Genomic DNA, 72089 nt, shown 5'->3' with positions numbered 1-72089 from the left:
CTTTCAAGATTTAGCAAGTAAGGTATTATAAAAGACATCCCAATCCAGCACCAGTACGCACTCAGACCCCACTCATACCGTTACACACTCAGCCCCCCCACACCTATACGCACTCAGTCTCCCCTCACACCTGTACGCACTCAACCCCCACTCATACCTGTATGCACTCAGCCCACTCACACCTGTATGCACTCAGCCCCCCACACCTGTATGCACTCAGCCCCACTAACACCTGTATGCACTCAGCCCACTCACACCTGTACGCACTCAGCCCCCCACACCTGTATGCACTCAGCCCCACTCACACCTGTATGCACTCAGCCCCACTCACACCTGTATGCACTCAGCCCCACTAACACCTGTATGCACTCAGCCCACTCACACCTGTAAGCACTCAGCCCCCCACACCTGTATGCACTCAGCCCCACTCACACCTGTATGCACTCAGCCCCACTCACACCTGTATGCACTCAGCCCCACTCACACCTGTACGCACTCAGTCCCCCCTCACACCTGTATGCACTCAGTCTCCCCTCACACCTGTATGCACTCAGCCCCCACTCATACCTGTATGCACTCAGCCCCCCCTCACACCTGTACGCACTCAGCCCCCCCTCACACCTGTATGCACTTAGCCCCCCTCACACCTGTACGCACTAAGCCCCCACTCACACCTGTACACATTCAGCCCCACTCACACCTGTACGCACTCAGCCCCACTCACACCTGTATGCACTCAGCCCCACTCACACCTGTATGCACTCAGCCCCACTCACACCTGTACGCACTCAGCCCCACTCACACCTGTACGCACTCAGCCCCCACTCATACCTGTACACATTCAGCCCCACTCACACCTGTACGCACTCAGCCCCACTCACACCTGTATGCACTCAGCCCCACTCACACCTGTACGCACTCAGCCCCCCTCACACCTGTACGCACTCAGCCCCCACCCATACCTATATGCGCTCAGCCCTCCCTCACACCTGTACGCACTCAGCCCCCCCTCACACCTGTATGCACTCAGCCCCCACTCACACCTGTACGCACTCAGCCCCACTCACACCAGTACGCACTCAGCCCCACTCACACTTCTATGCACTCAGCCCCCCCCTCACACCTGTACGCACTCAGCTCCCCCCTCACACCTGTACGCACTCAGCCCCCCCTCAAACCTGTACGCACTCAGCCCCTTTACACCGGTATGCACTCAGTGCCCCCTCACACCTGTATGCACTCAGCCCCCACTCATACCTGTAAGCTCCCACTCACACCTATATGAACTCACCCCCCCCCACACCTGTATACACTTAGTCCCCCCTCACACCTGTACACACTCAGCCCCTTTACACCGGTATGCACTCAGTGCCCCCTCACACCTGTATGCACTCAGCCCCCACTCATACCTGTATGCACTCAGCCCCCCTCACACCTGTACGCACTCAGCCCCACTCACACCTGTACGCACTCAGCCCCCACTCATACCTGTACACATTCAGCCCCACTCACACCTGTACGCACTCAGCCCCACTCACACCTGTATGCACTCAGCCCCACTCACACCTGTACGCACTCAGCCCCCCTCACACCTGTACGCACTCAGCCCCCACTCATACCTATATGCGCTCAGCCCTCCCTCACACCTGTACGCACTCAGCCCCCCCTCACACCTGTATGCACTCAGCCCCCACTCACACCTGTACGCACTAAGCCCCCCACTCACACCTTTACGCACTCAGCCCCACTCACACCAGTACGCACTCAGCCCCACTCACACTTGTATGCACTCAGCCCCCCCCTCACACCTGTACGCACTCAGCTCCCCCCTCACACCTGTACGCACTCAGCCCCCCCTCAAACCTGTACGCACTAAGCTCCCACTCACACCTATATGAACTCAGCCCCCCCCACACCTGTATACACTTAGTCCCCCCTCACACCTGTACACACTCAGCCCCTTTACACCGGTATGCACTCAGTGCCCCCTCACACCTGTATGCACTCAGCCCCCACTCATACCTGTATGCACTCAGCCCCCCTCACACCTGTACGCACTCAGCCCCCACTCACACCTGTACGCACTCAGCCCCCCCCTCACACCTGTATGCACTCAGCCCCCCACTCGCACCTGTATGAACTCAGTCCCCTTTCACACCTGTATGCACTCAGACCCCCCTATTCTAAGTCTTCAGTTCTTTCAAGATTTAGCAAGTAAGGTATTATAAAAGACATCCCAATCCAGCACCAGTACGCACTCAGACCCCACTCATACCTGTACGCACTCAGCCCCCCCACACCTATACGCTCTCAGTCTCCCCTCACACCTGTATGCACTCAACCCCCACTCATACCTGTATGCACTCAGCCCACTCACACCTGTATGCACTCAGCCCCCCACACCTGTATGCACTCAGCCCCCCACACCTGTATGCACTCAGCCCCACTAACACCTGTATGAACTCAGCCCACTCACACCTGTACGCACTCAGCCCCCCACACCTGTATGCACTCAGCCCCACTCACACCTGTATGCACTCAGCCCCACTCACACCTGTATGCACTCAGCCCCCCCTCACACCTGTATGCACTCAGCCCCCCCTCACACCTGTATGCACTCAGTCTCCCCTCACACCTGTATGCACTCAGCCCCCACTCATACCTGTATGCACTCAGCCCCCCCTCACACCTGTACGCACTCAGCCCCCCCTCACACCTGTACGCACTCAGCCCCCCCTCACACCTGTACGCACTCAGCCCCCCCTCACACCTGTATGCACTTAGCCCCCCTCACACCTGTACGCACTAAGCCCCCACTCACACCTGTACACATTCAGCCCCACTCACACCTGTACGCACTCAGCCCCACTCACACCTGTACGCACTCAGCCCCCCTCACACCTGTACGCACTCAGCCCCCCCCTCACACCTGTACGCACTCAGCCCCCACTCATACCTGTACACATTCAGCCCCACTCACACCTGTACGCACTCAGCCCCCCCTCACACCTGTACGCACTCAGCCCCCACTCATACCTGTATGCGCTCAGCCCTCCCTCACACCTGTACGCACTCAGCCTCCCCCCCTCACACCTGTATGCACTCAGCCCCACTCACACCTGTACGCACTCAGTCCCCCCTCACACCTGTATGCACTCAGTCTCCCCTCACACCTGTATGCACTCAGCCCCCACTCATACCTGTATGCACTCAGCCCCCCTCACACCTGTACGCACACAGACCCCCCTCACACCTGTACGCACTCAGCCCCCCCTCACACCTGTATGCACTTAGCCCCCCTCACACCTGTACGCACTAAGCCCCCACTCACACCTGTACACATTCAGCCCCACTCACACCTGTACGCACTCAGCCCCACTCACACCTGTACGCACTCAGCCCCACTCACACCTGTACGCACTAAGCCCCCACTCACACCTGTATGCACTCAGCCCCACTCACACCTGTACGCACTCAGCCCCACTCACACCAGTACGCACTCAGCCCCACTCACACTTGTATGCACTCAGCCCCCCCCCTCACACCTGTACGCACTCAGCTCCCCCCTCACACCTGTACGCACTCAGCCCCCCCTCAAACCTATACGCACTAAGCTCCCACTCACACCTATATGAACTCAGCCCCCCCCACACCTGTATACACTTAGTCCCCCCTCACACCTGTACACACTCAGCCCCTTTACACCGGTATGCGCTCAGTGCCCCCTCACACCTGTATGCACTCAGCCCCCACTCATACCTGTATGCACTCAGCCCCCCTCACACCTGTACGCACTCAGCCCCCACTCACACCTGTACGCACTCAGCCCCCTCACACCTGTATGCACTCAGCCCCCCATTCGCACCTGTATGAACTCAGCCCCCTTTCACACCTGTATGCACTCAGACCCCCCTCACACCTGTATGCACTCAGCCCCCCATTCGCACCTGTATGAACTCAGCCCCCTTTCACACCTGTATGCACTCAGACCCCCCTCACACCTGTATGCACTCAGCCCCCACTCACACCTGTATGCACTCAGCCCCCACTGACACCTGTACGCACTCAGCCCCCACTCACACCTGTATGTACTAAGCCCCCACTCACACCTGTACGCACTCAGCCCCACTCACACCTGTACGCACTCAGCCCCCCCTCACACCTGTACGCACTCAGCCCCCCCTCACACCTGTACGCACTCAGCCCCCACTCCCACCTGTAAGCACTCAGCCCCCTCACACCTGTATGCACTCAGCCCCCACTCACACCTGTATGCACTCAGCCCCCACTCACACCTGTACGCACTAAGCCCCCACTCACACCTGTACACACTCAGCCCCAATCACACCTGTACACACTCAGCCCCACTCACACCTGTACGCACTAAGCCCCCACTCACACCTGTACACACTCAGCCCCAATCACACCTGTATGCACTCAGCCCCACTCACACCTGTACGCACTCAGCCCCAATCACACCTGTACACACTCAGCCCCACTCACACCAGTACGCACTCAGCCCCCACTCACACCTGTATGCACTCAGCCCCCCCCCTCACACCTGTATGCACTCAGCCCCCCACTCGCACCTGTATGAACTCAGCCCCCTTTCACACCTGTATGCACTCAGCCCCCCCCTCACACCTGTACACACTCAGCACCCCCTCACACCTGTATGCACTCAGCCCCCACTCACACCTGTATGCACTCAGCCCCCACTCACACCTGTACGCACTCAGCCCCCACTCACACCTGTACGCACTCAGCCACCACTCACACCTGTATGTACTAAGCCCCCACTCACACCTGTACGCACTTAGCCCCACTCACACCTGTATGCACTCAGCCCCCCCTCACACCTGTACGCACTAAGCCCCCACTCACACCTGTACACACTCAGCCCCAATCACACCTGTACACACTCAGCCCCACTCACACCTGTACGCACTCAGCCCCACTCTCACCTGTACGTACTAAGCCCCCACTCACACCTGTACACACTCAGCCCCAATCACACCTGTATGCACTCAGCCCCACTCACACCTATACGCACTCAGCCCCAATCACACCTGTACACACTCAGCCCCACTCACACCAGTACGCACTCAGCCCCACTCACACCTGTACGCACTCAGCCCCAATCACACCTGTACGCACTCAGCCCCACTCACACCTGTACGCATTTAGCCCCACTCACACCTGTACGCACTCAGCCCCCCCACACCTGTACACACTCAGCCCCCCCACACCTGTACGCACTCAGCCCCCCCTCACACCTGTACGCACTAAGCCCCCACTCACACCTGTATGCACTCAGCCCCCCCACACCTGTACGCACTCAGCCCCCACTCACACCTGTAAGCACTCAGCCCCCCCTCACACCTGTACACACTCAGCCTCCCCTCACACCTGTACTCACTCAGCCCCCTCTCACACCTGTACGCATTCCGTCCCCCCCTCACACCTGTACGCACTCAGCCCCCCCTCACACCTGTACGCACTAAGCCCCCACTCACACCTGTATGCACTCAATCCCCCCACTCTCACCTGTACACACTCAGTCTCTCCCCTCACACCTGTATGCACCCAGTCCCCACTCACACCTGTACGCCTCTGCACCCGCCCCTGCCTTCTCTCATTCCTGCCAGGCAGCCGGGCCCATCCAGGCGCTCGGGCCCCTTACAAGTGTATGGGCTGTACCCCCCCGATGGCGGCCCTGCCTGTACATATACAGTGTATATATATATATATATATATATATATATATATATATATACATACATACATACAGCCTCCCGCTCCCACTTTGTACCAGTCACAGCAATCACACTTGTAAACAAATGCCGCATGTTGTAGCTTTTAAACTGTTTCATTGTAGTGAACACTCTGAATGTAAAAAAAAAGAAAGCATTGCAGCAGTGTCACTATGGTGCCATCGTACCTGGCTAGTTATCAGAGACATTTCTTGTTTGTCTTATAACAGAGTGGCTTCAAGAGAGTGTTGATAAAACACTAAGTGAACACAAATCACCCCCCAAATTTAAAAGTCTTCACACGTGGTGTTTCATCGTTCTACCTTAGCTGTCTTTGGAACCATAATCCTAATATATATAATGGCTTTATTATTATTTACAACCCAAAATTAAATGACTGCTTTAGTCATTGAACACATGTTAAAATGGAGGCCGGACAATAACATTTTAACATTTAAGTTAAAAGATGACTCAAACATACCCCCATTATGGACTCAATATGTTTTTTTTTCTTAATGAAATGCAATCACTTAAAAGACCTTATGACAAAACATAACTTTTGACATTTGGGCCTATTATATGCTTATTTAAACAATACACTCTTTTTTCAGAGTGAATTACACCAGCTGCCCTTCAATATAATAATGTTAATGAAAAAAGGCAAAACAAAACATTACTCTGCCTACAGCCTTCTGGCAATTACATGCAAGAACCCAGTGAGCATCCCCATTGAAAGCAATGGGAGACTGCTGGCTCTCACAGCTAAATCACATATACTGTAGTTGCTCAAGTAGTGATAACATACCAGTGATCAGCCCTGGATCACTCACACATGGTTACTGCATGACCAATTACATGTGAGTAGGCGCAATTAGCTGTGAGGGCCAGCAGCATCCCATTGCTTTCAATGGGGCTGCCTACTTGCAACTAATCATGGAAGCACCTATTGGGGCTGCCTACTTGCAACTAATCATGGAAGCATCTATTGGGGTTCTCACAAGCAATCGCTGGCAGGGTGCATTTGCAAGTGTGAATGCATCTAAAAAGGTTTTTAGATTGCTTCCTACAGTATACCACTATCAGAGGGACATGGACACATTTCTATCAGCCATATAGACCAAACAATAGTTTGTTCTCCCCATATCTCCTTTTCCATATATCCCTTTAAATAACAGCTAAGCCTCAATTCTGTGATCACATACTGCCATCTTTTGCCAGTAGAGTCTTGTATTCATATACCTGGCCTTATGGTCATAAACAAGTTGTTAACCTCATCTTATTGAATTGACGTTTTCTTCACACAGTTGGGCATATTTTTGCCATTATACCTTCTTCCTGTATTGCTGATATTTCCTTCTTTTGTCAATTCTACTCTGGATTCTCAGTTGCTTATTCATGCTTATTATATCCCAATAATTATATTTTGGCCCACTCCAGGACATCGCTACCCTTGATTCCTTCAAAAGTAGGCACTTCCTCAATGCACTTTTCTGCATCTAGGGACTGCTTAACCACTTAAGCTCCGGAAGATTTTACCCCCTTCCTGACCAGGGCCTATTTTGCGATTCGGCACTGCTTTTCTTTAACGGACAATTGCACGGTCGTGCGACGCTGTACCTAAACGAATTTCACTTCCTTTTTTTCCCACAAACAGAGCTTTCTTTTGGTGGTATTTGATCACCTGTGCAATTTTTTGATCATGCGCTATAAACAAAAAAAGAGCGTCAATTTTGCAAAAATAACAATATTTTTCACATTTTTTTATATGAAATTCCCCCAAAAAAATGTAAAAATCAAAATTTTTTTACATTTTAGGCCAATTTGTTTTCTGCTACATATGTTTGGTAAAAAAAATCGCAAAAAAGGTATTTTGATTGGTTTGCGCAAAAGTTATTGCGTTTACTAACTAAGGGAAAGATTTTTGTCATTTTTGTTGTTTTTTTTTTTTAACGAGTAATGGCGGCGATCTTAAATTTTTATTTTTGCGGGACTGCGACATTGCGGCGGACAGATCGGACCCTTGACTGACATTTTTGACACTTTTGGGGTTACCAGTGACATTACTACAGTAATCAGTGCTATACATATGCACTGTTACTGTAAAAATGACACTGGGAGGTAAGGGGGGAAAATTATTGGAGAGGGAGGGGTTAAGTGTGTCCCTAGGGGCGTGTTTCTAACTGTGATTGGCGGTGGCTACTGGTGTAAGAACAGAGATCAACGGTCCTACATAGTAGAACCGTATGATCTCCATTCTTACACAGGGGAGAATGACAGGCGGCTGTGTTTACATTAGCCGACTGCCTTTCTCCCGCTCTAACGGACGATCGCGAGTGACCGGCGGAATTGTTTTAATTGTGAATAAAAACAGAATGCAATGATGTGGAAGTTTCAAATTTCAATATTTTATTCAGAATAAATCATAAATGACATATCAAATGCTTGAACTGAGAAAATGTATAATTTTAAGGGAAAAATAAGTTGATTTTAAATTTCATGGCATCAACACATCTCAAAAAAGTTGGGACAAGGTCATGTTTACCACTGTGTGACCTCCCCTCTTCATTTTATAACAGTCTGCAAACGTCTGGGGACTGAGGAGACAAGTTGCTCAAGTTTAGGGATAGGAATTTTGTTCCATTCTTGTCTAATACAGGCTTCTAGTTGCTCAACTGTCTTAGGTCTTCTTTGTCACATCTTCCTCTTTATGATGCACCAAATGTTTTCTATGGGTGAAAGATCTGGACTGCAGGCTGGCCATTTCAGTACCCAGATCCTCCTTCTACGCAGCCATGATGTTGTAATTGATGCAGTATGTGGTCTGGCATTGTCATGTTGGAAAATGCAAGATCTTCCCTGAAAGAGACGACGTCTGGATGGGAGCATATGTTGTTCTAGAACTTGGATATACCTTTCAGCATTGATGGTGCCTTTCCAGATGTGTAAGCTGCCCATGCCACACGCACTCATGCAACCCCATACCATCAGAGATGCAGGCTTCTGAACTGAGCGCTGATAACAACTTGGGTTGTCCTTGTCCTCTTTAGTCCGGATGACATGGGGTCCCAGTTTTCCAAAAAGAACTTCAAATTTTGATTCATCTGACCACAGAACAGTTTTCCACTTTGCCACAGTCCATTTTAAATGAACCTTGGCCCAGAGAAAACGCCTGCGCCTCTGGATCATGTTTAGATATGGCTTCTTTTTTGGTCAATAGAGTTTTAGCCGGCAACGGCGAATGGCACGGTGGATTGTGTTCACCGACAATGTTTTCTGGAAATATTCATAAGCCCATTTTGTGATTTCCAGTAGCATTCCTGTATGTGACGCAGTGCCGTCTAAGGGACCGAAGATCACAGGCATCCAGTATGGTTTTCCAGCCTTGACCCTTACGCACAGAGATTGCTCCAGATTCTCTGAATCTTTGGATGATTTTATGCACTGTAGATGATGATAACTTCAAACTCTTTGCAATTTTGCTCTGAGAAACTAGTTTCTGATATTGCTCCATTTTTCGCCGCAGCATTGGGGGAATTGGTGATCCTCTGCCCATCTTCACTTCTGAGAGACAATGCCACTCTGAGAGGTTCTTTTTCTACCCAATCCTGTTGCCAATTGACCTAATAAGTTGCAAATTAGTCCTCCAGCTGTTCCTTTTATGTACATTTAACTTTTCTGGCCTCTTATTGCTATCTGTCCCAACTTTTTTGAAATGTATAGCTCTCATGAAATCCAAAAGGAGCCAATATTTGGCATGACATTTCAAAATGTCTCACTTTCAACATTTGATATGTTATCTATATTATATTGTGAATAAAATATAAGTTTATGAGATTTGTAAGTTGGTCCATTACTTTTTTACTCACAATTTGTTCAGTGTCCCAACTTTTTTGGAATTGGGTTTATATATGAAACATGACAATACATGACATGTACCATATGAATGTCAAAAATGAACACAAAACTAAAGGTAATTCCCATATCCATTAGCCTCATCCCTAATTAGGTGGGGCCATATCCACCATAGGCCAAAATATTCACCAATATTTACCATGGAACCCAAGTATCAGGTGATTGTCTCCCAAGAGAGTATGGGAATCAGGTGAGAGATATTTAATAATAGTAACATTTCTTAGAATAGTGTCATCAGTATACAATTAAAAATTAGACTAGAAGGCTACCAAATTTTACATGATAATGGAAGGTAGTCATCATATTATCCAATGGCTAAATATATGTAGCAACAAAATACACACCTGATGTGGACTACACAGAGCTAAGTAATAGACAGTCATGGAGTGAAGAAAAAAAATCCTCATGCACCAACAGATTCTCATCTGATCTATATGAATGTTAGACCTGGAGAGTCAAATTTCAGGGCCATGAATAACCATTAAATCATTAGACATATAATAATAAAACTTCTGGCCAAATGACCCTAACTTTTTTTTATATAAATTAGATGGCTGTAAGGTAGCCCATAAATGGAAAGTGGAAATATTGATATTCTTAGGCCAGCTATATAGTTTATGTAGGCAGCAAATTCAGTATCAGCACACCTGTATCAGAATTGTCAGCAACATGATGTTGTACAAGAATACCATTCAAGGGTCCATGATAGTAACTGGATGGTTAAAAAAGGCCAGAAATTACAGGGGGTTAATCCAATCCAAGAAAACAAACAAAAAGAGGGAAAGGGAAACATTTTATTAATAGAATAAAGCTTACCCAGAGGAATCTATATAAAGTGCAGGATAATTTACTCCATGCTGTCCAACAATGAATATGCGGAGAATCGCTCATTAAATACCCACCTGAGTCCTGTCCATGTATTCATTCATGTGCAACAGCCGAGGATGGTGAATGACATCTCGGACCCGATCTCAGACTGCGCATGCGCCAACTGGCGCATGCACAGTACCGCTGAACGGCTCCTTCAGGTATTATGCACAGAGAGCGCTCATTGTCCCTTCAAAAGACATTACGACACCCCTGGAGCCATCTAGTGGACGGATGGCAGAAGGCAGTCAGGACGACTATGAAAACAGGAATCACACACTCACCTCAAGAAACATGGTGTAACGGAACCGCGACCCACACTGTACTTGTGGACTTCCGTCAGTATACGGCTTCCTCCCAGTCGTGAACCTAGATATCAGATTTTCTAGCAGCCCCCTTGCAAAGCTAGCTGACAACTTAGCTTGTACTGGAATCTTCTCCATTATTAAACAGTTTCACACTCAATGTATACAAACATGAGAACATCCCCCTCCTGATCAGATTACCACACACAGGTCATTGGTTGCCTGATTACATTATCATATGCAGATGCAATTAACCTGAACTAATTATCTAGCCATCTGGACAGAACAATATGTGAGTTCACCTCAATACACAAACAATAGGGAGAGCCTGTCTCTGACATTGAAGTTCAACACACATTATCATAAGTCAGCACAGAACCCATTTGAAGCAATCCAAACCATTAAGTATCTGTCTTTCACTTCCAGTGACGGTGAGTACTGTCACACATGGGAACACCAAACAACAAGGGATCCAAAACCAGGGAAACACCACTCTGGAAAGGAGCAATAAACAAGAGGATCGTAAAAACTTCAAGTACATAGAGGGAGACTAATTGTATGAAAACAGCAAAGAGATATATGTGACAGTGTTCACCGTCACTGGGAGTGAGGGACAGATACTTGGGGGACGCTGAGAGAATGGTGTGGATGGCTTCAGATGAGAGAGTGATATTTGTCAACGGTGTCTCTCAAGAAATGTGGAGATTTGATCCCACTTTGCACTGTGAGACCTGTGGCCTGTTGCCATGGAGTCTGTGACATCTAGATGTGTATTCCCTGTGTTTCAATGTAGACGGATAGACTGTCATTGGCAGTCTTGTCCTATTGTCTATTGAGCTGGAATGTGGATTGTGATAAGTCTGCCTGTCCCATTGTTAAATGTTAATGACCTCACATTGTTCTGTCCTGATGGCCGGATAATTATTTCAGGTTAATTCTGTTTCTGTATACAATTTCATCTGCATAGGATAATATAATCAGGCAACCCCTGACCTGTGTGTAGTAATTTGATCAGGAGGGGGATGTGCTCATGTGTGAAACTGTTCAATAAAGGAGAAGGTTCCAAAACATGTACAAGCTAAGTTGTTGGCTAGCTTTGTATGGGGGCGGCTAGGATTTGATATCTATGTTCATGACTGCGAGGAAGCCATATACTGACGGAAGACCACAAGTACAGTGTGGGTCAGCGGTTTCATTACATTGGTGGCAAGCGGTTGCATGCTTCCTACAGTCTGGGACATCCAAACCGCCACCGGGGTCCAAGGTCCGGATAGCAGAAGAAGAGAGGTACAGATATCAGCCGCCATGGAAGAGGAATTCGGAAGCAGGTTGCGAGAGATGCAGATACAGCACATGGGACCAGTTTCAGAGCAGGTCCTGCTAGGATGGCATGATTCTGTGCGCTTGGATATCTGGAAGGAAACGCTAGCCTGTGAGCAGTGCCACCAGGGAAAAATCCTCCCCTCCATCCAGAAAAGGTACTGGTCATGGTATGGATTGCGGGAGCTGTTTTTGGGAGACACACCGCACAAGGAGCAGACAGCCGAGTTAAGCAGGCTGGTCTGGGTAGAGATGCGGTTGGCATGTATCGCAAACATGCCCTTGGATAGTGGATGAAAGCCCAACGGAAGGATTTGGCTATGGCGGCCGGGGACTGTTGTACGAAAAGCTGTCAGGGGACCCTAACTTTGGGAGCGATTTAGAGTGGCAGTTAGAGGAAATTATGGATTACAGAGAAAGGATTCTGAACATCTCGGAAGTGTTCTGGGCACTGGAAGATATGGAGTTTCTGGCCGTTCAGGAATGGGAGCTAGAGATCGCCTACAGATGGCTGCTAGACTGGGCTCAGTGCTAAGGCTGGGCTCCCCTTGCCTGGGGATATCCAGAAGAACCAGCTGACAGTCCAGAAATCCTGACTGAAGAATCGACAATATGGCACAGTAATAGTGTGCTTTGCTCACTTGCACCCACGTCACCCGTCTTGGATGCGGAGGTCTAATGGCGGATGCAGCAAGTGCTGACTCACCTGGACAAACCTGTTTCTGCACAGGACGAACTTGGATGGAGGAATGCGTCTGTCCAGCCACTGGATACAGGTATGGGAGAAGAGGAAGCCATCTTCATTCCCCAGCCACGGATCACAGATGTAATTGACTTTTCATCGGAGGATGTTATGGATGATAAGTCACCTGCCAAAGTGTTGGCACTGGGCCCAAGTGCCACCAGCCCATGCCCTTGACTTTCAGCAATTCTAGATACTGAGGATTTAGTAGATTTTTCTGCTGAGGAGGAATGTCCCAGTGAGCCTATAGCAGAAGAGTGGGCATCCAGGCCTATTGCTTCTGACCTCCTGCCTGCAAAAATTGGTGACCCAGGAAGATGTGTGCAAGGCCACTTACTTTACAGTTTACTTTCCTGCAGAACAGATGGCAACAGGGCAGAGTGCTACCAACCTCTGCCCAGCACCTGCAACTGCTACAGAGTTTTAGGAATCTGGGGAAATCGGCCCCTTGCCCCAGTGACAAGTTGATGAAGTGAAGCTTCTACACCCAGCTGAAGTGTTAGCAGCCAGACAGAGAGTCAACAACCTCTGCCCCACACCTGTGGCAGTTCGGTAGGCCCAGGGTAAGAAGGGAGAGGAGGTTGTCGTACTCCCTCTCCAACAGTCAGTCAGAGCGGAGGAAACTGTCTTCCCTCCCCAGTCAGGATCTGTGCATCTGGGAGACCGTACCAGAGAAAGGTTGTCCCAACAGCCAGAAAGAGGGTAAGGAAGATGGAGCAGTTGACTCCCCTTCCCAGCAGCAGACGGCGCCCCAGAATGATGACACTAACCTAGCAGAAGAGCTGGCAACAGAGCATAGCGCAGCTGGCCTCTGCCCTCAATGTTCAAAAGATGGAGTTCCTGTGGTAGTGAATGGGACTGCGGTCTTCACCTCTATATTCCAGAGATGCTGGACAGTCAGCCCAGGTCCCCAACAGCCTGACGAAGTGAGCCCTGCCACCTTGTCTTCTCTCCAGCGGCTGAAAGGACTCCAGGGAAAAGGGCCAGTCCATGCTTATCTCCAATGGTGGGTATGTTCTACGAGAGAGGCAGGGGTTGGCTGGGTGAGTAACACTGTTTTTCGGACAATTTGTTTGGGGTGCTGGGTGGGTGCAGACATTGGGAGGGCCCGTGGAACACAGCCTACCTTAGAGAGGTTGGAGGATCCCTCTCTCGGCCCCCTAGACCCATCTTATGTCTGTCACCCTGTGTCTATTAGGGACACAGGGTGACCAAGAGGCCCAGTCTGGCCTGCCCAAACCAGACTTCCACAGACTGATCGGCTGTGAGAGCCCCATGCGCCCTGCCGAAACAAACTTACAAACTATGTGGAACTTTGTCAAAGAAGCTGCCATGATGGATTGACTCTTTGGGACATACGATAATGTAATCAGGCAACCCCTGACCTGTGTGTAGTAATTTGATCAGGAGGGGGATGTACTCATGTGTGTGTCGGCGGTTCCGTTACAATATATAACTCATATTATAATACAATATGTGTAGAAGAAAAAGATATATACCAACATAGCATAATGCTAGATTTAAAAGTTGACATAGACACAATGACCCACCAAACGGACAGAAATAGGGCCTATAATACACAATCAAATATCATGTTCCAATCTATAAGCCATGTCCAAAATGGGATACAGATCAGAAACAAAGTAAAATCTCTATTTAGAGAAATGTTTTTTTAAGAATTAGTCTCTTTAATTCCTGGGCGAATAGTAGCTGACATTTTTCAGTGCAAATTATCTCAGATCTTAAAATACGTTTAAGAAGAAATAAATGCTCCTGCGCTTGAGAGTTGCTGGAGGTCAGGTCTGTAGAAGAGCGACTCCACTTGTTTAGCCACTGTTTTGACTGTACTGCCACTCCAAACAGGTCAGGGAAACCCAGATAGATTTTAAAAGCAAAAAAAAGGGCACACCAGCCTAGAGAATTACCTTCGCAACAATTTATTAAACAAAATAAATTTCTGTATGTTATAGTCACAAATGAGATGAATTGTTCAAGCGGGATAAAAATATATACTATATATACAGTATCTCACAAAAGTGAATCCAACCCTCTCATTTTTGTAAATATTTTTATATCTTTTCATGGGACAACACTGAAGAAATGACACTTTGCTACAATGTAAAGTAGTGAGTGTACAGCTTGTATAACAGTGTACATTTTCTGTCCCCTCAAAATAACTCAACACGTAGCCATTAATGTCTAAACCGCTAGCAACAAAAGTCAGTACACCCCTAAAATGTCCAATTTGGGCCCAGTTAGCCATTTTCCCTCCCCAGTGTCATGTGACTCGTTAGTGTTACAAGGTCTCAGGTGTGAATGGGGAGCAGGTGTGTTAAATTTGGTGTTATCGCTCTCACTCTCTCATACTGGTCACTGGAAGTTTAACATGGCACCTCATGGCAAAGAACTCTCTGAGGATCTGAAAAAAAGAATTGTTGCTCTACATAAAGATGGCCTAGGCTCTAAGAAGATTGCCAAGACCCTGAAACTGAGCTGCAGCACAGTGGTCAGGACCATACAGCGGTTTAACAGGACAGTTTCCACTCAGAACAGGCCTTGCTATGGTTGACCAAAGAATTTGTGTGCACATGCTCAGCATCATACCCAGAGGTTGTCTTTGGGAAATAGACATATGAGTGTTGCCAGCATTGCTGCAGAGGTTGAAGGGGTCTGCCTTTCAGTGCTCAGACCATACGCCGCACACTGCATCAAACTGGTCTGCTTGGTTGTCGTCCCAGAAGGAAGCCTCTTCTAAAGATTATGCACAAGAAAGCTCGCAAACAGTTTGCTGAAGACAATTAGACTAATAATTGGTCTGATGAGACCAAGATAAACTTTGTTGGTTCAGATGGTGTCAAGCGTGTGTGGCAGCAACCAGATGAGAAGTTCAAAGACAAGTGTGTCTTGCCTACAGTCAAGCATGGTGGTGGGAGTGTCATGGTCTGCGGCTCCTTTAGTGCTGCTGGCACTGGGGAGCTGCAGTTCATTGAGGGAACAATTTATGCCAACATACTGTATACTGTGACATACTGAAGCAGAGCATGATCCCCTCCATTCAGAGACTGGGCCGCAAAGCAGTATTCCAACATGATAACTACCCCAAACATACCTCCAAGATGACCACTACTTTGCTAAAGAAGCTGAGGGTAAAGGTGATGGACTGGCCAAGCATGTCTCCAGAGAATGTAAGGAATTAGGTAATCAAGCGCCCAGGACTACGGAGGTTTAAATACTGACCAATCTAGGGGTAAGTAATTGCTGCTAATTTCACTGCAAATATCCGTATAGCAGTAGGTAAAAATAACAATCAGTGCAATACTCAGTGATTCCCAGGTAGTATTAATTATAGGTAGTGATCTACCATTCCACACCACAAATCAATATGCCAATATGCCTCTAAACAAAAAAGTGCAAGTGCAAAAAAGATATGTAAAAAATATCACAGTACCTATATAAAATGATATCTATGTGAAGCAAAAAAATAAATAAAAATTATCTATAAAGTGCAACTCATTAAAATGATTCAGTCCACTATGCAATCAAGTGCAAATCATTCAGTTCCATGAAAATCATGAGTGAGGTAGATACAATAAATATATGTGCAAGAATAAAGTGCAATGCAAAAAATAATTTTTTTGCCAGCTTTCCGGAAATTATCTATAAAGTGCAGATATCACGTACCTGGAGGTGAGCCTGAACGGTGAGGAAGGCCTCTCTTACGCCTCTGACTCGGGACCCCTGATAGTGCAGACAGGAGGTGCTGAGTATAGAGTAGCACGAGTGCCTGATGTAGCTGGAAGCAGGCTGAAGTCCACAGACAGGGATAGCCGGGTAAGTCCAGAGCAGGTATGCAGGCAACAGGTGCTGGTGGCAGGAGCGTAGTGAGACAAGCCGGGTCAGAAGCCGAACGGTCATACAGGAGCCAAAAGGAGCAGACTGGAGCGGAGGTCAAAGGACAAGCCGAGGTCGGTGCAGGCGGAGAGCAGAGGATAGTTAGGACAAGCCGGGTCTGGTACTGGTAAACAGGATACAGGTAGCAGGTTCAGGTCAACAAGGCTGAAGACAAAGCAGAACTGGAGCTGAGCAAAGGCTGGGTTTAAATAGCCTATTTGGCGCCAGCATCTGTCATGTTGCGTGCTTGCGTGCGCGCGTTCACGCATGCGCATTTGCCAAGTCCCGGCGGGATTGAACAGAAACACAACTCTGAACAGCAAGCCTCTTCTTACATTGCCCCCTCCCAATGGGCAGCTTCCAGATGCCCAAACGGGCTAGTTTCTCAGGGTGGTTACGTTTGAATGCCTGGATTAGGCCTTTTGCATGAATATTGGTTACTGGTTCCCAGGAATTATCTTCAGGTCCATAACCTTTCCATTTGATTAGGTATTGGATTAGGTTGCCTCTTTTCCTGCAATCAATAATGGATTCTACTTCGAATTCCTCTTCTCCATCGATCAGCACAGGGTCAGGAGGCCCATTGATCCGTCCAGGGAAAGGGTCTGGTAATGTAGATTTCAGCAATGATACGTGGAAGACAGGGTGGATTTTAAAAGACTCAGGTAACAGTAATTCATAGGTTACATCATTAATTTTCCTCTTAACTGGAAAGGGGCCTATGTACTTGGGCCAAAGTTTTCTTGACGGGCAGGTTAGCTTCAGGTTGGTCGTGGCCAGCCATACCTTGTCACCAGGTTCCAAGATCAGTTCTCCTCTTCTTTTCCTGTCATAAAACTTCTTGTTACATTCCTGAGCTTTGGCCATAGTTTCCTGCAGTAATCTGTTGTTGGATGTAAAAAAATTAACTGTGTCCTGGACAGCAGGAACAGGGCCCTTGAGAACTGTGGTGACCAGGAAGGAAGGGTGGTAACCATAATTGGCAAAGAACGGGGTCTGCTTAATAGCAGAATGTTCAGAATTATTGTAAGCAAACTCGGCCAGTGGTAACAGTTTTACCCAATCATCCTGTGAGTAAGAGGAAAAACAGCGTAAATACTGCTCCAAGGTCTGATTAGTCCTTTCTGTCTGGCCATTGGTCTGTGGGTGGTAAGCTAAAGAAAAAGATTGAATTTTCAATTTTCCACAAAGGGATTTCCAAAACTTGGAGGTAAATTGAACCCCACGATCAGACACTATGTTGGTAGGAACTCCATGGAGTCTTACAATCTCCTTGATGAACATTTTGGCAGTATCTGCGGCTGATGGTGTACCCTTCATTGGTAAGAAATGTGCCATCTTGGATAGCCGATCCACGACTACAAAGATGGTGGTATGACCCTCGGATGGGGGCAGTTGCACAATAAAGTCCATGGATATCATTTTCCAGGCCCTGTCTGGAACCGGCAAAGGTCTGAGTAGACCCCAAGACTTAGTCCTGGTTGTCTTGTTTCGAATGCAGGTGACACAGGTCTGAACATATTGCCTACAGTCCTTCTCCAGGCTAGGCCACCAGAAGATACGCTGGAGCAACTCAGTGGTCTTGCGGATACCAAAGTGACCCGCGAGTGTATGATCGTGGCAGAGGCCCAGATTATTGACCCGAAACTCTTCAGGAATAAAGATTTTATTGTTGTGCCACAAAAGTCCATCTTTAATTTGTAGGGTAGTTCCGAGAGGAGGCGGCATTCCTCTAGATGCCTGTTTGAGTTGGAGTAGAAGGTCTTCTTGTAACAACAGGAAGTTCCCCGGAGACAGGATTGTATCCGGGATCACAGATCCTTCCGCCTCACAGAACATGCGAGAGAGCGCATCAGGTTTGGTATTCTTTGACCCCGGCCTATAGGTTACGTGAAAAGAAAATCTTGAGAAAAAAAGAGCCCACCTGGCCTGACGTGGTCTTAGGCATTTCGCAGCTCGCAGGTATTCCAGATTTTTATGGTCTGTGTATACCACAGAGATTGGATGAGCTGCTCCTTCTAGAAGATACCTCCATTCTTCTAGAGCTGCTTTAATTGCCAAGAGTTCCCGATCACCCATGTCGTAGTTCCTTTCAGCAGGAGACAGTTTGCGTGAAAAAAAAGTGACGGGATGCAACAGTGCCTTGGCTCCTTGGCGTTGGGATAATACTGCTCCAACTGCTGACTCAGAAGCGTCCACCTCCAGGACATAGGGCAAAGCAGGGTCAGAATGTCGAAGCACAGGTGCGGAGGTAAACAGGGTCTTCAGGGTTTCAAAAACGGTTTGTGCTTCAGGAGTCCACTGGAACCGAATACCCTGTCTGGTCAACTGAGTGATAGGAGAAATAATTGCGGAAAAATTCTTGATGAATTTCTGATAAAAATTTGCAAACCCCACAAACCGTTGTACCCCTTTCTTGTCTGCGGGGGCCGGCCAGTCTAAAATGGCAGATACCTTTTGCGAATCCATCTTGATGCCCTCTGTAGAAAGAATCAGACCCAAGAATTGAATGTCCTGTCGGCTAAATTCACATTTTTCGGGTTTTGCGTATAAGCCATGTTGCCTGAGTCGGGCCAAAACACTCCTTACATGCCCATGATGATCCTCCACGGTAACAGAAAAGATCAGGATATCATCAAGATATACAATGACAAATAAGTCCAGAAAGTCTCGGAAAATGTCGTTTATGAAATGTTGGAAGGTGGCCAGGGCATTACAGAGTCTGAAGGGCATTACAAGGTACTCGAAGTGCCCAAAACGAGTGCGAAATGCAGTCTTCCACTCGTCACCTTCCCAGATTCGTACCAGATTATATGCCCCACGTAGATCCAACTTGGTAAACACGGTAGCAGAACATAAAAAGGATATAAAAAGGTGTATCTCACACGTACAGACCCAGACTAGGCCCCGATTACAATTTTTTGTACCCTAAAGGCAGGATGAGGAGTAGGAGGAGTTCGGAACAGGCAGGAGGCAAACTGAAGCACCCTGCAATCCTCGGCGGTGTAAGATGCGCCCCAAAAATTGGAAAGGTGTATCTCACACGTACCGATACAGACTATGCCGCAATTTAATTCTTTTTACCCCAAAGGGTGTAGATTGAATAGTGGAATAGAAAATATGATATCAAAAGGTGTATCTATCTCACACGTACAGACCCAGACTAGGCCCCGATTACTATTTTTTGTACCCTAAAGGCAGGATGAGGAGTAGGAGGAGTTCGGAACAGGCAGGAGGCAAACTGAAGCACCCTGCAATCCTCGGCGGTGTAAGATGCGCCCCAAAAAATTGGAAAGGTGTATCTCACACGTACCGAAACAGACTATGCCACAATTTAATTCTTTTTACCCCAAAGGGTGTAGATTGAATAGCGGAATAGAAAATATGATATAAAATTGGTGATTTTTCAATAGCACATGTGAACACAGTAGTGTCTTATGTCAGTCAGCTCTGCAGCAGGCTATGAAGGGAAAAAAAAAGAAAATTCCCCTTTAAGTTTGTAATTTTTAAATAGATTAGTACAGACTATGCCACAATTTAATTTTTTTTAACCCAAAAGGGTGTATATTGAATAGTGGAATAGAAAAAAGTGTATAAAATTGAAAATCACTCAATAGCACATGTGAACACAGCAGTGTCTTATGTCACAGTCAGCACTGGAGCAAAAAAGGCCATGAAGGGGTAAAAAAAAAAAAAAAAAAATCCCATTTAACAATCTTAATTAACAAAGATCCCTTTAAAATAGATCTAAGATGAACGCTGCACACAACTGACTGATAAAAATTGACTTTTTTTTCTCCCTCCTTCTCCTCCTCCTCAGTGGGCTCAAGTGAGGGAAAAAAGATTGTTCACTGCACCACCCCCCACACAGCAAAATCGATGTATACTGTCCCTGCCTAATCTCCAGCCTGTCCCTAATATGCTCAATAAGATCATTCACTGCACCACCCCCCACACAGCAAAATCGATGTAGAAGACTGACCCTGCCTAATCTCCAGCCTCGCCCTAAAATGCTCTAATAACTTTCCCTGCCTGCACTCTGACCTGTCCCTGCATTCTTTTCGGACACAATTTTTTCACAGAATCACTGTCTGTCCCTAATCAGCAACCAGCACGTATGATGTGTGCTCTGTCCCTAAACTACAGCAGAATGACGCGGCGCACTGGGGCTCTCAAACTTATAAAGACATGGTCACATGCTTCAGATGGCCAATCACAGCTACTAATACATTAGTAGGCATGGCTGGGATGGCTTAAGGCACACCAGTTAAACGCTTGTTGATTGGCTGTTGAAAGCCCGCCATTAAAAGAGCGCCATTACATACAAAACAGGAAATAAAATGACCGAATTTTAAACCCGAACATACAGTAAAGTTTTCGGGTCCGTGTTCTGGTAACAAAAATCCAATTATTCGGTACGAACTTGAATAATACAGTCCGTGTTCGCTCAACACTAGTCACCGATGCTGTCTTTGGTCATCTTAATGTTTTGTGAAACCAAATACAGCTTTAATGCATTAACTAAGCATGTAATTTGAAGAATTTGTATTTTCAATGTTGTCTAGGTGTCTTCAAAGTCCTTGTCTGTATTAAACAATAAACAAAATGTTTTTTTTTTTTTTTACTGATACATGTTCCTAAGTCCACTCCTCATTCCCTTTGCTTGACAATTCCTAGACTATAGGTTGTCACTATCTTCTTCCCTCTTCTGTTGCAGTGCGGGTTCCCAACCTTTTGGAAACAGGCAGGCTTGCTCCCTGCTCCCATCTTGGATCACAGTGACTACTTTTTTTTTATTTTATCTCAATGCTGTTTATAGACTTTATTCTGGCTAAGTTCCTGGACATTTATCTGGACAGTGCACCATACTACTTTATGGACATCCATTTAACCACTTTTGGACCGGAAGGTTTTACCCCCTTAATGACCAGGTCATTTTTTGCGATACGGCACTGTGTTAATTTAACTGACTATTGCGCAGTTGTGTGACGCTGTATGCAAAAAAAATTGTTGTTCTTTTTTTTTCCCCACATAAAGATTTTTCTTTTGGTGGTATTTGATCACCTCTGCGTATTTTCTTTTTTGCGCTATAAACAAAAAAAAAGCGACAACGCTGATAGAAAACCCAATATTTTTTACTTTCTGCTATAAAACACAGCCAATAAAAAAAAATTAAAAATCTCATTTTTTTCATCAATTTAGGCCAATATGTATTCTGTCACATATTTTTGGTAAAAAAAAAAAAAAAATCCTAATAAGTGTATATTGATTGTTTTGCGCAAAAGTTATCGCTTCTGCAAACTAGGGGATAGATTTATGTCATTTTTATTTTTTTTACTAGTAATGGCGGTGATCAGGGATTTTTAGCAGGACTGCGACATTTCGGTGGACAGATCGGACACCTAACTGACACTTTTGAGGGGACCAGTGACATTACTACAGTAATCAGTTCTAAAAATATGCACTGTTACTTACTGTACTAATAACACTGGCAGGGATGGGGTTAACACCAAGGGCGATCAAAGGGTTAAGTGCGTCCCTAGGGGATACTTTCTATTTTGTGTGGGGGATGGACTCACAAGATGAACATAGAGATCTGTGTTCCTGAATAGCAGGAACACAGGATCCCTGTGTGCATCTGTGGCAGAACGGCGGTCTGCCTTGTTTACATGGGCAGACCGCTGTTCTGTCTCTATGGGGAGTGATCGTGGGTGGCTGGCGGATATCGAAGATTGGTGCCCCCACTGGCTATTACATGAAACCACGTACAGGTACATTGTTTTGCGTAATAGAACCAAACCACCGCAGTATACGTGTGACAGCTGGTCGGCAAGTGGCTAAGCTTTAGGCTTAAGGGTAGTGTTGAGAATATTGTTTGTCTGGTGAATGTAAGCGCACCTGTCAAGACCACCTACATATGAAGACATCACATGCAATACACATGTTACGTATCATCGCACATGCCAGAGTCAGAGCAACAATTTTAGGGTCATTATTCATGACAAACTCTAAACTAATGACCTATAGGGGCTTTGTAAATGTCGCCTATAGAAAATATATGTCACCGAAGTTTATCACCGTTTTGCAGGAGAGCAAATTTGAAGTATTACATGTTGCATATTTATTTACTAAGGCACAACCATACCTTTGCATAATATATTGAGTTTTTCTGCACTAAAATTAACTTTATTGTATTTGTTACTGAAATGTTGCACTTGTTAAACCGTTGCACAAATATTGTGACTTAGAAATTGTAATTACCAATATTTTATTCTCCAGGGTGTCTGCTTTGGGAAAATATATAATATTTGGGAGTATTAACTAATGTTCAGACCTCAAATTATTTTAAACGTGTGCAAAAATGCAAACACAGCTCTAGCAGCGGAAGGAATAAGCCTTAAGTGAGCCCTGCAATCTTTTGTTCACTTTTAACACCCGATCAAGTTTAGCTTTGAACAGCTGCAAAAGTCAGGATTAAAAATAACTAAAGTACAATTGTGGTTAAATAGGAATGTTGGAGATTTACTTTTCAGTTGTTTTTTCCTAGGAAGAACATGCATATATGTGCATTATAAATTGTGAGAATAAAATATTTAATACATAGTTACATACTTAGTCTGCTTGAAAAATATATACAGAATACATATATACAATTATTTTAGAATATAATTATTTCTTGCTATATATCTGCATATTCTGCAACATCACACTCCAACTATACCTAAAGTAACATTTTAAGTAAAACGTTTAAACATTTCATACATATTTGTGGAGCAAAAACAGTGCAGAATTAGATGGTATAATGGCATCACATTTCCCCTATTCCTCTGGTCTTTTCATAAACTGTTTGTTGCTAGTATTGTTATTCTGGAAATATAAAATAAGAAACACACATCAAAGAAAGTGGGTAGGGATCTGTCATTTAACATTGGTTTCGCTACTACCATCTCTAAGGCCCCTTTCACACGTATGCGTCATGATTTTACCGCAATTTTGCCGCGATTATGCGACGCGATTTTGACGCGACTTTGCCGCGATTTTGACGCAATTTTGAAAGCTATGGCTATATACCTCAAAACGCATTAAAATCGTGCCAAAGTAGTGCAGGAACTACTTTGAAGTTGGTGCGACTTCAAAACGCACAGATATGAATGTGGCTCATTGAAAATAATGGAAAACGACTTGTCATGCGATTTTGCGGTCCAAAATTGCGGGACAAGTCGCACTAGTGTGAAAGGGGCCTAAATGATACATCCCTTTTGGCTTCTGTTTGTAAACAAGCCAGTGGGGATCCTGGGTAACATCATTGGTCAGATATATTTGTTTACATTTCAGCAATGTTGGGGAGCTGTTGTTGGCAACAGGAGAAGTTGTGGGGGATGCATCATCCGGCTACGATCATCATAATGGACATGGATCTACAGTACATCTCTGGATATCGTGACTGATATCAGGCCACATTGTTTATTCATTTAATTATTTTCTTTATTAAAGAACTTTTTCAATGCTGTGTTTTTTTTTTTTTATTTACTTTTGCAATTTAATTTAGTGGATGAGTAAAAAGAAAGACTATGTACCTATTAATCATTCACATGAGAGTGGTCGAATATACAGTATAAGTAAAAAGAGTATTGGGACGCCTGCCTTCACATGCTCATGAACTTTAATGGCATGGTGGCCCACCCTTTGCAGTCATAACAACTTCAACTCTTCTGGGAATGCTGTCCACAAGGTTTAGGAGTGATGGGAATGTTTGACCCTTCTAGAAGCACAATTGTGAGGTCAGGCACTAGAAGTGGAGAGAAGGCCTGGCTCACAGTCTGCACTTCAATTCATCCAAAAGTTGTTCTATCAGGTTGAGGCGACACTCTGTGCAGGCCACTCAAGTTCTTCCACTCCAAACTTGCTCACCCATGATTTAATGGACCAACATGACTGCGCACCAGTGCACAAAGCAAGGTCCAAAAATACATGGATGAGCTAATTTGGGTGGAGAAACTTGACTGGCCTGCATAGAGTCCTGACTTTAACCTGATAGAACATCTTTGGGATGAATTAGAGTTCAGATTGTGAGCCAGGCCTTCTCTCCAAAATCAATACCTGACTTCACAAATGCGCTTCTGGAACAATGGTCAAACATTCCCATAGACACACCCCTAAGCCTTCCCAGAAGAGTTAAAGCTGTTATAGCTGCAAAGGGTGGGCCAACTCAATATTGAATCCTACGGACTAAGACTGGGATGCCATTAAAGTTCATGTGTGTGTAAAGGCAGGCATTCTAATACTTTTGGTAATATAGTGTACTGTATGTTGGCCCCTGTATTCGAATTGGTTTCCAGATTTTAGTATCTCCCATCAGCAGATCCTTACATCCCTTTTGGGGGTAAATGATGTGGAGATCAGGCTCTTGGCAACACCAACATGAAAACAAGATGCATTCCAAGGCAGGGAAATCTTTACCCCCTCCCCAAACTTGTAAGGTACTGTCCCAATGTTGAGGGCGTGTGGCCTAGTCTGGTTAAACGGGGCACACGCTTCCACCCCCTTTCTGTTATTTTTTTAGGCACCCCACATTTTTTTTAAAATGGTGTGCTAACCCTTTAAGTGAAAACAAAATTAGCGTAGATTCTCACATTCTAGAAGAGGCTTGGTATAAGAGTTTGATGAGTTTGAAACACTTTGATTCTTGAGAGCGCCAAACTGAGAAAATTCAGTATAATTCTGGTACTGCACCTCCTTAGGAAAACATACTAGAGTCACACAGCGAAGTACAGGTAATACATAATAATTAATTGAAAAGGTGTCATGGCAAAGCACAATGCTCAAAAACAGTGTTCAGTGGCAGCCACAGCTAACAGCCACCATGTCATCATACTGCTTCAAAACAACATTCTCTTCATCATCAAAGTAAAGTAAGTTAATTGAATTAAGGCGATCCGGAACGCAACATGGTGTTCCAATGTCTTGATTAAGTTTGAGAGCATGAACAATGGACTGTACAGTAGCATGATTTGTGGCACCCAAACCTTGTCCCATAGGAAATAGACAGGTTCCCTTGCAGTGGTAGGCATTGTATCCCTTTGGCGAGATGATCCAGCCATCCCAACCAATGTCTTCAAAGTCCACATAAAGAGGCTTGCGTTCACATGGAGGATATCCACTAGGATATACATCCCGGGTTTTTCTTCTTCTACTATGGTCCATTACTAGTGGGAACTTATGTGTTGCTGGATGTATGAGAGAAGAAACTTCAGATGGTGGAAGAGAATCTGAAATAAAAATGTATACATTATACAGTATATTTGACTTGGATGTGAATATTGTGTTCTTCAGTTATGCTTTTCTAAATATGTTAGCCATCATATCATAATGCTGCACTCCATGTGCTTTTAAGTTTCATGATGTGTAAAAATCATCACAGTGGAGGCACAGACCTTTAGTGTTGACAGAGTCTACTAGAAATTGAAATCTAGGAAATTAATTTCTTTGAAATTCATCTTTCAGTAGAAAAATGTATACGTGGGTAAAGTATAACAAAACTTATACTATATTACCAAAAGTATTGGGACGCCTGCCTTTACACACACATGAACTTCAATGGCATCTCAGTCTTAGTCCGTAGGGCTCAATATTGAGTTGGCCTACCCTTTGCAGCTATACCAGCTTTAGCTTTTCTGAAAAGGCTGTCCACAATGTTTAGGAGTGTGTCTTTGGGAATGTTTGACCATTCTTTCAGAAGTGCATTTGTGAGGTTAGGCACTGATGTGAATGAGAAGGTCTGTCTCGCAGTGTCCATTCTAATTCATCCCAAAGGTGTTTTATCGGGTTGAGGCCAGGACTCTGTGTAGGCAAGTCAAGGTCTTCCACCTGAAACTCACTCATCAATGACCAGTGCTTTGCGCACTGGTCCAAATCATTTGGTGGAGGAGGGATTATGGTGTGGGCTTGTTTTTCAGGGGTTGGGTTTGGTCCCCTAATTCCAGTGAAGGGAACTCTTAAGGTGTCAGCAAACGAAGACATTTTGGCAATTTCATGCTCCCAACTTTGTGGGAACAGTTTGGGGATAGCCCCTTCCTGTTCCAACATGACTGCGCACCAGTGCACTAAAAAAATTCATAAAGACATGGATGAGTGGGTTTGGGGTGGAGGAACTGCACAGAGTCCTGACCTCAACCCGACAGAATACCTTTTGAATAAATTAGAGCGAAGACTGTGAGCCAGGCCTTCTCGACCACATCAGTGCCATTACCTCACAAATGCGCTTCTGGAACAATGGTCAAACATTCTCATAGACACACTCCTAAACCTTGTGGACAACCTTCCCAAAAGAGTTAAAGCTGTTATTAGCAGTATTATCTCCTCTAAAAATCACAGAGAACACAAGTGTGTTTCTTGCATGATCACTATGTGAAAATAAAGGGGTAAAGCCTGTAAAAATAAAATAAATGCAGCCACCATATCTAAGGGCTGGTTATTGTGTAATGGAGCACAATGATTCCTCAGAAATATAAGGTTATAGTCTTTTGAAAGCCACCATACTACCCGCTTGTAGCCCTAACAGTAAAGAACCCCCCACGTTGCCTGAGGTTAAAACGCTTCTCCTCTAATCGCATTGTATGCCCTCGAGTCCTCATGCAATCCCTTCGACTGAATAGCTTTTTTTTCTAAGCTGAGATCCCTATTGAGATATTTATAAATTGCTATCATGTCCCACCTCAGGCGTCTCTTCTCCAGGGAGAATAAATCAAGCGATTGCAGACGCTCTTCATAATTGAGGTCCCCCAATCCTCTAATCAGTTTAGTTGCCCTTCTCTGGACTCTCTCCAGCTCCAACACATCCCTCCTGAGGACTGGCGACCAGAACTGGACAGAATACTCCAGATGCGGTCGGACCAGAGTTTTATAAAGTGGAAGGATTATAATCTTATCTCTGGAATACATCCCTTTCTTTATGCATGCTAATATTCTGCTGGCTTTGGCAGCTGCCGCTTGACATTGCATGCTATTGCCTAATCTATTATCAACCAAGACTCCCAGATCTTTCTCTATTTTTGATTCCCCCAAGGGTTCCACTCCTAACGTGTATTGTGTTTTTATGTTTCTAGTTCCCAAGTGCAAAACCTTACACTTCTCCACATTAAACCTCATTTGCCAAGTCGTTGCCCACTCCGTTATTTTGTCCAGGTCATCCTGTAGGATATCTGCTTCATGCTGTGCAGTTATTGCCCTGCCCAATTTTGTGTCATCTGCAAAAACTGATATCGAACTACTGATCCCGACCTCAATGCTGTTTATGAATAAATGTTAAGAGATTGGTTTGACAAGAATGCCCATTTGTAAACCCGTGCTGATTACTTCTGATGATGTTGTTGTCTTTAGCAAACTCTACGATATAGTCCCTTATAATCCCCTCCAGAAGTTTACATACTATCGATGTCAAACTGACAGGCCTATAATTTCCCGGGACATGCCTCTGCCCCTTTTTGAATATCGGAATCACGTTAGCTTTCCTCCAATCCCCTGGTACATCTCCTGTCCTAATACTGTCAGCAAAGATCAGTTATGATACTCTTTTCTTTTTTCACTTCATGTCCTTCTGATATTCAAAGCATATTGATAGATGCACTTCCCTTTTATCCTTTTTAGAGTTTACTGCATTCTGCATGTATTCAGAAAATCCTTAGTTAGTCGGTCAGTCTCCAGCATGGAAAATTAGGAGAATTCTTCCAATCACCAAAAAAGACAACAATAAAAACCTGACAGCTGTTCTAACCTTTTCCAGTTTTATCCAAAACTTAAAAATATATATATTTATTCTGGTTTAAAAGTATACAAATTAAATTGATTGCAAAGTTGTTTCTGAATGAATTATTTATGTTCATAAAAGTAAACTGTATCTTACCCGTGTCTTTTACAGTGGAAGTTGTATATGTGTTTATTGTTGCTCTCCTGCCATCATCACTAAAAAGGACCAAATAGGATTTCTTGCTGTCTGGCTTGCTATTTACAAAAGTAAGGGGGTCAGCTTCTAGGACATTTCTTGAGGGTGGGGTAAAGGCAATAAGGAAACCATGGTTGGTACTGTAATCTCCAACCCACCTTGAAACCTAAATGAAAAAAATTAAAAAGTACATGATCGTTGCGTCAGTTACATAGTTACATAGTTAGTCTAGCTGAATAAAAACACAAGTCCATCCAGTTCAACCCACAGAGAGGGATAACAAAAAAACACACACACACAAATCAAAAATCTCCATATACTCAATCCTTTACCCACAGTTGATCTATGAGCATGAAATGGCTGCAAAGGCAAAAAAAAAAAAAAAAACAATAAAGCATGATCCAAATTACTCCAGTTGGGGGAAAAAAATCCTTCCTGATCCCCCAATAGGCAATCAGATGTTTCTTGGAATAACTTTACCTATAAATATTAGTATCCAGTTATATTATGTGCATTGAAGAAAGCATCCAGGCCTTTTTTCAAACAGTCTACTGAGCTGGCCAGAGTCAGCTCTTAAGTCTATTCCACATTACCATAGCTCTTCTTGTAAATAAGCCCTTCTATATTTGGAGGCTTAATCTCTTTTCCTTCAGTTGTAAAGAGTGCCCTCCCTCTCTGATGATCTTAAATGATCTTAAAGTGACTAACTCTACGCAAAGTTCACTATATAAGAACAAAAAATAGAAAAGTAGGACTTTGAAGGCCAAAAGGAGGGATGCTCACAATTACATATATAAAAGTATACATAAAAATATTTGTACAAAACATAAATTGACATAAAAAATATTCCAATACACAAATGTCCCGACACGTTTACTCCAAAGGCTTCTTCAGGGCTAAACAGACCTTACATACAATAGCTACAAAAAAATATATACATCAATTATTTTTCAACCCCTTCCTCCTATCATGTTCTGTATATTTGAAGCAGAGAGACATGTAGACACCAACCTAATCATGGTTGTGATGTGGATGTGACTTGCATATTCTATGGGGGCAAATCACACTGGATCACACAGCCCTTGCTACATAGTTACATAACTAGTCATTAGTTAGGTTGAAAAAATACATATCTAGCTAAACCCATAGAAAAAAATAGGTAGTAAACCTCCTTACACACAATACTATACCCACAGTTCATAAAAAAAAGCAAAAAAAAAAAAAAAATGCAGGAAAAAAAGTCCCTCACCTTCCAGCTCCTACTTCATATTCGCATATATACTTATTTTATTCAGCAGCCCCTAGACATTCAGAGTGGTCTAACTAAATAAATGAAAACCACATGCACAGTTAAAGTTGAACTTTTTCCTTCAAAAGTTGTATGGTGCCAGGCAGGGTTGCACCGCAAAGACCTTTGGACCAGGGCTGGAAGACAAGTATTTAGGTGTAAAGCCTCGTACACACGTACCGATTGTTGGCCGTGAATTTTCGGCCCCCGCCCGATCGGCCGATTGTCGGCTTGTTAGTATGATGCTTCCGACAACCGACTGCGACTTTTCGGCTTAACAAAATCTGGTGTGCATGCTATAAAATTTTTGTTGGCCGTCACCAGAACGGCCGATTGTTCATCAGTCAGTACAGATTTTGGCCGACAAAAGTCAGATGAGCAAGACGGGGCATGCTCAGAGAAGAAAAAAACACACGGAAAGTAAACCAGCACATGACATCACTTCTGCAGTTGGTTGTTGTTGGCCGACAAAATGCGTGTGCAGTCTAGAGCACATTTCAACCAACACAACAACACTGGACAAAAGACGGGCGATTGGTCGGCCAACAATCGGTTGGGGCTTTAGTATCTAAGCTGCAGTTTTAAGCTGCATACACCTAAATGATTCAGAGTAGTGACTCATTCCTTTTCAACTCCTTTCCTGATATTTTAAGACCCTGAGTTCAGAATTTTAAAGTAGATACTTTTGCTTTGTTCTCTTTTTTCAAACCTCATACTGCTTTGAAGGTGTGCTTGTGGCTGCACTGAAATTGAAAAAGGCACCCAAAACCATTTTTTTAAAAGTGACCAAAGACCAATATAACTGAAAAAGCATAAAGAACGTTTGTTATACTATGCACATGGCTTATTAAGGGTTTAGCTTTGGTAACCATTTATCAGTTTGCAATACATTGATATTAATGAATATTACTTACTGTTTGAGTGACATTAAACACCTCCCAGCCTTGTGAATGCAGGGGAAGAAGTCGAGACAAGATTAGATTTCCTTTCCAGGGTCCTGATGAACTGTCTAACAGCTCATACACATCCACCTAGAACATATGAAATGAGCATGAAATGGCTGCAAAGGTTAAACAATACAGTAAAATTAATAGGCACATGCTGTTAGTAGAATTTTGCCACTAGATGGCTAGAAAGATGCATTGAAAATGCTGTTAATTTCCAAAGCGTAGGGTGTTGCCAGTTAAGAAATTGTAACATGTCAGAAGAAGAAGGGCTGATTGAATGTAGTTTATGATAGGACTGGATGTTGATATTAATATAACTGGTAGAAGTGTTTAGGAGAATTCTATTCAATGTAGATTGTAAACATTCTTGTTTTTTTAGGGGAGTAAAACCATGCCAAAGTATTATATCAAGATATTACACTATTACTGTCCTATTGAGATGAGATTCAACTTAACAACTTCTGGACCGGAAGGATTTGCCCCTTAATGACCAGGCCATTTTTTGCAATTTGGCACTGCATGACTTTAACTAACAATTGCGCGGTCATGCAATGCTGTACCCTAATTAAATTTATGTCCTTTTTTCCCACAAATAGAGCTTTCTTTTGGTGGTATTTGATCACCTCTGCGGTTTTGATTTTTTGCGAAATAAATGGAAAAAGACCACAAATTTTGAGGAAAAAAATATATTTTCTACTTTTTCTTATAAAAAAATATCTAATAAACTCAATTTGTGTCATACATTTAGGCCAAAATGTATTAAGCTACATGTCTTTGATAAAAAAAAAATCTAAATAAGCTTATATTTATTGTTTTGCGCAAAAGTTATAATGTCTACAAACTATGTTGTATATACTGGAATTTACGCAGCTTTTACTTTCTGACTGCCTATCTCATTTCTTGAAGTGCTAAAATGGCAGGGCAGTACAAACCCCCCTACATTACCCCTTTTTGGAAAGTAGACACCCCAACGAATTTTCTGAGGGGCATGTTGAGCCAATTGAATATTTAATGATTTTGTCACAGGTGTTTGAAAGATAACAAAATAAAATATTTTTACACAAAGTTATCATTGGAATTATATATTGCACACACAGTCCATAGGTATATGTGAAATGACACCCCAAAATACATTCTGCTGCTTCTCCAGAGTACTGGGATATCCCACGTGTGAGATTTTTTCAGTCTAGCCACGTACAGGACCCTGAAAACCAATCATCGCCTTCAGGCTTTCTAAGGGCCGAAATTGTTGATTTCACTCCTCACTACCTATCACAGTTTCGAAGACCATGAAATGCCAAGATAGCACAACCTCCCCCCCCCCCCCCCCATGACCAATTTTTGGAAAGTAGACACCCTAAGCTATTTGCAGAGAGACATTTTGAGTATTTTGCAGATCTCACTTTTTGTCACAAAGTTTTGAAAAAATAAAAAAAAAAATGTTTTTTCCTTTTCTTTCTTCATTTTCCAAAACAAATGAGAGCTGCACAAATACTCACCATGCCTTTTAGCAAATACCTTGGGGTGTCTACTTTTTGAAAAGGGGTCATTTGGGGGGGGGGGGGGGGGTTGTGTGCTTTCTTGGCATTTCATGACCTCTGAAACTTTGATAGGTAGTGAGGAGTGAAATCAACAATTTACGCATTTTGAAAGCCTGAAGGCGGTGATTGGATTTTGGGGTCCTGTACATGGCTAGACTGCCAAAAAGTCTCACACATGTGATATCCCCGTACTCAGGAGAAGCAGCAGAATGCATTTTGGGTAGTCATTAAATAGCCATTGCATGTTTGAGCAATATATAATTTAAATGACAACTTTGTGTAAAAAAATAAATAAATAATTTTTGGCATTTTCCCGATACTTGGAGCAAAATATAAAAAATATTCCATGGACTCAACATGCCTCTCAGCAAATAGCTTGGAGTGTGTACATTTCAAAATGAGGTTATTTGGAGGGGTTTTGTGCTATCTTGACATTTCAGGGCCTTTAAAACTGTGATAGGTAGTGAGGAAGTAGAATAAGCAATGTATGCCCTTAGAAAGCCTGAAAGCAATGATTGGTTTTTGGGGTCCCGTACACAGTTAGGCTCCCAAAAAGTCTCAAACATGTGTTATCCCTGTACTCAGGAGAAGCAGCAGAATGTATTTTGGGGTGTCATTCCACATATACCCATGGCATGTGTGAGCAATATATAATTTAGTGACAACTTTTTTGTGACGGCTAACCCAGCACGTGGTATTGTACTTGGCAGTGAAGAAGGCGGGAGAACTGTCTGGTGGTAGGGGGCTCAATTATTAGAAGGACAGAGAGGACAATCTGTCAAAAAGACCGTAAGTGCTGAACTGTATGTTATTTACCGGGCGCTCAGATTTGGCACATCATGAATCTGGTGGACAGATTATTGGGTGGGGCTGTGGAAGACCCAGCTGTCATGGTACACGTGGGTACCAATGACAAAGTTAGAGGGAGATGGAGAGTCTTAAAAATCAATTTCAGCTAAATTAAGGAGAAGGACCTCCAAAGTAGTATTTGAAGAAATACTACCTGTACCTCGAGCCACGCCAGAGATTCAGTGGGAGATTAGGGAAGTTAACAAGTGGCTAAGGAGCTGCCAGCTCTTTAGTAGAGATGGATTGCACCTAAATGGGGAGGGTGCAGTCGTACTGGGAGATAAGATGGCCAAAAAGTTAGAGTGGCTTTTAAACTAGGTGATGGGGGGAGGGTACAGATGTAGAATTAGCCAGCGGGGAGCAAGGTTCAGTGGGCATTAATGGGGGAATTAGCGGTATGGTGTCCAGAGATCCTAAACCCAAGGTAGTTAGGCTGACAAATCGCAAGTGCAACCTTTATAACATTGAATGAGGATATAGTATGCAACCGGACAAATTTATGAGGTTTGTATGCAAATGCTAGAAGTCTGGCCAACAAGACTGGAGCTGCTAATGTATGAGGAGGATTTTGATTTCGTGGGGATGTCAGAGACTTGGTTTGACAGCTCTCATGATTGGCTGGTGACCATTCAGGGGTATACCCCATATTGCAGAGATAGAGAAGGTATAAAAGGGGGAGGGGTATGCCTGTAAATGCCTGTATATCAAGAACAATGTGCAGGTAAATATGAGGGACGATATCACGAATAGGGAAGAGGTAGAATCCCTATGGGTAGAGCTTCAAAGGGAAGGTACTATGGGGACAGTAATATTGGGTCTATGCTATAGGCCCCCTAACCAGAGGGAGTTGGACCTCCTATCACAACTTGGAACGGCAGCAAGGATGAGAAATGTCATTATGTCAACTGGCTCCAGGGGAGGTTGCAAAGGGTGGTGATTAATGGGGAGTACTCAGATTGAGCGGGTGTGGAAAGCTGGGTCCCCCAGGGTTCTGCCCTGGGGCCAATCCTGTTTAATTTATTCATAAATGATCTAGAGGAGGGGATATCGAGCAAAATCTCAGTATTTGTGGATGATACTAAACTAAGCATGCCAATATCTTCTGGGCAGGATGTGGAAACCTTACAAGCGGAACTGAACAAAATAATGGGGTGGGCAACTACATGGCAGATGAGGTTTAATGTTGAAAAATGTAAAGTAATGCACCTGGGTGCCAGAAACCAGAAAGTAAGCTACTCACTGGGGGAGGGGGGACCTCTGGGTGAGTCTAGGGTGGAAAAGGACCTGGGGGTACTGGTAGACAACAGGCTTGGCAGTGGCATGCAATGTCAAGCTGCTGCAAGCAAAGCCAACAGAATACTGGGATGTATAAAAAAGGGGATTCACTCCAGAAATAAAGAGATTATTCTTCCACTCTACAAGACTCTGGTCCGGCCACATCTGGAGTATGCTGTCCAGTTCTGGGCACTGGTCCTCAGGAAGGATGTGCTGGAAATGGAGAAAGTCCAGAGAAGGGCAACAGAAATAATTAGGGGAATGGAGGACATCAGCTATGAGGAATGACTACAAGCACTGAACTTATTCTCTCTGGAGAAGAGACAATTGAGGGGGGATATGATATCAATGTACAAATATTGTACTGGCAACCCTAGCATATGGAAAAACCTATTCAGAGAAAGGAAATACAATAAGACACGTGGCCACTCACTAAAACTAGAGGAAAGGCGGTTTAAATCTAAAATACACAGGGGGTTCTTCACTGTAAGAGCAGTAAGGATGTGGAATTCTCCTTCGCAAACAGTCGTATCAGCAGGGAGCATTGATAGTTTCAAAAAACTATTAGATGGGCACCTTAAAGACCACAACATACAGGGGTATGCAATGTGCGGTTAACATAGACAAACACACACATCATAGGTTGAACTGGATGGACTGATGTCTTTTTTCAACCTCACTAACTATGTAACTATGTAACTATTATAATGGGGGATTTTATTTATCCAGATATAGACTGGGCAAAAGGAACCACGCATTCTTCTAACGCTTGCCATTTCCTAAATGTTGAACGCACCGACAAGAAACAATGCATTACTATACCTACTGATTACTAACAATACAGACCTGATCACGGATGTAGAAATACGGGGCAACTTAGGAAACAGTGACCACAGGTCAATTAGTTTCGGTATAAATCATAGTAATAGGAAACACAAAGGTAATACAAGGACACTTAATTTTAAAAGAGCCAACTTCCCTAAACTGCGCTCTTTGCTAGACAATAAAAAATGGGAACCCTAGGAACAAAGAACACGGAGGAACGTGGGAGAGCTTCAAGAACATACTATAAAAAGGGATTGGCCAGTGCATCCCACAGGGGAATACTTCTAAAAGAGCTAAAATAAACCCTGGGTGGCTAAACTCCAACATAAAAATGCATATTAAAACTAAAGAAAAGGTCTTTAAAAAATACAAGGCTGAGGAGTCATTGGCAGCATTCCAACAATACAAAGAGTGCAAGAAGAAATGTAAAGGCGCAATCAAGGTGGATAAATAGAACACGAAGGGCAAATAGCGGAAGAGAGTAAAAAAAAAACCCCAAAACTATTTAAGTATAAAGATAGTAGAAAAGTTAGGCCAGAATTTATTGGCCCCATAAAAGAGAGGGGAAAAAAGGGAAAGGGAATCTGGCTACAAAGGACAGAGAGAAGGCATAGGTGCGAAATCATTTTTTTCTCCTCAGTCTTCACAAAAGAATTGGAGGGCTACATTAACCCAGCCTGTAATGTTAAAATTAATACACATTACAGGAAGCACCCTCATGGTTAACAGAAGACAGACTCAGAGCAGGACTTGAAAAACTTAAAATAAATAAGTCACTGGGACCAGATGGCTTACACCCGGGGGTCATTAAAGAACTTAGCCAGGTGATAGCCAGACCATTGTTCCTCATTTTTATGCATAGTCTACTGATGGGAATGGCGCCAGCTGATTGGAAAAAAGCCAATGTGGTACCAATATTTAAAAAAGGGCAGAGATATATCCCGGGGAATTATAGGCCAGTTAGCCTAACATCAATGGTCTGCAAGATATTGGAGGGGATGATAAGGGACTATATACAAGACTTTAGCATGGATTCATGAAGAATCGTTCTAGCCGGACCAATCTATTAACCTTCTATGAAGAAGTAAGTTGCCATCTGGATAAAGGAAGGCCTGTGGATGTGGTGTATCTGGACTTTGCAAAGGCATTTGACACAGTTTCCCACAAAAGCTTACTGTACAAACTAAGGTACGTAGGTATAGACCATAGGGTGTGTACCTGGATTGAAAACTGGCTCCAGGGGCACAAGCTCAGAGGGTGGTAATAAAAGGGGAGCATTCGGATTGGTCAGGTGTGGAAAGTTGGGTCCCCCAAGGATCTGTCCTGGGACCAATCCTGTTTTAATTTATTCATAAACGACCTAGAGGATGGAATAACCAGCACAATCTCTGTATTTGCGGATGATACTATGCTAAGCAGGCCAATACCTTCTATACAGGAGGTGGTAACCTTACAAGCAGACCTGAACAAAATGGGGTGGACAACTACATGGCAGATGAGGTTTAATGTTGAAAAATGTAAGGTAATGCACTTGGGTGTCAGAAATACAAATGCAAGTTACTTGCTAGGGGGAGAATCTCTGGGTGAAAAAGGACCTGGGGGTCCTAGTAGACAACAGGCTTAGCAATGGCATGCTGCAAGCAAAGCCAACAGAATACTGGCATGTATAAAAAAGGGATTCACTCCAGAGATAAAATGATTATTCTCCCACTCTACAAGACTCTGGTCCGGCCACATCTTGCGTATGCCATCCAGTACGAGGCACCAGTCCTCAGAAAGGATGTGCTGGAACTAGAGAGAGTCCAGAGAAGGGCACCAAATATAATTAGGGGAATGGAGGACATCAGCTATGAGGAAAGACTACAAACATTGAACTTATTCTCTCGTGAGAAGAGACGCTTGAGAGGGGATATGATATCAATGTACAAATACATGAAACAGTTTGAAAGCAAGGTGGCCAGAAATCTTGTTGGGGCATATACAAGGCTGCAAACTTCTGGTTGAAGTGGTTTATGATGGGCCAAATTTTGTGAAGCCATATCCAGGGTCACCCCGAGGATGACAGAGTTCATTGTCACTGAAGTGCATAAACCGCAAAATTTGCTTGTATCTAGTCCTGGCCATGGCAGCAGAGAACATGGGCATTTGATGAATTGGGTCAGTTGACCAATATGACCGCAATTCACTCTTTTTAGCAATGCCCATGAGGAGGGATAGGCCCAGAAAAGCTTTAAATTCGGAAACCGTGATATGTTTCCATGCAAATTCTCTGGCAAGGGTCAAATTTGATTTGCGGCGATGAATCGATCGGCATATAAATTGCTTTGGTCCACCATAGATCTGTAATGATCTTCTGTGATAAACAGCTCATTAAAAACAAGGGAAATAAAATTGGCTGTTTCAACCTGAATTCCAGGTTGGCCAGTAAATGGGGAAGTACGGGCGCTGCAGAAGTGGTGGGCTCCCAATCAGGATTTGCAAGCGCATCAGGAATGACACCATGGGCTCTATGGGCCTGTCTTTGAATTATTGGTGGCTGCAGAATACTTGTGCTAGCCACCACACCAGCTTGAACTGCACTTATGGGACTTGCCACGTCACCAAGTGTTACTGCACTGCTGGTTTGACTATGACCAGGATGTACTAGGCCGCTGGTGCTTGCCAGTTCACCAGAAGGTTGAGCAGCACTAGTACCGACACTCTGCTGCATATGAGAACCCCTGTGGTTGTTGCACTGTAGCAACAGAAGAACAGGGTCGGTTATGCCTGACCTTAGCAGGGACCACTACTCCGTCGCCAGAGCTATCTGTCAGGGTGCCGCTGCTGTCTACAGGTTTGAATACTGAGCCTGATTCTGAAAGTGAGGCTTCTCCATCACTCTCATCTGTCATGCTCAGCATCGTGTAGGCCTCTTCACTAGTGTACCACTGTTTGGACATTTTGGCCAATAAATGTATAGATACCTAGTGTGACTCATAGGTAAAAAAGCACCTGGTTGTCAAGGACTTTTTGAACTGCTACCAAAAAATGTACCTGCTAGTGCTAGCAGATATCCTGCCTGACTCTGCTAAAGCTGCGGTTTAGTGTGCTGTGTATTGAAAGTAACAGTATTCTGCTGATTCTGCACTTCTTGGGGGAGGGGATGGCAAGGGGCTAAACGCAGGTGCTGGCAGGTGTCAGGGCTGATCCTGCTAATGGTGCATTTTGGGAACACTATATTTAACTATTAGGGACGCCAGTATACTTCTGATCAGATCAAAGATATTGATCCGTTCAGACACTATACTAGTAATGGAGGTGTTTAGTGTGTGTGTGTGTCACTGGCAATCAAAGGGTTAAAATCTGACGCTGTCCTGCAATGATGCTGACGTTAACGCTAACTGATGTCACCTGTGACACTAATAGAGTGATCAGAAAAAAGAGCTGTACACTATAATAGTGACACTGTGACAGGGGAATGAAGAGGTAACTGGGGGTGATCAGGAGGTTAAATCTTTATAAGAGGATATATGGCAGGTACCCCAAACCTGAGACTGCCTCTAACTACCACTAACTGTCTCTCACACTAACTGAAGTCGCAAGGGATACTAATACAGTGATCAGTAAATTGTCTGTATACTGTAAATAGTTAATAGAATGCAGTCAGTGTGAAAGCTCAAAAGTAATGTCCCATCCCTATGATAAAGGAAAAAAGGAGAAAACATCCTAGTCGTGGGACTTTAAAGGCACCTCGTAATGATGAGTAGTGTATTGGTAAAAAAAAAAAAGGTTGTTTTTATTTAATATAAATTCATAAAATTGCTAGTACATGAAGTTAGTAGCAACATAGACAGACAAATACAGCAAAGGACATGGAGGTACCAAATACAAAACACCATACAATATTGAAGTTTGATGTCAATGACCCAATGCATTTTGGGGCTGAAAAAGCTCCTACATCAGGGTTATGACTGAAGTTGACAACCTATGTCGAACAATGGTGTATAGGCAAAATCCATGTCATAAGTAAAAACAATACAAAGACAACAACCAAGATCCCAAAGGGCTATATCAGCAACGCCTGTCCACCAGTATTCTACTAACTTTATGTACTAGCAATTTTTGAATTTATATTAAATAAAAACAACCTTTTTTACCAATACACTACTCATCATTACAAGGTGCCCTTAAAGTCCCCCCCCCCCCCCCTAGAGGATTTTCTCCTTTTTTTCTATCCTGTATATAGTGTACACTGTAACAGGGAGTGAAATGGTTAATGGGGGGGGGGGGGTGATCAGGGGATTAAATCTTTATTGGGGGATATATGGCAAGAACATATTTGGGACTGCCACTAACTGTCTCTCACACTATCTGAAGTCACAAGTGACACTAATACAATGATCAGTAAATTTTATGTGTACTGTATACTATATAGAGTGTGCACTATGACAGGGAGTGAAAGGGTTAATTAGGGGGTGATCAGGGGGTTAAATGTGTGCCTATGTGTACTGGTGTCAGTGTAGTGCTTCTGTACTCACAGTTAATGTTATCTCCTCTCACGCGTTGTATAGGTTGTTGGTACCTCAGGCCAATAAGTGGGACTTTTGAGGCAAGTATGGAAAATACGAAAAAGTACAAGCAAAATCGCTAATAATAGTAAAATAATATTTAATCCTTAAAACATATGTACAGTGGAGTATAGTAGCGTGAGAGGGTTATAGACCCTTGTGAAAGTGTGTAGTAGATGGAGGATTAGTGACACGTGGTAAATGGTGACTTTTAAGGGTATATCTCTGTCATTCCCTGCTGTTAAGCTTGGGTTGCTCAGATCAGAGATGTCTCCTATATCCTACGCGTTTCGGCCCCTTAAGGAGCCTTTTTCAAGGTTGATAGTCACCATTTCTGTTGGTAAAATGCAGATTGGTGTTAAATATTTATAAGTTTCACCACTTTTGTTAAATATATAAATTGTGGTGAGTTATTCAAAATAGTACATACATATTATTTTCTTTAAATCCTTGTATGTTGAAGTGGCTCCCTCTTTAGCACAGCGAGAACCTATGCGGTTTCCTGAAAAATATATATGGGATTCAACTGCATGGTTTGTAGTAGTGTTTGTATGATGATTCTACAAGTGTGCTATTATTGGACTTACATAATAGGCCATGTTTCATATCTGGGGTGGATCATGTGAGTCTCCCCTAGTGGCTATTTTGGTTCCGGTATGTATGAAACCGGTCCCTTACAAGGGTGTCCTTGTGCCTTTAAGTGGTACAATTCTATGTGAAACAGGTAAATGTAGTTAGAGAAAATATAAATGTAATACAATATATAAACGTTTTCTTGAGGGGTAGGTGTTATTACCTTCAATCAGCCAGTTATTGCAACAATGGAGTCCCTTACGGTTTTCAGCCAGATCGCACTTAAAAAAGGGGGAAATCTCCTTCATTAATGTGCTTCCTTTGTGAAGTTCAGCATGTTAAACAGATGTGTTGGGGTTTAAAACTTACATTTTCAGGTGTGCCGCTCTTGGTCCTCTCTCATCCCTGTTCGGTTGGGGAATGAGAGAGGCAGTGGTTCCCCGGCCTTTTTATCAGACTCGCGCATGCGCTGTAAGCGCCGCACGTCTGAAGCCTGATCACACACAGCTGGTGTGTGTCTCTGGTGCGCCTGCGTCCTATGGACGAATGCGCTTCCAGTTTCCACCGCTGTTGCTCACTGGCGCGGCCGCCGACACGGAAAGGGCACAGATTTCAGACTAGCAAAGTCTGAAGGGCCGATGTCGCTGGCTATTGGGCTGTGCCTGTAAAATGCCCCTGGGGAGGAAAACAGTGGGAGATCCTCCCAGGGGCTTACCGTGCCGGGTGTGCTATAAGTTTTGGGAGAATTATCATGCAAGGATTCAGTACATAGCATAAGTGCATAGTAATTTGTGAAGAAAAGAAAAAACATTTCATATAATTAATTTAATTCTTAATAGCAGTATAGTTAGCGGTCAGGTTAAAGGGGAAGGAGGGGGGATTTTCCAGTTATATCCATATTGGAAAGGGGTGAGGATAGTCTGTCCGGACGGTTTTAAAGCTTAAAAGGCATGAAAAATCTGGGAGGCAGGGGAATTTTTCTCATCAGATCTTTTTTATGAATTTATTTTTGTTGGCTTGTACAGTCATTGTCGGAGGGTTATTCGGTTTCCAAAGAGTTTTTTGGGAGATCATATTCATTTTTATCTCCGGCTGGTGTTCTTTTTGATAAAAGATAGTTGGACAAGTTTTTTTGTGAATGGATTTGGTTCTGAGAGATTGTATAATAAGGGATGATTGTGAGCTTGGGGTGTACCAATGATTACTTCATTGTGTTCTATCCCCTCTTGATGGGGTGTTGTTTGGGTGGTGTTTTTGAACGAGAGTTTTGGTGAATGGACTTTCTAAAGGCAATGAACAACAAAATTCCGACGTTACGGCACTTTTCAACACACTACGGAGACATCTTGAACGAAAATCAGCCTTGTATTGGCACATCAAATCATTCCAACGTTACATAAAGGAAAATATTAACCCAGTGGGACTTAGAATACAAATCTTTCCCACCATGGACAATATTACTCTACAAATGAAAAAAGACTGGGAGACCATACTCAACTAGTGTTCAAAAAATTTGATGATACTCCTACAAAGTGAGTACGAGAGACAACTTAAAAACTTAGATGAAGAGATAAAAGAGATATATGATCAGTTGACTCCTCTCAAACCACTCCCGTTATACTCCGAACAGGAAAAAAAGCTAAAAACACACATCGAACAACATAGTTTGGACATCCTAAGGAAAAAAGAAAAAAAGTACTGGCGTGATAAGAATGCCTTTGGCCAAAACAGGGCATACCGCTGGAACAACAACAAAAATCAGAGGAATAAATCACTGTTTGGACAGAAAAAGAACCCACAAAACTATATTTCTTCGGACTCATCGTCCTACACATCAGGAACGGAAGCAAACCCTCAGAGGAGAAGACTCCCCAAAAATAGAGAACAAAGGGAAAACCAATATGAAACAGAAAGATCGAATGAAGACCCACAAAACACGGATGAGGACAATGAAACCACCGAACAGAATACACAGGAGACTGAGGAGACTAACCCTCCAGCGAAGCTTCATAAAATCTTCACAAGATCTCAACGCGAAAATCAGAGATTGCAACCCCAAAGTAAACAGGGGCCTTTTTTAGGGAAGGCGTGGAAACAGACGAAAGAAAAATAATATACGGGAAAAAATTAAACACACAAGCGAACAAAGAAACCATCACGATAATCAACCTTTCCTCACATACATTAACTAAAGAACAAACGGAAGTCCTCACATTAGGACTCTCCTTTTGTCCCAACAAACCGGTAGACAAATTTGAGGCTATAAAAGATGTTAACCTCTTTGCAAGGAATTTACTACAAAAAATTATGTACAGCAAGAAACCCGAGACAATAGAACCTCAAGCATCTCTATCGGCGGCAGAATACAGGGCTATACGGGACCTAAACCTCCTCCTGGAAGAAGGAAGATTAGAATGTTGGACCGACAGCGATGAGGAAGAAACAATAACCCCCACCAATACCAGCAAGGCAGCAGTTGAAAATATTAATGCACAGTTTAAGAAAAAAATCACACAAATTCCCGTCGATCAACCAGAACCCGGCCATAGCCCTGTTCGTCAGGGAAACCACGAAAGACCTTGAAAAAATGACCAAGACAAAAAACCAACAAAATTTAACCAAAACTCAAAGAAAAGCCCTAAGAGAATTACAAGACAACGAACACATAACCATCAAACCCGCAGATAAAGGGGGGAATGTTGTCGTGATGGACAACACGAAGTATAAAGATATGTGTGAAACAATTCTAAGCAACCAGAAGTGCTACAAACAAATCATGCCGATCATGATTGAACAATACAAAGAGGAATTTTACGCCAAAGTTGATAAAGCTGGAAACGAAGGAACCATCTCTCCCACACTATGGAACTACATCCGATCAAGACACCCAAAGACACCAACTTTTTATTCACTTCCGAAGATTCACAAAAACCCGACCGACCCACCCGGAAGACCAATAGTATCAGGGAATGGTAATATCACCGAAGCCATAAGCAAAGTGATTGACGCCTATTTAAAACCACATGTCTCAAAACTGACCTCTTACACTAGAGACACGATGCACCTGCTACAAATCATGAACGACATGACCATCCCCAGTGATTCCTTTCTCATCACTGTGGATGTCGAGGCATTGTATAACAATATACCTCACAACAAAGGACTTGAAACAATAAAGAACGCTCTCAGCCAGTTAAGCCCACGCGATGAAAGATTTAACACCTTTATAATTACAATGCTTGAATTTATCCTAAATCAGAATTTCTTTAAGTTCGATGGCCGATACTACCTTCAAACCTGCGGGGTGGCGATGGGCACAAGTTGTGCCCCCACCTACGCCAATTTATATCTGGGAGAGTGGGAAGAAGACTTCCTCATAAGAGAAGAAAATGCTTGGCTAACTGATAACATCCTTCTATGGCAACGCTACATAGACGATATTCTGATAGTGTGGACAGGACCAGAGAACCAAATCAAAGATCTAAAAAATGCATTAAACAACAATACATACAATATGTATTTTACCTTAAACTACAGTGACAAGAAAGTACCATTCCTTGACACATGGATTTACAAGGAACATGATGGACGTATACAAACTACACTCTACAGGAAGGAAACCGCAGGCAACTCAATCCTGCATGCCACGAGCTTTCACCCATCCCCACTAAAAAAAGCAATACCCTACAGCCAATACCTGAGGATTAAAAGAAACTGTACTAAAACAGAAAAATACAAAAAAGAAGCAGATGCACACACCAGAAGACTGATGGAAAGAGGCTACACAAAAACCTCACTCAGGAAGGCCTACAACAAGGCCAATTCTAAGGAAAGACAGGAGTTACTATTTAAAAAACCACCCCAGGATCCCAAACAACAAGACCAAAAAACGTGAATCATTTTAAGATACACTAATGAACATAAGAAAATAAAAGCAATTTTGGAAAAACACTGGGCAATTTTGAAGGAGGACCCAGCAGTGAAGGACTTTCTGACTGACCATCCGTCAATCACATACAGAAAGGCAGGATCTGTCAAACAAGGACTAGTTCATAGCGAGTTTAAAGAAGGCACACGCAAAGACCCATGTAAGACAAAAGGCACGTACCCATGCGGGTCATGCGACCAATGCAAAGTCATAAGAAAATGCACCAAAACCATTCTACCTAGCGGAGAAACATTCGAACCCAAACATTTCACCAATTGCCGGACTAAAGGCGTTGTATATATGATGAGATGCGAGTGTAATGCATTTTATATAGGTAAGACGAGACAGGAATTTGGGAAGAGGATTAACAAACACGTAAATTCAATGGAAATGTGCAACTTCCACCTACCACTAGGTCGACACGTAGCCTATAAACACGCTCACAAGATGCCAAAAATATCCTTTATGGCCCTGGAACGGATCCACATCCCAAGGAGGGGGGGCGACTGGAACAAAACCCTGCTTCAATTAGAGATGAGATGGATCAAACGTCTCAACGCAACCACTTTTCCTGGCCTAAACGAAGCAGAAAGCTATGCCCCATTCTTAGAAGGTTTTTCATCAGGAAAAACTGATTAGAAAAACACTCACTGAAAAAATGAAAAAATGACAAAACTTTTAGAAAGTCCATTCACCAAAACTCTCGTTCAAAAACACCACCCAAACAACACCCCATCAAGAGGGGATAGAACACAATGAAGTAATCATTGGTACACCCCAAGCTCACAATCATCCCTTATTATACAATCTCTCAGAACCAAATCCATTCACAAAAAAACTTGTCCAACTATCTTTTATCAAAAAGAACACCAGCCGGAGATAAAAATGAATATGATCTCCCAAAAAACTCTTTGGAAACCGAATAACCCTCCGACAATGACTGTACAAGCCAACAAAAATAAATTAATAAAAAAGATCTGATGAGAAAAATTCCCCTGCCTCCCAGATTTTTCATGCCTTTTAAGCTTTAAAACCGTCCGGACAGACTATCCTCACCCCTTTCCAATATGGATATAACCGGAAAATCCCCCTTCCTTCCCCTTTAACCTGACCGCTAACTATACTGCTATTAAGAATTAAATTAATTATATGAAATGTTTTTTCTTTTCTTCACAAATTACTATGCACTTATGCTATGTACTGAATCCTTGCATGATAATTCTCCCAAAACTTATAGCACACCCGGCACGGTAAGCCCCTGGGAGGATCTCCCACTGTTTTCCTCCCCAGGGGCATTTTACAGGCACAGCCCAATAGCCAGCGACATCGGCCCTTCAGACTTTGCTAGTCTGAAATCTGTGCCCTTTCCGTGTCGGCGGCCGCGCCAGTGAGCAACAGCGGTGGAAACTGGAAGCGCACTCGTCCATAGGACGCAGGCGCACCAGAGACACACACCAGCTGTGTGTGATCAGGCTTCAGACGTGCGGCGCTTACAGCGCATGCGCGAGTCTGATAAAAAGGCCGGGGAACCACTGCCTCTCTCATTCCCCAACCGAACGGGGATGAGAGAGGACCAAGAGCGGCACACCTGAAAATGTAAGTTTTAAACCCCAACACATCTGTTTAACATGCTGAACTTCACAAAGGAAGCACATTAATGAAGGAGATTTCCCCCTTTTTTAAGTGCGATCTGGCTGAAAACCGTAAGGGACTCCATTGTTGCAATAACTGGCTGATTGAAGGTAATAACACCTACCCCTCAAGAAAACGTTTATATATTGTATTACATTTATATTTTCTCTAACTACATTTACCTGTTTCACATAGAATTGTACCACTTAAAGGCACAAGGACACCCTTGTAAGGGACCGGTTTCATACATACCGAAACCAAAATAGCCACTAGGGGAGACTCACATGTTCCACCCCAGATATGAAACATGGCCTATTATGTAAGTCCAATAATAGCACACTTGTAGAATCATCATACAAACACTACTACAAACCATGCAGTTGAATCCCATATATATTTTTCAGGAAACCGCATAGGTTCTCGCTGTGCTAAAGAGGGAGCCACTTCAACATACAAGGATTTAAAGAAAATAATATGTATGTACTATTTTGAATAACTCACCACAATTTATATATTTAACAAAAGTGGTGAAACTTATAAATATTTAACACCAATCTGCATTTTACCAACAGAAATGGTGACTATCAACCTTGAAAAAGGCTCCTTAAGGGGCCGAAACGCGTAGGATATAGGAGACATCTCTGATCTGAGCAACCCAAGCTTAACAGCAGGGAATGACAGAGATATACCCTTAAAAGTCACCATTTACCACGTGTCACTAATCCTCCATCTACTACACACTTTCACAAGGGTCTATAACCCTCTCACGCTACTGTACTCCACTGTACATATGTTTTAAGGATTAAATATTATTTTACTATTATTAACGATTTTGCTTGTACTTTTTCGTATTTTCCATACTTGCCTCAAAAGTCCCACTTCTTATTGGCCTGAGGTACCAACAACCTATACAACATTTGACCAGGGACGACGGCAAACCCGACTATACATAGGGTCATAGAGATCAAAACCCCCTCTACATCTCCTCTCACGCTGGAACTGAAAAGGACTCCAGGAGAGGAGATTGCACCATATCCTGTGCCTGTGTTTACATTATACGGGCACAAGACGTTCTGAAATTGGCTAGAACCGATCAACAGGTCCAGGCCAAAAATCATTGGCCTAGACCTGATGACTGATCAGTTGTGAACCAAATCAGAACATCACGGGGACGGTGGGGGCAGGCGGGCGGCCCCCAGCCCCACGAGCGACTGTTGTCTAGGTACGGCGAATCACGCAGCCGAGCCAGCCTGCTGAAGTAAATCTGTGGCAGGCAGTTGGCAAGTGGTTAAACCATATATCTGCAGGGTGACAGCACTGTGAGAAAAACAATTGCTACTATATTGCTGCACTTTAATTGTTTATAATATGTGATGTTACAAATTTTTATTTAGTTTGTTTTTCTCACAGTGCTATCACCCTACAGATTCATGTTTTTTTTATCCATTTGTAAGACATGACAAAACAGCATGACATCTTCCTTTAGAGAGGACAATAAAAAGCTGTGCTGGAATCCCTTACTTGATACAATAGTTTTCCTTCATGTGCAAATAATAACATGAATATCATAAAATGTTATTATGGGATCAAGGTCTTCTCAAACATGTACATTCTGCTGCTGATTAAAACATATCACACGGGACACTTGCAAATTAAACTGAAGACAGTACAAGCATTCCACAGGTGAACAAGTACTTGAATGCAGTTTGGCTGCTCTAACTCTTGGGGTTGATTTACTAAAGACAAATACACTGTTTGCTTTGCAAGGGAAGATGCATTGTGCATGGGAATTTTCTCCAGAGGTTAGTAAATGTGACTCAATTTCACTTTGCAAAGACTGCCCAATCACATGGAAGGTAATTTAAAAAAATAGCAGTTTTTTTGTACAAAATAGGATGATGGAAGTCAGCAGAGCTTCCCCTCATTCATTAAGCTCTGGGGAGAATTCCCCTGCAAAACTTAACTTCCATTGTAAAGGTAACAGTCTTTTTGCCTTTAGTAAATTAACTAAACATTAGTTGAAAGTTGCAAAGTACACAGAATACATCTAAAAGTTTATACAGTTTCCAGAACTGGAGTCTGTAATGGCTAAAGTAGTAATGGAAAAACTGCCAAAATGTAAACTATAAAAGAATGTAATTAAAATAAAAGAAAGAAACTTACATGAAAGAAAAAATAGATCTTCAGTTTAAAAAAAGATATAGTTACATAATATAATTTTTTAGTTACATAGTTAGTGAGGTTGAAAAAAAAGACATCAGTCCATCTAGTTCAACCTATGATGTGTGTGTGTTTGTTGTTAACCGTACATTGTATACCCCTGTATGTTGTGGTTTTTAAGGTGCCCATCTAATAGTTTTTTGAAAGTATCGATGCTCCTTGCTGATACCAATGCTTGTGGAAGAGAATTCCACATCCTTACTGCTCTGACAGTAAAGAACCCCTTACGTAGTTTAAGGTTAAACCATTTTTCCTCTAGCTTTAGTGAGTGGCCATGTGTCTTACTGTATTCCCTTTCTCAGAAAAGTTTTTTCCTTATGCTAGGGTCGCCAGTACAGTATTTGTACATTGATATCATATCCCCCCTCAATCGTCTCTTCTCCAGAGAGAATAAGTTCAGTGCTTGTAGTCTTTCCTCATAGCTGATATCCTCCATTCCCCTAATTATTTTTTCTGCCCTTCTCTGGACTTTCTCCAGTTCCAGCACATCCTTCCTGAGGACCGGTGCCCAGAACTGGACAGCATACTCCAGATGTGGCCGGACCAGAGTCTTGTAAAGTGGGAGAATAATCTCTTTATTTCTGGAGTGATGTGAAGTAGGCACAAGAAATATTATTTATGATAAATACTATTGACCTCAAGGGTTGGTTCACACCCCAGTCACACAGGAATGTGGCCTGCGTTCCTGTGTGATTTCTGTGTGATATAGTGAGGGGAGATTTTCAGCTCATTCCTTTTGTACCAAAAGTAGTACATACACTACTTTTAAAGAATGCACTGCACCAGTTTGCATGGTACTGCGGTAGGGAGAATGCTCTGCTTTTATTATTTGCATTTAGTTTGTCATTAGGAATTGACATCCACAGCAGGTTGCACACCCAGTGTTTTTTGAACATGGTGTGGGAAACGTGCATTGATTGAGGGTTTCCCGCACTGCATTCTGGTGTGATCAGGACCTAAAGTAGAACATTTGTTCTTAAATTTTAGATAGAGTGGTAAAGATTTAGAACTTCTGTCAGGTTATTATTGTTGTATGTCCCCAAGTTGGATTTTCCTTCACTCCTTGTCACAGAGACACGATGGGAGGTGAGCGAAAATTGCCCCAAAGTGAGAGGAAACATTGAAGGATAAGTCCAGTCAAAACCTAACTAACACTAAACCTGCTCTTTGCCACATTCTGAGACTATTCTATCTAACCCTTTAAAGCAAAAATCACTGTACTTACCTTTTCTACACCAGATCCAGTCCGGTCTTCAGCGACAGAAGCTCTGTAGAGGAGAGGACCAACAACGGCTGTGAAAGGAATGGGAAGTGATGTCCCCTATAGACTTACTATGAGGCTTCCGTTGTCGAGTGCCTCTCCTGCTCTCGCCTACAAGCTGAAGCCACCACTGACAGCTCAGCGTGGGACCAACTCAGCTGAAGACCAGACCAGATAGGGTGTAGAAAAGATAAGACCAGACCGGATCGGGTGTAGAAAAGGTAAGTACAGTGATTTTTGCTTTACAGGGTTAGATATAATAGTCTTGGAATGTGACACAGAGCAGGTTAGGTTTTGACTGGACTTATCCTTTAATGTTGTGTAACTACTACCACAACAAATCTTCCAGTAGGGAGATTTTTCCTCTATTCCTGTTCTAATACAAACATATGGCGCAGACCAGATCCTAAAGTCCCAGTCCTTGTTTCAAATATACAATTGGATAATGGTTTAATATAAATATGAAATATACCTTCATTGGATTTGTTAATTATTTTTTACTTTGCCAAGCTTTTAATTAATGTTATATCTTGTTATTTACATGTATGCATAAATATGGTTCCCATTATTTTTTAAATTATAATTATACTGGCATTATTTACATGCATGTACACTTGTTTATAAGTAAAGAAAAAAAACATTACGAGGTTTAAGTACAGAGGGGTATTTTGAATTTTAGCTCGGTTTTTTATTGCTTTTTGATTGATTTTATTCATTTTCTAAGGCCATGAGTTAAATTTATTCACACTATTCATCTAGGTGAACACGTTTTCCAGGCCAGACAGTGAAGGTGAATCTTCCCAAAGGAACCACAGACACCAATACAAACCTGATAGAGGTTCTAACCCCATATTCTGTACAAAACCTGAAAAAAAAATCTGGTCTATAATTTACTTAGGACTAAGACATTTTGTGAAACCCTGAGAAAGAAGTACACTTTCCATATATTACAAATATAGACTATATAAATATTGGCATCTCCTTTCAGCCTTTTTGTTTGAAAGCCTATTTATTATAAATCAAATGTATGTAAATTTAAACCATTTTTCACTGTTTCAGCAATTTTAGCCTATTCAGTTATCTTACCCTACAGAAATGATATTTGGACGTCAATCCAAAAGGCTTCCACTTGAACACTCGAAGCTCAGCTTTTAACATGCGCTCGCTGCTTCCCACAGATGAGATGTTGAACAGATAAAATGGATGTCCTGTTTCTGCAAACACTATAAAAAAATACACACAGGTTAGAGAGAAACCATGGTACTGTCTACAGTCTACATAGTAAAATATTTTGGTCTTATTCTAAATGGCAGAAAAGAATTTGTTAAAAAGTATAATGAGAAAAATTTTAGAGTGTCTGTGTGTGTGTGTTGGGGGGGCTCAATGAAGTCATATTGCCAATAATTGTTAACTTGGGAGCAAATAATTAAACATGATTTCTATTTACATAATATATATTTATATATATTTAAAAAAGTTAAGGAACTGCTATAAAGATCACCAATTTTTTTGGACATAGTGAAGGTATCTAACCTAGGGAACCCAATCATATTTTGGATAACTTAACCTGTTCCCACCGGCCTTTATGTGGCCACTGGGCAGCTGAGTTTGACATTGAATTGGCGCATATATGGGTTCATAGGGGATGTCTTTTTCTGAACTGAGAGCGCGCTCACTGTTTGCTCACAGCATAGTAACAAGTTGTCATGGCAGCTTCCAATGCATGCTCGCAAGCATGGAAAGGGTTTTAAAAATGATTTTGGATTGGCTAAAATAGTTTGCATGTTGCAGATTACCATTTCTCTTATCCATGGTACTATCTTATTAAAGTCTTTGGAGTGCAAAGCCATTGTATCCTACGTAAGCATCTACTAAGTTAACAGAAATAAACATTTTTGAGTTGTATGGATTTAAATTTTTTTAATGCATACATTGGACCAAATTTTGATGTATTTATTGTATCATTTTATTACAGATGTAGCACCCTCCTAGGTAGGTGCTAGCAGGTAAAATGTAGTCGTTCTATCTGCTTCTCAGGGGAGCCTGATCAGTAGTTAGGCCTGCTGGATGTGTTTGATGTGCGATTCATATGGGCTGAGGGAGTGTCCCCACTGTATCCAATGAGGTGGCTCAATGGACAGTGGAGGAAACCTTGCCAATGACACACAGGCTTTTGTACTGTCTCAGTGGGGTTGCACAGAGAGAGGTACATTCTGGGATACGTTATAAAAGCCAAGGGCACATGTGACAGGGGGTCATTTGGCGGGAAGCCAAGTCCCAGAAGGAAGGTGACGGCTGTCTTCTTCTCTAAAGGTATGGAAGGCGGTGACAGGCAGTTGGCCTAGTTGACCAGCAAAGTGTGGTTGAACCCAGAGGCCCAGTGAAGCTGACTGAGGAGGTGAAGGCAGAGCAACTCTGGAAAAACAGTGTCCATGAGTACAGGGGAGCTTGCCAACGGGTCTGCCCAGGAAGAGGACCACTCCAGTGGCTAGAGTCAGCGGACGGGTGTCAGCGCACAAAGGCAGTGAGAGAAAAGGGGGTGCCAAGTTATTAACCCTGAAGAGAATCTTCAAGCGGAACACTCAATTTATCTTCACTTTAGTGGCAGGGTGAAGCAGTGGCCTTGCCGCATTCTACAATAAGTTGTCCTCAGGATTGTGCATAGTTACTAGTTGGAGTATCCCACTCATCCCTTCTCCCATCCCAGTTGTAAATAAAATACAAAAAAAAACAAATCCCCTGGACTGATCATTGTCTGAGCCAAGAACTTTTAATGCCGTATGTCTGCTGTCAGTTGCTAATGGTAACCCAGGAGACCCGTGAAGTGTAATTCTCAGCAGCTCTCTAGGGGGCAGTGCTACACAGATATTACCTGTAACTTCAAGTAAAACTCTGAGCAACATAAAGATGTTGATATAGGTTTGAAGTTTATACTGTATATTTCTTATTTAGCCTAAAACTTCTTGAACATAATGTGTCTTAAGCCTAATACACAGTACTAATTTTTTTTTTTTTTTAATTCAACCCAGCGTACTGAATGAAAAAAAAAAAAAACTGACAGCTCAGGTCAGAGCCGCTGTACTAACAATCTGATGTTAGTACAGCAATCTTTCCTGCTATTCTATTGTTTTCTGACAGGGTTACAGCCGCCAGCCAGAACACTCCAGTCAGCGCTCTCAGCCATTGGCAGATTTTATTAGCAATGCCCCTTCAACAGAACATCCGGCTTCTGTTGGACCAGCTGCAGTACACCCGGCCCGAATGTCAGATGGTTTCATATGAACCGGTTGATCCTGCCCGGCATTCAGCCAGTGTGTATGAGGCTTCATTGACAGTGGGAGTGAGTACTGTTTGTTCCCTTTCTGGAAAAATAGTGCATTGAACACTGGCATTGATGAACCCATGTGTACTCAGTGGACAATCTGTGGGATGTACGGTAGTTTACTATGGATCTCAAATACCAAATTACTGAGTAAAGAATGGTTCAATTTGAAAAATTTCCAGCATACATTACATTTATTTAAGCCATGTTTAAATAACAATATTATGTAATAATTTGGAGATAATCATATACGAATGTAAACTTTTAATTTTGTGAATTAATTTAAAAAAATCTTTAATTTACCATAATAAAAATATAACAATTGATCACATCAGCAGATATGGAGACTAGACATCTTGCTATGCCCACACATACTGACACATGCTGCTAGAACACCTTGAATCCCTGAAGCTCTATTATGCAAACTTTGACTAAAGTTGAATTCTAGCTCACTACTCCCATGCCACAATGTCCCATCAATGTGATGTTTGAACTTTGAATTTCTGTTAACAATTAAACAAGCCTAAAAATGCTGACTTTAAAGCACAAGTTCTATTTGCAGGATTTTACTTACCTCCTCCAATGACTGCCAATGGCTTAACTCAGAGGAGGTAAGAAGGGGCCAGGATAGGTGACGCATTTTAAATTATTGAGGGGGCTGGAGTTTTTTTTTTAACTTAAACTTGTAACTCTTTAATAAGTTTTAAATCTAAAGTTCCAGCTCTATATATCTAAATATCCTATCCGGCTTCAAACTAATAAACTGTTTCACTTTCTCCATCAGCTCATCCCCCACCTTTTGATCAATTGACCCTCCCTTTTAGATTGTAAGCTCTAATGAGCAGGGCCCTCTGATTCCTTTTGTACCAAATTGTATTGTAACTGTAATGTCTGCCTTCATTTTGTTAAGCACTGCACAAACTGTTGGTGCTATATTAATCCTGTAAAATAATAATAAATAACAGTATTGGATGTGTGGGGGGGGGGGGTACCTATTTGTTAAATTCTGGCATTGTCCCCTTGGCAAATAGGAAAACACAGAATATATTCCAGGTCTCCCCAGGAAAGGGGATGGGGAGACACTGGAAAATGGGGATTTTGAATGTTCCCAAAAATAAAAGAGAATGATATTTTGACTAAAAAATATGAATTTTTATTTGTTACAAATAAAGATTAGAATAGCAAACATATGTTTTCCATAAAAATGTATCATGTTGTACACATCACCATACAGTACAAATTTCTAGGTAATAGGTGATCCCACAAATTTGGATCAAAACCTTTGTGGGATCACCTAATACCTAGAAATTTGTACTGTATGATGATATGTATAACATGATACATTTTTTTGGAAAACATATGTTTGCTATTTTAATCTTCATTTGTAACAAATACAAATTCATAGTTTTTAGGCCTTGTTCACATCTGAGCGTTTTTCAGCTCATAAAACGCTCCTCTCTAAAGTCTCAAAACGCCCAACAAGCAAAATCCTATTCATTTCAATAACTCCTGTTCACATATGAGCATTTTGTCGCCTGAAGCAAAACACCTGAAGCCCATAAAAAAGTACATGAGCTTCTTTTTGGCAGATTACCAGCGTTTTTGTTAGATGTCAATGCCTGCCTCCAAACACCTACAAAAAAACGCCTGAAAGAATGCCTGAAAAAGCCCAAAAAAAACACCTGAAAAACATCTGAAAAAAGCCGAAAAAAATTCCTAAAAACGATACGCTCAGGTGTGAATGGAGCCTTAGTCAAAATGTCAATTTTTAGAATTTATGGGCACATTCAAAATATCTATCTTCCGGTGTCACCCTCTCATTCCCCCCCCCCCCCATCACTTCCCCTTTCCTGGGAAGTCCTGGAATATTTTCTGTATAACTCTAAATAACTAATTTTGTATTTTTTACCTAAAAGGGACTTGTACTCCATAATGCATTTTATAATTAAGAGCCCTGTCTCTTCCGCGCACTCCTCAGCTTTACTGTACTACTAGTACCTGACTTAAAGTATATTTATGCCAAAACTTTGCTTTTTTAAAAGTTTGTAATGAATGATTAAAACCTCTGTGGGGTATTTTTGCTATCTGTGTCCCATTGTGGAGATTTCCATTCATTTCACTCCACAAACAGACAGTGAGAGGACATTTCTTCAAAGTGAGGGAAATCCTCTCACAACTATCTGCCACTATTAACCACTAATAACAGCAACATCTTTATCATATTCATTAAATACAAGGCATAAGTCTCCAGATTGCATGCATGTTTCATAGTTCTTGGGATTTAGAACCCTAGACAACTCTTTTGGGGTGTACATATGAATTGCATCATATATAAAAAATATTGTTCCTTGGGTCCTTGATGACAATTGCATCATCTGATTTCTAAACAAATGCAATACGAATTGAATGGTTTTATTACTAAAGTTTTCCAACTGTTAATAGTTTTTAGCATTGGCTATGTACCATGAGTCGCAGAAGGGACTATGGGGGCCTTTTTCGTGTGGCTCCTAGGTCCTTTCTTGTTGTTGTTTATCTGTTCTTTACATACCCACTGTACGTTTTCATGGTTTGTATTTTTCTATTTCTTGAAAAAATTCTTAATAAAAATGTATTGAATCATAAAATATATTGTTCCCTGAATTAGATAAATTATAAATGATCACAAACATGTAAAACTGTTTAGATATAGTAATTTATCATTGAATTAGAACAATCACAAACCTATTTGAAGGAAAATTTTATGATACCAATATTTTCTTTTTTAAAATGCAACAATTACAAATTTTTGAGCATGAAATGTGATTATGTTTGCTTTTACACTTATGCCACTTAGGATCCGACTTGTGAGACTCCAAGTCACAGGACATGTAAAACGCCATGTATCTTTATGAGAGCCACTCAAACAGACACTACTGAAGTCGCTGCGAAAAGGTTCTTGCACTACTTTGATCTGACTTTCACATCAATTCAGAGAGTGTAAAAGTCTTATCAAAGTTACTTCAAAGTCATATCAAAGTCAGAATCCATAGTTGCACTGAAAATCATGCAACTTTGGAGTCAGCTAGTGTGAAAGGAGCTTAAGAGACAAATTACCAAATTAAAATTGCACTAAAACATTGTAAGAATATGTTTTGTTAATTTAAGAAATCTTATTATGGGAGTTTGTATATTTTCATACTGGCCATGCACAAGTATTTCACATACACACGTATCATGTTCACTTCAATTCTGTTGTAACATAATTGTCTGCATTGTGGCTTCTTTTGTCTTTCTTAATGTGGCCAACATCAATAAGATCATGTGTATGTGTGACATGCTCATTCAATACAGGGATGAAAAATGAGTTTACCATATGTATGCTAAAGCAAAATAACTACTATAAAGCATGCATGTCTTTGGATACATCTACGTATGTATACAGCCTATGTATACATTTATTTAGTTACTTTCAAAATATTAAGAGAAGAGATATAAACTTGCACATTAATGCATTAGCACAAACTGGAGACTGTAACAATTAACACTATTCTATTATTGTTTCTTCACAATCCTCACCTTTGTTTTCGAAGCTTCTCACCACATTGCCTTCCAAGAGTCCAGGTGCCTTGGTGCTTCCATCGGGTTCAGCCACTTGACTGTATAGTTCTAGCATGAAATAAGGAGGTTTTTTGGCTGATGTAATATTGTGTGGCAGCTCACTAAAAGCAAACACTTCCTGCAGTTTTTGGATGGCGTCAGATACTGGCACATAACTTTCCAGGTGGGGTTTTCTCTCCAAGCCCAAGGGAAAAAGAGATGCTGAGTCACAGAAAGACAAGATGACAATGCTAACCAAAGCAACGTTCATCTTGAATTATAATATATCAAGCTATTCTGCAACGAAATGGTGAACACTGTTGTCCCACAAATGGATAATCAGTCCTAATAATTATCTCAGGAAATCTTCATTCATCATGCAGAAAATGAGCCCTTCTAATTTGTATGTTATATGAATAGACTTGCTGCAGAGCTACAGCTATGGTCTTCAGACCTATTCTGAAATTAAAATGATACCCTAAATCAAATCCCATCGCCTCTACACAGTATAAATCCCCCTCCCTGCTCATTTCACACCCATGAATTGCAAATTTCTCAGAAGGGAGGGGAATGAAACATAAGAAAACAAACAGCAGTAACTCAATAAGTGTGAACAATCACAGTGTGATTGTATTGTTACTTGTATGTTATGGTAATTCTCTGAGAACTATTTGTCACTTAAGTCCTGTAATTCCATAGTAATTCATGTACACACCGCTTGTATTTAGTCTAGTACAAATCTTAAAATATGGATATTAATAAATATTCAATAGTAAATCATGCTTCATCCTAATCTCGGAATTATAACAAATAACCAATAGTAAATTGTGCTTCATGTAAATAAATGCAAATAGTTAAATTTCAGCTGAACAGCATGATATTTCAAAGTTAAGTCAATAAAAAAAAGGCAATAAAATAAAATGGCAAGGACAACAGGCTTAAACTATATGTAAGATTATCACCTAATATTTAATGAAGTTGCATTTTATGAGGTAAATGAACAAAAAACGTAGAGAGCTCTATCGGTGAGCTGTTTTTTTGGCACTAGGAGTAGTAGCACAAAGTGTGGGAATTTAGGTGCTGAAACTAGTGTGTATAAAAAAGTGCCCTTAAGGATTCATTTATAATAGAGAGTGGATATTGCCATCTGCTTTTCGTTATGTGCCCTTACATTACTTCAAACTGTGACACATATTTTGCAGCAGAGCTTTAAAAATAAAAGGACCTATTACAGTTACAATACAACTCAAGAAAATAAAGTAAAGCCCCGTGCACACAATAAGAAATTCGGCCGGGAAATTTCGTCCGACGACCGATCTGCCGATTTTCGGCTTGTTAGTATGGTACTTTCGACAGCCGACTTCGACTTTTCGGCTGACAAAATCCTGGTGTGCAGGCTATAAAATGTTTGTCCTCCGTCAAAACACGTCCGATTTTCATCTCATTAGTACAGATTTCGATGGGGAAAAATCTTATGAGTGAGACTAGGCATGCTCAGAGATGAAAGAACACATAGAAAGCAATCCAACACATGATATCACTTCTGAAGTAGAATTTTGTCGTATGGGAAAATTTGTGTGCAGTCTAGAACCCATTCCAACCAACAGACACCACTCTGGACAAAAGACGGACGACCGGTCAGCTGAAATTCGTTGCGTGTGTACGAGGCTTTAGGAAGGCCCTGTTCGTAAGAGCTCGATCATGGAATTAGGTGAGTATTCTGGACAATAGTTTTTTTTTTAACCTCTTGCCAACCGCCTACCTTAGTATTACTGCGGCAGGTCTGCCCGGCTGCGCAAAACCTCATAGTACTACGTGATTTTGTGCACGAGGTCTCGGCGGCCTCCTGCGATCGTCAGAGAAACTGACAGAAGGCCCGCCTGCTTATGTAAACAAAGCAGGTGGGTCTTCTGTCAGACAGGCAGGAAGAGATCAGGAGTTTCAGCTAATATGAAACTTCGATCTCTCTGTGCCTGTCACAGAACCCCCCTCCACACACAGTCAGCAAACATATTTAGGCACACATTAACCCCTTTGATCACCCCTTCCCTGCCAGTGTCATTTATACAGTAACAGTGAATAATATTTAGCACTGATTACTGCATTAGTGTCACTGGTCCCCAAAAAGTGTCAAAAATGTCAGTTAGGGGCCCGATCTATCCGCCGCAATGTCGCAGTCCTGCTAAAAAATGCTGATCGCCGCCATTACTAATAAAAACAGAAAAATAGGTAAAAATTCCAAAAATCTATCCCGTAGTTTGTAAACGCTATAACTTTTGCGCAAACCAATTAAAATACGCTTTTTGGAATTTTTTTTACCAAAAATATGTAGCAGAATACAAATTGGCCTAAACTGATAAAAAAAAAAAGGGGATTTTGTTTTTTTTGTGTTTTATTGTAGAACTGGGATGGAAGAAGGGATGAGTGGGATACTCCAACGATGAACTATGCACAAATCTTGAGGATAACTGACTGAAGTGTGTGCGGCAAAGCCACTGCTTCACCTTGCCAATGAAGTGAAGTAGAAGATATGTTCCTGAATTGATTCCTCTTCAGGGTCCTAGCTTGGCAACCCCTTTCTTACTTCCCTTGCATGCTAGCCCGTCCACTGACTCTCCGCTGGAGTGGTCCTCTTCCTGGGCAGACCCCTGGCAAGCTTCCCGGTACTCACGGACACTGTTTTTCCTTGGGTTGCTCTGCCTTCTGCTCCATTCGTCAGTATCCTGGACCTCCTGGCTCAGCACCACACACTTGGCTCACTAGGCCGACCTCCTGTGACCACCTTCCTCATCAGACTGGAGGAGAAACAGTTGTCACCCTTCTCCTGGGACCTGGCTTCCTGCCCAAAGACCCCCTGTCACATGTGCCATTGGCTTTTATAACATATCCCAGAATTCACCACTGTTGCGCCAACCCACTGGGATAGTCATAAAAGCCTTTGTGTCACTGACTGGGTTTCCTCCACTGTCCCCCCTATTGGATACAGTGGGGAGTGGGTACACTCCCTCAGACCAGATGAATCACACATGGACACATGCAACAGGCCTAACTACTAATCAGGCTCCCCTGATAAGCAGATGGAGCAAACCTATACTTTGCCTAACACCTATCTAGGAGGGTGCTACACAGTACCTATTAAAAAGTGCCCCTTTTCTTATTCCCACTGCTATTACCTGTTCTTGACCTGATATTTTCTGGAGCCTGCATCTTACAGCACCTGAACAGGTTCTTGCAATAGGAATGATCCATTTATTTTCTGCATGTGTTACATATTAGAACCTCACATTTGCTCAGAAGTAAATAGTGTTATCATGACTGAGGGACTGCAGCATATAGAGACTCCATTACCCTTGACACTGTAGCCCTAATAAAACACATGACCCCCCTCTTACAATAACCAGACAAGAAAATCTCCAACTTTAGAGTCAAAATGGCCATAGCAGCACTTTTTTTTAACATAAATAACATGAAAATACAATGTTTTATAACAATGCAATTAATGCATATAATACATTTAAATAATAACAGAACAGTGACTTTTCCTGCCCAGGCCCAAGGTCTTTGAAGGCATTAACAATCCTGACTAAACTGGTAGTAAGTGTGTGGTCATATTCCCCCACTCATGTGCGAGGTGGCACAGAGTTTTTTTTTTTGGAGCACTCAAAAATGGATTAATTGGATGAAGGATCTTTAATGGAATGTGATTTTGTGAAGGATTCATGTCACATGGGAAATATATGAACTGCACATTAGAGGACTTTATTTAGGCACCTAGAACTGCATGTTACTTTGATTAACATTATTATTATTATTACACATTATATTGTTATCATTGTGAGTACTTGTTTATAACAAAGTTTGGATAAGTAGGTATAGCGCAGCACTTTTATTTATTTAACCACTTCCATACCGGACCAATTCTGGGGCTCTGCTCCTACATGTAAAATCATCATTTTTTTGCTAGAAAATTACTCAGAACCCCCAAACACTATATATATTTTTTTCGCAGAGACCCTAGGGAATACATGGTGGTCAATGTAACTGTTTATGTCACACGGTATTTGCGCAGCAATTTTTCAAACTTGTTTTTTTGGGGAAAAAAACTGTTTAATCAAAAAAAAAAAAAGCAAAACACTAAAGTTAGCCCATTTTTTTTGTTTAATATGAAAGATGATTACACCGAGTAAATAGATACCTAACATGTCACACTTTAAAATTGCGCACACTGGTGGAATGGCGCCAAACTTCGGTACTTAAAAATCTCTATAGGCAGTATTTTAAACATTTTTATAGGTTACCTCTTTAGAATTACAGAGGAGGTCTTGAGCTAAAATTTTTGCTCTCACTCTAATGTTCCCAAGGATACCTCACATGTGTGGATTGAATGCTATTTACATATGTGGGCACGACGTACATATGCGTTCACTTCTGCGTGTGAACACGCGGGGACGGGGGCTCTTTACATTTTTTTTGTTTTTATTGTTTATTTTAGTTTTATTTTTTTATTTTTACACTTTCCCTATAATTTTTTAAATTTTTTGGATCACTTTTATTCCTATTACAAGGAATGTAAACATCCTTTGTAATAGGAAAAGTGCATGACAGGTCCTCTTTATGAAGAGATCTGGGGTAAATAAGACCTCAGATCTCTCCTAAGATAAAAAAAAAAACAAAAAAACTATCTCAGCTAGCCGAGATTACGGCAGCATTTAGAACTGCCAGGCCGGACATGACGTCATAACATCGTGCCCGGGCCTCCGAGAGTCATAGAGACTGCCCGGGACCATCTGGTCCTTGGTATTCTCTATGGTGTACTTCCGCCGGAGGCGGATTCCATCTCCAGCTTGCCGATTGCACGGGGCAAGCCATTAGAAGCACTACTGGAGGGCAGCTGGAAGGGGGCGGCCCAGGAAGTGGGACTTTGGTGGGTGACTGCAGTTTCAAGGCAATTCAAATCAATGCTGTCACAGTGAGCGATCTCTGTGATGCTCTGTGTGATGATCCAGCCAGCGCTCCGCTTCCTTTCCTTTCTCTTCCCCAAGTTCCTGGGAGAATGGCTACCATTCAGCCCCGCCTGCCGGGGATGCTCGCCTCACCCCCCCCCCCCCCAGGAGGCAGCCTCATACTCGCCCTCAAACTTTTCCCACTCGCCAAATGGGCGCAGGCGAGTAGAAATTTTGAGAGCTGCCCTATAACCACAGAGTGTGTTTTACCTCCCCAAACATACCCTCGAATAATTCATGTTTTTGGGATATTTTAATTCATCTGTTCAACCACTTGTCGACTGCCCGCTGCAGATATACTGCAGCAGGCTGGCTCAGCTGCGCGAACCCGCCCCCACTAGGCAGCAGGGCTGCCGATCCATAGGACCAGCAGCAGCGATTGCTGTCAGGCACCCGCGATCGCTCCCAGCTGAGAGAGAACGACAGTCTGCTGTTGTTAACACAGCAGACCATTGCTTTATCTGAAATGATCCCAGAGCGCCTGTGATCCTCCTATTTAGGATCACAGGTCTCTGTGTTAATTTCACAATCCCCCCCCCCCCCAATCAGTTAGAAAGCACTCACTTAGGCTCACACTTAACCCTTTGATCACCCCTGGGTTAACACCTTCCCTGCCAGTGTCATTATTACAGTAACAGTGCATATTTTTAGCCTTGATTTGTAATGTCATGTAATAGTAATGTCAGTGGTCCCCCCCAAAAGTGTCAAAAATGTCAGTTAGGGGTCCGATCTGTCCGCCGCAATGTTGCACTCTCGCTAAAAATCGCAGGTTGCTGCCATTACTAGTAAGAAATAAATAAAAAATAAAATGAATCTTTCCCCTAGTTTGTAGATGCGATAACTTTTGCGCAAAACAATTAAAATACGCTTATTGGGATTTTTTTTAACAAAAATATATAGCAGAAAGCAAATTGGCCTAAAAGGATGAAAAAATTAGATTTCTACATTTTTTTTTTATGGTAATATTATATAGCAGAAATTAAAAAATGTTATTTTTTTTTCAGAATTGTCGCTCTTTTTTCTTTAGAGCGCAATATATAAAAATTGTTTAGGTGATCAAATACCACCAAAAGAAAGCTCTGTTTATGAGAAAAAAAGGACATCAATTTTATTTAGGTACAGTGTTGCATGACCGTGCAAATGTCAGTTAAAATAACACAGTGCCGAATCGCAAAAAATGGCCTGGTTACTACGGGGGCAAATCCTTCCGGTCCAGAAGCGGAAAAAACATTTAATAGTGTTGCCCTTACTTCATTCATTTTCAGCATATGTTTATGAGATACACTCAGTCACATAATTTTCTGATAAATTGCTAAACGATAAGGAACACAAATCAGAAATATGGAAAAGCGTACAACCAATATAAATTATACAATTTGTTAATATAGAATACATTCGCAAGTTACAGAATTAATCCAACAACTGCACCAATAGTCATTATTTTGGGGGATAGTTACTAAATAGCTGGTGTCCAAACAATGCCTCTTCTGATGATACTTCCCACATGAAATGATTAAAAAGATGGCTTCATGATTTCAATTATTGAGTTTTCTTCTCTGAAAACAAAATTACTTATTGGAATTCAGGGTCAGCAAATATTCTACTAACCATTAAGATGGAAAATATCCTTCTTCTTAGAGAAAACTGTAGTTTTCCTCTAAAACAGCGTGCTTGGGGCCAAAGGTCATCATCTCTGTCACGGAGGGAAATGGTTAAGTGCTTTCACTTACCAGAACTCTCGATATTATTTCTAAGTGCAACTGAGTTTCTCCATACATAGTAATAGCTTTTAATAGACCTATCAATCGTATATGAGGAGTACTGATGTGTAAGCTTTTTGACTGTAATATGAAATTCGACTAGTTGCCAAATGGATATGACTTTTGAATAACACAGAATGCCACAAAATCTCTGTTTCAAATAGAGAATGTCGTCAGTTTGCTGGGCAAAAATGTATTTCATGTATTAATGATTTGCATAACAATGCAAATTTCGGACACAACTACAAACATTGTATTTGCCATGCTCCTAACACCACAAAGCCACCGAATAATGACAGAGAATATTCTTCTCATTAAATGAAGAGGTTTAGGTTCCTTCAGAAAAAAATTAAATACTGTAGCTGCTGACTTTTAATATTAGGACACTTACCTGTCCACAAATCCAGCGGTGTCTTCACCCCAGCCAATTTTTCCATCGGCTCTCGGGTGTTGCCACTGCCATTGCTTGTAAGGGAAACCGGCATTGAACGAAGTGCGCTGCGCTTTGTGAATAGCCAGGCGGCAGAGAAAGGAGGAGAGGGTCTGAACTTCTGTGTGTTCTTGCAGTGGCAAAACCAGGTCCCCACTCTGTCCTACCCAAAAGATGCCACATGTGAGGAAAGAGGACAGGGTCTGAACTTCTGGGAGATCTTGCCGTGGCAAAACCAGGTACCCACTCCCCCCTACTAGAAAGATGCCACATGTGAGGAAGGAGGAGAGGGTCTGAACTTCTGGGAGATCTTGCCGTGGCAAAACCAGGTACCCACTCCCCCCTACCCGAAAGATGCCACATGTGAGGAAGGAGGAGAGGGTCTGAACTTCTGGGAGATCTTCCCGTGGCAAAACCAGGTACCCACTCCGTCCCTACCCGAAAGGTGCCACATGCGGTGGCACCAGAAGGGGGGCAGGAGGCAGGTAAGTAGAGCTTCCCCCTTTGGGTGGAGCTCCGCTTTAATATTGTTTTTTTGTATCATTATATAATTTTTCATCCCAATCATGTTAACATCTGGTTTCTGTTGTTATTTCACTAATACCTCTACAGCTACCTCATTAACATGGTGGATGTGGGAGTCTGTGAAGGGGATTTGTCCCCCTCCCCCTCTCCCCAGTGTTAATTAGTAAGGGGTGAATAGTACCCCTTCTTACTTGTTTACTGAAAAAGTAAATAAAAACAGGCATCATAGAAAAGTCCTTTATTCAAAGAGCAACCGAAAAATGAATAATGCTCACCAATGTAAATTCAAAGTCAGTCACGTTGTCCAGTGATGAAGATCCATCGTCAATCACAATTAGTGACACCCTGATGATCCAACAACACAATGATCTGCTGCAACAATGCTGCTGCCCCATCAATATTTTTGTCACAAATGAAAGATTTTTTTGAAAAGTTGATATCTGCGCTGGACTGACCTTCTCGATAGAGGGTCTGTGGATAGGAGGTCCACTTGGGGAAATGAACTCCCTATCAATCTGGTCCAACTGGATGAAAAAAGGCAGTGGACCCTTGTTAAGGGGTCTGGGCTGCCAAAGTTTCTAGTGGTAGTCGGTTTAAGGAGCGCCCAAAATCAGCAATAAGAATCCCACTTGGATCAAAAGATCATTGTTTTATTGGTAGCAGAACATGTTAAAGCCAACGCGTTTTAGGGGAACAGAGACTCCCCCACTTCTTCAGGGCATAATTTTTGCTATTCAGATCTGCAACTTACAGCATAACCTGTCAGTTGCAGATCCGAATAACAACATTTACATTTTGTATTTAACATGTTCTGCTACCAATAAAACAATGATCTTTTGATCCAGGTGGGATTCTTATTGCTGATTTTGGGTGCTCCTTTAATCGACTGTCACAAACAAAAGTCCTTGACGGATTTCAACAAACTGGCTGGGAATGCTGGGTGATATCATTGACCACATATGGTTATGATCATATTTGGTCAATGATGTCACTCTGAATTGCCGACGGTTTGTTTACAGTTTGAAATGTGGGCAGGAAGCTGTAATTTATTGGCAGCTTCCACTAAACAGTTTACTTTTGGCTGCATCAACCTTAAAGTGATTGTAAACCCTCACCTTGTAAAACAACCTATTCAGTTTAAAATAGAAATGAAGGGCAAAACATTTGTGTATAGATTTAAAAAAACATAAATACCTTTTTTGGTCACATTCCCTCTGTTCTCAGCTGCTTAAGAGCTGGGGGAGGAGAAGCAGCAGTACACCAAACTTCCCAGTGAATGGCTGCGCATTGGGGGCTTGTAAGGACAAGTCTGATCATTGGAGGAGAGCATACTGAATTCCCAGCACAGCTAGAGAACTAACCATGCTGAACTCTCCTGCTTAGTGTGGTCAGTTTTTAATTAAAAAAAAAAAAAACAGGGGGACTGGCAGGAACACCAGGGATTTCACACAAAGGAAGCAATAAAAAGAGAACAGGATATTTTTTCATACAAGTACATGGTACAGCAGGCACATATCAGAAATATGAAATGTTGGGGTAACAAATGCTTTAAGTTTGGACAGGCAGAGGGAACTGGCTAAATCTGACTATTTGTTAACCCATTTGCTTAACTGTGAACATGCTGGGTTTGTATTGAACTAATGTTCATCCTGAACCTGAAGTTCATCTCTAGTACAAAGTTGGTAAACTGGCTCTATCAGCCTCTCCACTCCCAATCTAGGCCTGCCTTGTGCGGCTATGGCTTTTCAAGCCAAGGAGCAGACCACAAAAGACAGTGTGCTTAGGGAAGTTGGCTGGAAGTATAAATCTGGCCCCAGTGATTGCTATCTCATTTTACCAATAACCATCCAGATATTTACATTACACACCCTTAGATCTTCGGTGATCTAACAGGAAATGCAATATAGTTAAGAAGTGCAGGAATTGTATTGCCTAAGCTTATCAGCTCCTGAACAGTGACTGTATATCATTGTCATTGATAAGTTGTTCATGTTTATCCATTAATCTCTTGCTGACCGCCCACTGTAGTATTACTGCGGCAGGGTGGCTCGGCTGCGCAAAATCACGTAATACTACGTGATTTCGTGCACAAGGTTTTTCGCGGCGCGCGCGGCCGTATCCACGCTCCCGCTGTGTTTAGACACAGTGGGAGGCCGGCCGTGGGAGGAGCGGAGGCGATCGCTGCCGGCCTCCCGCAATAGTCAGATAAACTGACAGAACACCCACCTGCTTATGTAAACAAAGCATGTGGGTCTTCTGTCAGACAGGCAGGGAGAGATCAGAAGTTTCAGCTAAGCCAAAACTTTGATCTCTCTGTGCCTGTCACAGAACCCTTCCCCCACACAGTTAGCAATAACATTTAGGTACACATTAACCCCTTTGATCACCCCCAGTGTTAACCCCTTCCCTGCCAGTGTCATTTATACAGTAACAGTGCATAATATTTAGCACTGATTACTGTATTAATGTCACTGGTCCCCAAAAAGTGCCAAAAATGTCACTTAGGGGCCCAATCTGGCCGCAACAATGTTGCAGTCCCGTTAAAAAAATGCTGATAGCCGCCATTACTAATAAAAACAAAAAAAATAAAAATTCCAAAAATCTATCCTGTAGTTTGTAAACGCAATAACTTTTGCGTAAACCAATTAAAATATGCTTTTTGGGATTTTTTTTTTTTTTTTACCAAAAATATGTAGCAGTATCTAAATTGGCCTAAACTGATTAAAAAAATATTTTTTTTACATGTTATTATTGGGAATGTTTTATAGCAGAAAGTAAAAAATATTGTGTTTTTTTTTCCAAATTGTCGCTGTTTTTTTGTTTATAGCACAAAATCTAAAAACTGCAGAGGTGATCAGATACCACCAAAAGAAAGCTCTATTTGTGGGAAAAAAATGACATCAATTGTATTTGGGTACAGCGTTACACAACCCCGCAATTTTTTGTTAAAGTAACGCCGTGCCAAATCGCAAAAAATGGCCTGGTCTTTAAGGGGGTAAAACCTTCCGGAGCTGAAGTGTATATATCTGAATGTATATATCAATTAATATTATAATATTTATAATATTTATACAGCACTGGCAGTTAGTTAGGCAGGGAGTCTCAAAGTAAACAGAATGATTCAAGTGTATGTTGTATTAAGACAATCAGCTTGCATTTAACCATGTCACTATGAGGAAGAAGATACATTTACGAGTTTTATATAAAAAATGCTGCGAAACTTTTGACAGTTCAGGAGTGGATTACACAAGAGTATTCAGAAGCTAGTATGTTACACCGGAGGTGTTCTTGGAAATCAATAGGAGGTCAATTCAATACATAGAGGCACAAGAACAATTTAGTGGGTTAAGAAGGTTTCAGGAATTGACTGTGCTGTGCTAATCTATAATGGTATGTACAATACACAGAAATCTATAGATGCTTTCAAAGTAGCTGTAACATAAAATCAGTCTAAAAGTTTAGAAAATATGTATATATTTTTTTATTGTATACATACTGTTTGCCCCAAGGATGTCAACTAAAAATGTATATTTGTAAAACAAATTCTTTAGGTGCATTAACCCAATGTAAACAGTTTGTAGGGTATCTTTATGTTATTTCAAGTCTCGTTCCCTAAATTTAAAATAATGGATCAATGGACATTGTATGAAAAATATTTATTAGCAAAGAGAATAATAATATATTAATAATAATAAGATACAAAGATCTAGCAAATTTTATTCTTAAAGAAATAAAATACGGTGAACAAATTAGCATTAGCTTTCCTTCAATAAAGAGATGTCCAGCTATTATGGAATGATTCCACATTCACAACATAGAGGATATTTACTAAAACTGGAACACTCAGAATCTGGTGCAGTTGTGCACAGTAGCCACTCAGCTTCTAACTTCAGCTAGTTCAATTAAGTTTTGAAACTAAAACCTGGAAGCCAATTGGTTTCTATGCAGAGTTGCACTAGATTTTGCACTCTCCAGTTTTAGTAAATGCCCCCATGTGTTGCTCCTACTCAAAGTACTTACAGAATGATAAGTGGGCACGTTCCAGGGCCCACGGCATGGGAGTGTGGCTGCCTTAGGGTTAATTCATATCTATGTGTTAGTTAGGGTAGGTAGCTCTTTCAAATAAAATAAAAAAAATCTTTAATGGGGTCAGTGTAGCTTTAATCACTGTGAGGAGCTGGTCATTTATGGAGGGAAAAATGTGAGCTTCTGGAAGGTTCGTCACGTGTTGTGGGCTATATAAAGCCATGTGTGACTGACTTTCCCGCAGTTGTCCTGGATCGGCTCGGCGAGCTCCCCTCCCCCCCACCCTGTTGTGGCACCAGTATGTGGTTTGGTCACCCTTCAATCAAAGGGGGACTTTGTTGAATTAATTATTTATTTATGGGAGAGCAAGAAAATACTGTGCTAACTAATAAAGTGAAAAAGCAGCTAGCACCAATCACTAGACAAAAAAGTGACCAATAATACAAAAACAGAAAGAAATGTGCAGCGCTAATAAATATGTATAAACAAATAATACATAAAAGTCCAATCAAAGATTAGCAAAAAAAGTCCATCAAAAAAATCCCAAGTGAATAATGTGATGAGGTAAGTCCAACAAAGGATAACGTGATCTTAATGTGCAGCAAATCCCAACACCGATAAAGATAAGTGGATTGCGCTCACCAGAGGGATGGGACCCAGATACCATATAGTATATGGGTCATACAGGCTTATGGGAATATTTGTAGGATGTCCCAACTGGATGTATCGACCTCAATGGATTCCATATGGATCAGCAACGATTATGGACACACCAGATCTCAACTCCAACACGGATATAGATAAAAGATAAAAACCGAAGGGGGGACAGACATAGTGTAATACTCAGTGCAGAAGCAGCCCTCCTATTTATTGCTCGAGTTCTATGACTGAGCGAATTTTTAAGGCTTGAATTTTAAACTTTATTATATATTTATTCTTATTTATGTTTTAATAAAGTTTTAATGGATGGATTTTTACCAATAAAGGTGCCGCGGCCATTTTAATACCATCTTGTTTTTTGTCTGTTTATTTCAAATATTGCTAAGGACATATATTTGTTCTGAAGGTGCGGCCTACAATCCCATGTTTTTTTACGAGCAATGCATACATCTGAACATGAATTCACTGTTTTTACTTTTAATACTTTTTAAGTGGCTAATATATTTTTATGTGGCATAAAAATTACTAGACATTTCAAAGGTAACTATTCAGCATCCATAAAAAGGGATTTTAAAGTAAGAGCCCCTTTTGGATCTTTCTGAGTACATTTTATTTTATTAACACTTACTCCTAATTAGTAGTGAAACTAAGAACGATTGCCCTAAAGCCTGGTACACACTAGGTTTTTTTTGCTCAAGCCAGCGGGTTAAACAAAAAAAACTGACAGCTCCAGTTGTACTAACTAACTACGCTGTACTAACCATCCGGACGTAGTTCTGATAGAGAGACAGCCCCTCTGCCAGAAAACTCCAATCAGGGCTCTCAGCCAATGAGAGTGCTGTTCTAGAGCCAGTCGGCTGCTGGTTTTCCAGTATGCTCATCTGACAGAAGCTGGCCAAATGGCTGGCTTATGTCGAATCGACTGACATACAAACGGGCCAAATGTCGGCCAGTTTTTTTTGAACTGGCCGATGTCTCAGTACCCACCAGTGCCTCCTTGGCAATCAGCAGGACTTGGCAATCACAAATGCGGCGCGTGGGAAGCAGGAGCATGGAAGGATGTCCATGGGTGCCCTACAACCACTTTAACTTCCTGTTCTGACTGACAGTAAGAGGAAATCCCCAAAAAAGTCGCACAGACAGCAAATAATGCCAGAAAAGACTATAACTTACACCTACCCTATCGAAAACAAAAGAAAATGTTTAGGAGTCAGTCTTTGAACAGCAACATTGTAGCTCATTGCAATAGTCTGTATGTATTATATGTATTGAAAGCCATATTCAGTTTTCACAGAGACAGTGGTACTATCCCTACAACTGCATATACAGCATGTGTTATAACATACCTCCCAACTATCTGAGATGGGAATGAGGGACACCTAATAAAAAAAGTATGACGCTATAGGACAGACCCCCTGTCATGCCCCCCCCCCCCCCCCAATGGAGAATTGTACAAAAACAACCCACAAGTGTTGTTTTTTTTTTTTTACCACAACTTTTTCTTTTTATTGGCTTTTGGAATTTATAAATTTAGCAATTTAGAAGTCAGATGAAATGTTTAGCACTGTAAAGCACTCTTTGACAGTTAAATAGTGCATTTTATCTACAACTATATTGATCAGACCAAAATGAGGGACAAATGAGGAGGAAAAAAGGACAGAGGGACTTTGTTCCAAATGAGAGACAGTCCCTTGAAATCAGGGACAGTTGGGAGATATGTTGTAATGACATGTGGGCAAAATTGCAAATGCAGAACATTTCATTGGTTTTCTATCACAAGATGTAATTCAAACGTAGGTTGCCAGATTCAAAAATTGTTCCCAAATAATTTCTTGTTCCAGTGCCAGTGGTTATGGGTACTATTGCCTATTTGATGTTACTAAATGGGGGGCATAGACATATGAAAACTAAAAATGTATATTTTTAGCTCTTTCTCTTTCTGTGTTTTTTTTTTTTTTTTAATATATTTTGCTTTGCTATGAAATCATGTGCAGGAACAGTAAAACATGCTAGAAGGAAAAAAAGACAATGTTATAGCAGTGGAGCCTATTGAAGACCATTAGTAATTTTGGGGTTCAGAGCTTTAGGGAAGGGTCTTGGCAGAAGCACAACAAGCTTTCAGCTCTGTCTCAATACAAAGGGTTCCTAATTGACTTGTGATAGGTGTGGTTCTTTAACTGCAGAACTGTGAAGCATAATTGATTATTTAGTGAAAGGAGTGTGCTGTATACAGCAAACAAGTAGGACTTAATTCCATTGTTTATTTAATAATTTGGATATTTGCAAATTTAGGTTAATGAAGGAAATCTCACTTTCACACCATGGCCACTTCACACCTTCAGCTCATCTCCCAGTGTTTAATGAAGCACTTGGTGGACATAATAAGTACTTAACAAGACAATAAGTCATTAGCATTGCTGCTGGAATACAGTTACCATTTTATGCTTCCATAGCCATAGCATGTGTACACATTACCATTACTGTTATCAACAATTTCATTGTGCTTATTATCATCAGTCACTTTGCATTTATACCTCTTATTTGCTAACACTTCTGATTTACAAGTGAAAGTGCTTTAAAGAGTTGATGGGTCATACAAGTTTAATATTACTTTGTATGTACTAAGATTCAACACCTAAAACTGACAACATTTCTCTTTAGGGTGAACTTTTTCTTTGAAAGCACATTGACATCATTTAATTTCTCTTTAATTACTATAACTTTCTTTTATTTTCAATCTTAAAAACATCTTTTTTGTTAGGAAAACAAATAAAAACATTTAAAAATGATGCCTTCAACACATGGAAGGTGTACTGTATTTGTAGCCATCCTGGGTAAGTGATTTTTAGGAATACATGTTCACTATTTGTGTATGTTTCAATATTTCAGTATAATATTGCTGACATGCACACTACTGAGCAGATTTAGGAGTGTTTTTTTGAAAAGCATGATAAGTAAAATACTTCCCAGAGCATTCTGGAGTACAGACCTTGAAATATATTTGCATTTGTTTCTATGGAAAGCTGGAGTATTTTCTGCTTGAAAAATACTATAAAGCTCCATTGTATGCCATTCATGATTTTTATAAGTGACAGGATCACAATAAATGTTACATTTGTCCTGAAGGCAGAGGGGAAATGCACTGCTAAGGTTCTCTGTATTAACATGTA

The 72089-nt window shown here is 42.1% G+C and overlaps 1 protein-coding gene across 1 annotated transcript; it reads right to left on the bottom strand.

Moving 5' to 3' along the window:
* Positions 1 to 25505: 25505 nt before the first annotated feature.
* Positions 25506 to 56786, bottom strand: LOC309564315 (bone morphogenetic protein 2-B-like; the record flags this gene model as incomplete). The annotated part of the gene is made up of 5 exons (XM_082268944.1): positions 25506 to 26059; positions 28693 to 28897; positions 30934 to 31050; positions 50704 to 50840; positions 56495 to 56786. 5 exons carry the CDS (start codon positions 56784 to 56786, stop codon positions 25626 to 25628), a joined length of 1185 nt encoding a protein of 394 aa, XP_082125070.1. The 3' UTR covers positions 25506 to 25625.
* Between the last annotated feature and the right edge of the window lie 15303 nt (positions 56787 to 72089).

This window comes from Pelophylax lessonae (genome assembly GCF_965119305.1).
Source record: "Pelophylax lessonae genome assembly, chromosome: 9".
In the NCBI taxonomy this organism is placed as follows: Eukaryota; Metazoa; Chordata; class Amphibia; order Anura; family Ranidae; genus Pelophylax; species Pelophylax lessonae.
The sequence above is the reverse complement of the archived record's forward strand: the minus strand, read 5'-3'. Positions and strand labels throughout refer to the sequence as shown.